Below are 71,863 nucleotides of genomic sequence, written 5' to 3'. Positions count from 1 at the left end.
CTTTATGATTTCTATCCTTCTACTAACTTTGGGTTTTGTTTGTTCTTCTTTCTCTAGTTCCTTTAGCCGTAAGGTTAGATTGATATTTGAGATTTTTCTTGTTTCTTGAGGTAGGCTTGTATTCCTATAAACTTCCCTCTTAGAACTGCTTTTGCTGAATCCCATAGGTTTTTGATCATCGTGTTTTCATTGTCATTTGTCTCTAAGTATTTTTTGATTTCCTCTTTCATTTCTTCAGTGATCTCTTTGCTATTTAGTAACATATTGTTTAGCCTCCATATGTTTGTGTTTTTTACGGCTTTTTTCCCCGTAATTGATTTTTAATCTCATAGCGTTGTGGTCAGAAAAGATGCTTGATATGATTTCAATTTTCTTAAATTTACTGAGGCTTGATTTGTGACCAAAAATGTGATCTATCCTGGAGAATTTTCCATGTGCACTTGAGAAGAAAGTGTAATCTGCTGTTTTTGGATGGAATGTCCTATGAATATCAATTAAATCTATCTGATCTATTGTGTCATTTAAAGCTTCTGTCTCCTTATTTATTTTCATTTTGGATGATCTGTCCATTGGTGTAAGTGAGGTGTTAAAGTTCCCCACTATTATTATGTTACTGTCGGTTTCCCCTTTTATAGCTGTTAGCAGTTGCCTTATGTACTGAGGTGCTCCTATGTTGGGTGCATATATATTTATAATTGTTTTAACTTCTTCCTGGGTTGATCCCTTGATCATTACATGGTGTCCTTCCTTTTGTCTTGTGTCATTTTTTATTTTAAACTCTATTTTATCTGATATGTGTATAGGTACTTCAGCTTTCTTTTGAGTTTCATTTGCGTGGAATATCTTTTTCTATCCCCTCATTTTCAGTCTATATGTGTCCGTAAGTCTGAAGTGGGTCTCTTGTAGACAGCATATATATAGGTCTTGTTTTTGTATCTATTCAGCGAGCCTGTGTCTTTTGGTTGGACATTTAATCTATTCATATTTATGGTAATTATCGATATGTATGTTCCTATGACCATTTTCTTAATTGTTTTGTGTTTGTTTTTGTAGGTCCTTTTCTTCTCTTGTGTTTCCCACTTAGAGAAGTTCCTTTAGCATTTGTTGTAGAGCTGGTTTGGTGGTGCTGACTTCTCTTAGCTTTTGCATGTCTGTAAAGCTTTTGATTTCTCTGTCGAATCTGAATGAGATCCTTGTTGGGTAGAGTAATCTTGGTTGTGGGTTCTTCAGTTTCATCACTTTAAGTATATCGTGCCATTCCCTTCTGGTTTGTAGAGTTTCTGCTGAGAAATCAGCTGTTAACCTTATGGGAGTTCCCTTGTATGTTATTTGTCGTTTTTCCCTTGCTGCTTTCATTAAGTTTTCTTTGTCTTTAATTTTTGTCAATTTGATTACTATGTGTCTAGGCGTGTTTCTCTTTTCGTTTATCCTGCCTGGGTGTCTCTGTGATTCCTGGTCTTGGGTGACTATTTCTTTTCCCATGTTAGGGACTTTTTCGACTATAATCTCTTCAAATATTTTCTCAGGTCATTTCTCTTTCTCTTCTCCTTCTGGGACCTCTATAATGGGAATGTTGTTGTGTTTAATGTTGTCCCAGAGTTCTCTTAGGCTGTCTTCATTTCTTTTCATTCTTTTTTCTTTATTCTTTTCCCCGGCAGTGTACTCCACCATTCTGTCTTCCAGGTCACTTATCCGTTCTTCTGTCTCAGTTATTCTGCTATTGATTCCTTCTAGTGTATTTTTTATTTCAGGTATTGTATTGTTCCTCTCTGTCTGTTTGTTATTTAATTCTTCTAGGACTTTTTTTTTGTGGTATGCAGGTCTCTCAGTATTGTGGCCTCTCCCGTCTGGGCGCGCAGGCTCAGCGGCCATGACTCATGGGCCTAGCCACTCTGCGGCATGTGGGATCTTCCTGGACTGGGGCATGAACCCGTGTCCCCTGCATCGGTAGGCGGACTCTCAACCACTGCCCCACCAGGGAGGCCCCTTCTAGGACTTTTTAAAGCACGTCTTGCATCTTCTCGATCTTTGCCTTCATTCTTTTTCTGAGGTCCTGATTCATCTTCACTATCATTATTCTGAATTCTTTTTCTGGAATGTTGGCCATCTCCGTTTCATTTAGTTGTTTTTCTGGGGTTTTATCTTGTTCCATCATCTGATATATAGCCCTCTGCCTTTTCATCTTGTTTATCTTTCTGTGAATGTGGTTTTTGTTTCACAGGCTGCAGAATTGTAGTTCTTCTTGCTTCTGCTGTCTGCCCCCTGGTGGATGAAGCTATGTAAGAGGCTTCTGGAAGTTTCCTGATGGGCGGGCCTGGTGGTGGTAGAGCTGGGTGTTGTTCTGGTGGGCAGAGCTCAGTAAAACTTTAATCCGCTTGTCTGCTGATGGGTGGAGCTGGGTTCCCTCCCTATTGGTTATTTGGCCTGAGGTGACCCAATACTGGTGCCTACTTGGCTCTTTGGTGGGGCTAATGGCAGACTCTGGGTGGGCTCATGCCAAGGAGTACTTCCCAGTACTTCTGCTGCCAGTGTCCTTGTCCCCGCGGTGAGCCATAGCCACCCCCCGCCTCTGTAGGAGACCCTCCAACACTAGCAGGTAGGCCTGGTTCAGTCTCCTACGGGGTCACTGCTTCTTCCCCCTGGGTTCTGATGTGCACTCTACTTTGTGTGTGCCCTCCAAGAGTGGAGTCTCTGTCTCGTCCAGTCCTGTCAAAGTCCTACAATCAAATCCCACTAACCTTCAAAGTCTGATTCTCTAGGAATTCCTCCCCCCGTTGCTGGACCCCTAGGTTGAAAAGCCTGATGTGAGGCTCAGAACATTCACTCCAGTGGGTGGACTTCTGTGGTACAAGTGTTCTGCAGTTTGTGAGTCACCCACCCAGCAGTTATGGGATTTGATTTTATTGTGATTGCACCCCTCCTACCAACTCATTGTGGTTTCTCCTTTGTCTTTAGGTCTGGGGTATCTGTTTTGGTGAGTTCCAGTGTCTTCCTGTCGATGATTGTCCAGCAGTTAGTTGTGATTCTGGTGTTCTTGCAAGAGGGAGTGAGCGCACGTTCTTCTACTCTGTCATCTTGAACCAATCTCTGTGTTTCCTTATTTATTTTCTGCCTGATCAACCTGTTGTTGTAAGTGAAGTGTTAACGTCTCTTACTATTATTTTATTGCTGTCAATTTCTCCCTTTAGGTCTGGTAATATTTGCTTTATGTTGGGTGCATGTATATTTATAAACGTTATATCTTCTTGCTGGATTGATTCTTTATCATTATGTGATGCCAATTTTGTATTTTATTACAGTCTTTGTTTTAAAGTCTATTTTGTCTGATATGAGTATAGCTACACCAGTTTTCCTTTCATTTCTGTTTGCATGTAATTTCTTTCTCCATACCTTCACTTATAGTCTGTGTGTGTCCTTACTTCTGAAGTTAGTCTCTTGTGGGAAACATATAATTGTGTCTTGTTTCTTAATCCACTCACCCATTCTATGTCTTTTGATTGAAGAGTTTAGTCCATTTACATTTGAAATAATTATTGATAGGTATGCACTTATTGCCATTTTGTTAATTGTTTTCTGTGTCTTTTTCATAGTTCCTCTCTGTTCCTTTCTTGTTCTTGTTCTCTTCCTTTGTGGTTTGATGACTTTCTTTAGTGTTAAGTTTGGATTCTTTTCTCTATTTCTTTTGTGTATTTACTATGAGTTTTCACTTTGTAGTTGTTGTGAGATTCATATATAAAACCCTATATGTATATAATAGTTTGTTTTAAGTTGATAGCAACTTCAATTTGAACACATTCCAAAACACATTTTTACTCCCTCTCCTATTTTTTGTATCTTTGATGTCTCATTTTACATCTTTTTGTTTTGTGCATCCCTGAACTAATTATTGTAATTTTAATTAATTTTTACTATTTTCATCTTTCAACCTTCACACTTGCTTTATAACTAATTGATTCACTACCTTTACTATATACTTACCTTTTCCAGTGAGATTTTTACTTTCATATGTTTTCTTGTTATTAATGAGTGCCATTGCCTTTAAGCTCAGAGAAGTCCTTTAACATTTCTTGTAAGGTTGATTTACTGGTGATGAACTTCAACTTTTCTTACCTGGAAAGCTCTTGATCTCTCCTTTAATTCTGAATGATAAACTTGTGGGTACAGAATTCTTGGTTGAAAGTTTTTTCTTTTCAGCACTTTGAATGTGTTTTGCCACCCTCTTCTGGCTTGCAAATTTTCTGTTGAAAAACCTGCTGCTAGCCTTATGGGGTTTCTCTTATATGTAAGAAGTTGTTTTTCTCTTGCTGCTTTTAAAATCCTCTCTTTAACTTTTACCACTTTACTATAACATGTATTGGTGTGGATCTCTTTGGGTTCATTTTATTTGGAACTCTCTTTCCTTCCCCAGATTAGGTAAGTTTTCAGCCATTATTTCTTCAAATACATTTTCTAGTCCCTTCTCTTTCTCTTCTTTTTCTGGGACCCTTTAATGTAAATGTTATTCTGCTTGGTGTTGTCCCAGAGGTCCCTTAAGAAGTCTTCATTTTTTTTAATTCTTTTTTTTTTTTTTTGCTGCTCTATCTGGGTGATTTCCATTGTTTTTCAGCTCACTGATTCATTCTTCTGCTTCATCTAGTCTGCTGTTGTATTTTTTAGTTCATTTATCTAGTGTATTTTTCAGTTTGGTTATTGAATTCTTCAGCTCTGTAGCTTGTTTGGAACTTTCTTATATTTTCTAACTCTTTGTTGAAGATCCCACTGTGTTCAGCTATTCTTCTCCTGAGTCTGGTGAGCATCTTTATTACCATTACTTTGAACTCTGTATCAGGTAGGTTGCTTATCTCTGTTTCATTACTGTCTTTTTTTCTGAGGTTTTGTCTTGCTCTTTTCTTTGGAATATATTCCTCTGTCTCCTCATTTTGCCTGACTCTTTGTGTTTATTTCTGTGTATTAGGCAAATCAGCTCTCTCTCCCGGTTCTTGAAGGAGTGGTCACTGGAAGACTGGGGATGTGCTTTGTTCTGTTGTCTGTGCAGTACTCTGGAGGTGCTAGCCTGCCAAGATCTGTCTCTCTGCTTGTTTCAGTCCCATGGGGCCCAGAAACACAAGCCCTCCTGGCCACCAGCACCAGGTGTTCAAGTGTCATCCCCTGTGTGGGGTGCATGCACCTTCTATATCTAGTGGGGTGGGACAGCTGTGGATGAGAGCTAGGATGGGGCAAGCCCATCTGCTGGATCTGGCAGTGCAGGGACTGTGCTGGATGAGTGCTGGACTGGGGTGAGGTCACACTCTGGGTCTGGTGAGGTGAGGGCTGTTGTGGGTGATCAGCAGGCTGTGTGAGCTGTGCTAGTGAGTGAGATTGAGAGTGCCAAAAATGATGCCTGCTAACTCCAGGCTAATGAGGCAGAAGGAGAGTAAGAAAAATGGCAGCTGCCAGCATCTCTGTCCCTGGAGAGGTCTCCAAAAGACCCTTACTCTCCGTATACATCCTAAGATTAGTCAGCAAATCTCCCTCCTCAAGTGCTTCTCAAGCTATGGCTTCTGCGTTGGAACTTGGAGCCAGTGTGTAGGCCCTGCAAGAGTGGAGTTTCTGTTTTATACAGCCCTTCGGCTCTCTCAGAATAAGCCCTGCTGGATTTCAAAGCCAGTCATTCCAGGAGTTCACCTTTCTGGTTCAGGTTTCACAGGCTGAAGTGTCAAATGTGGGGCTGAACCCCTTGCTCCTGAGGGAGGAGCTCCCTCCTGCTTGTTGGTCACCTCTCTTACCCATCTTGATGTGCCTTCCCCCCCTCTTTTGTCTTTTGTTGTGGAAGAGCTGTTCTGCCAGTCTTCTGGTCTTTTTTGAGAGAACTGTTCTATATGTAGTTGTAAATTTGGTGTGTCCATGGGAGGAGGTGACCACAGGATCTTCTTATGTCACCATCTTGAACCCTTTTCCTGTGGTTCAGTTTTGACTGTGATGCCAATTGTGTGGCCATCCTTTGCTCCTGCTCATTTTCTAAACCTGGTTCTCCATCTTCTCTCCTTAGAGTGACTACCTTGTGTCCTTTCAATATTTTCTCCTCTCCTTGATCCGGCCAGAGTCAGTTTCCTTTGCTTGCAGACAGGTCTATCATGCTTGGTTTTTTCAGGTCTCAGCCAAAACAACTCCTCAGAGGGACCTCCTCCAGCCACAGGGGAGGTAGCCTGTTATTCCCCAGGACAACACCTGTGTTTTTCCTTCATTACACTTATAACAAACTGTCAGTATTTTATTTGCTGGTTTACCTGCTTCTGTCTGATTCTCCATTAGGATGTAAACTTCATGAGTCGGGGCCTTCCCTGGTGGCACAGTGGTTAAGAATCCACCTGCCAATGCAGGGGACACGGGTTCGAGCCCTGGTCCAGGAGGATCCCACATGCCACGGAGCAACTAAACCCATGTGCCACAACTACTGAGCCTGCACTATAGAGCCTGTGAGCCACAACTATTGAGCCCGTGTGCCACAAGTACTGAAGCCCGTGCCTAGAGTCCATGCTCTGTAACAAGTGAAGCCACCACGATGAGAAGCCTGTACACCGTAATGAAGAGTAGCCCCCGTTCACCGCAACTAGAGAAAGCCCGTGCACAGCAACAAAGACCAACACAGCCTAAAATAAATAAATAATAAAATAAATTAAAAAAATAAACTTCATGAGTTCATGGACCACTGTATTCTCATGTGTGCAGTGCCTGACACAGAGTAAGTATTTAAGATGGTTGTGATTGAGTAGATGCATAGATGACTGATGGATGCACGGATGGTTAAAGAGGCTTGTTTTGGGACAGGGCTGACCTGGGAGGCATCAGATGAGCAGATAAGCCCTTTACCTTAGGTCACATTCCTTACTCCAGAGTCACTTTGAGTCTCCCGGTTCTCTTCATCCATGATGAGCAGGCACATCATTTTTACACGACAGCATCATGAAGAGAGAACCCTATTCTTAAACAGAACCACAAGGGTTGCTCCTGTCCTGGGTGGGGAGTGTTCCTGCCTCCTCAACAAACAGGCACCAGCCAAGCACAAAGGGGAACAATAATAAGATAATATTTAGATAAAATGCTTTAATGTCTGTGCATAATGCCTACTTAGACACTGATAACCCTGGAAATAATAGGGACACATTAATGACACTGGGAAATTATTCAAGAGGCTGACATGCACTGAAGCTTGTGTCAATTAACTGATGCGTAACAAACTACCCCCAAACTTCGTGGTGTAAAACATTTATTTATTGTTCTCATGAGTGAGGATTTCAGACATGGCATGGTGGGGATGGCTTGCCTGTGTTCCATGAAGTTCAGAGCCTTGGCTTGAAGACTTGAGGGCTGAGTGTAACTCAATGTCTGGGGCTGAAGCTACTGAAGTTTCGTTTACTCACACGGTTGGCAGTTGATTCTGGCTGGTGGTGGGAACCTTAGCTGGATTTTCAGCTGGCATACCTACATGAAGCCTCTCCATGTGCTGTGGGCTTCCTCACAACATAGAGGCTGGGTTCCAAATGTGAGTGCTGAGAGAGAGAGAGAGAGAGCAAGAACGAGAGTGAGCCAGGAAGAAGCCATGTTGTCTTTTATGATTTATCAGAAGTCCCATAGCATCACTTCGGCTGCATTGTTCATCAAGGCAGTTTCAAAGGACAACCTTTGAGAAGGGGGGAGATTAGACTTTACCTTTTGATTGAGTCTGGAAGAGCATATGGAACTAGGATTGTGGCCATGTTTGGAAAATATAATCTGCCGTACAGCCCCTCCCCCACTCTGCCCCACCAAATTGAAATGAACTCTGGCCAGTCAGGGTCAGGCTTTTCCCAGTCCTCAACCACTTGCCTCTCCAACCTCACATTCCTCATGTTTAGCAACAGATCTTCCCTTCTCATGCACACCCCCTCACCCGGATCCAATGTCCCCTGCCTGAATATGAGAATGTCTTAACATCTTTCAAGGTCAACTCATCTGAGACGTTCTCCTTGATTGCCCCAGCCTCCCAGCTGGACCTCAAGTCTTCTTTTCCCTCTGAAACCTGCTCCTTCCAAGACTGGTGTGGAGCTCTGAACACCTGGGACATTGACCAAAGAAGATGTTTCCTGGGCCTAGGCCAGGGTCCCAGCACAGGGGTTAGAGGGTTAGACACAGAGAGGTGGCCAATGGGGGGCCAGAGTGAGTCTGGAGGGAGAGGTAAAGAGCTTCCATTTTGCAGTCCCCCAGGGCTCACCTAGTGGAGGAAGAGCAAAAGAGCAGTGCTCCGTGAGCCCTGGAATCACTGTATTGCTCACGCTAGAAGATGTTGGTGTCAGTTATTAGCCTACTTTCTTCACATTCCACGTCTAATCCCTTGGGATGTCTAGTGGGTTCTGCCTTCTCCACTACTTCTTCGTCCAGCCTTTGCTACCCACGCTGGTCTGAGCTACCATCACCTCTTACCTGGATGGTTACAGTAGCCTCCTCACTGGACTCCCTGCATCGGCCAGAGGGCTTCTTTTAAAACACAAGTGAGATCCTGTCACTTCTCTGCTCAAAACCCTCCTGGACGCCCCATCTCATCCAGGATAGAAGCCAAAGTCCTTACAGTGGTCTTCAAGGCCCGATGGGATCTGTGCCCCCCACTCCACCACTCTGCTTTCATTCCGATTACTCTCACCCTCACTTCTCCTCTACAAGAGCATTGCTTCCTTATGTTCTGATTACACACCAGGGATACTCCCACCTCAGGGCTTTGCTCTGTTGTTCCTGGAACTCACTCCTTTAGATCTTCACATGGCTTTCCTTCATAGTTCATTTTCTGTTTCTAGTAAATATCACCTGTCAGAGGGCTGCCCTGCCCAGTCCCTCCTCAACACATATCCCCATCCTGACTTTTATTCATCAGTGTACAATAATTATTTGAAGATGTATTTTGTATTTATTTGATTACTCATTTTATTATCTATCTTCCCACATCCACTTCTATACCTCTGTTTCCCCATGCCAGAAAACTTCTAGAAAACAAAGATCATCTGTGCTGAATCCCTAGAACCTGGTCACAGTAGGGGTTCATGAATCATCTGTGATTCAAGAAATCTTGGAATTTAATGGCTTCGTGACCCTAGGAGGTCGCTCACATCAGGTGAGTTGGATTGTCAATGTCATATACAAAAACACCAAAATCTTCCTGTAGAGTTATGCCTCCAGTCTCCACAGGGATATCAAGTTTAAACAGAAGGCTGGACCTTCAGTCTGAAGCACTGACCATCAGATGATTTTACAAAAGCCTGTAATTCTCACCATGGAACAGTAGGAGACCCCCCTCTCTCCTCTCTCAAGGGCCCAGAAGTTGGAAAGGGCACACTCCAAATTGACAACTTGTGTGTTCTCTGGAAAAAAGAGTAGAAGAGGGGTGGGAAAGAGAACTGTCTGTTTTTCAGTCTCTATTTTGCTCATGTATTTAAGGGAATTTTATACTGTAACTATATTTGTATAAAATATTTTAATAAATGTATCTGTATATGTTAAACATATACAGAAAGCTAATTTACTATGGGTTGGCCATTAATAAGGTGATATCAATAACTCATTTTATGCACATTTGCCTATGTTTCTACCTTGTATATTGGCAACTATTGACAGATAAACAAATGATTGCAATAAAGATGATCATAAAGGTATGTGAAGGTTAGTATGAGAGCAAAGAATGGAGAGAACTTGCTCTAAACCTCTGCTTCCCCATTGGTACAAGGGAAGTAAATAATGTCTGCCTTTCAAGGTTGCAGGGAGGGGAAATGACACATGGCAGGAAGACCCCCTACTATGCGGCAGGCTCCAGGAGATGCTGGTTGAATTCAGGTGTTTGAGGCTGGCTTCTAAGGCAGGTGTGATCAAGGTTGGGAGGAGGAGTGGTCTAGAGCCAAAGGTAGGACGGGTAAGGAGGCTGTTTCTGGGAAGAGGGACTCATAGCTCCCCTATTGATGGCACTTAGTGTGGGAAGGAGAGAGCCAATAACCAAGTAGTTGCAGGAAAGTAGTCTGGGAGGAGGCATCCAAGAATGCCTCTCCAGGGCTGGGTGCCATGGCAGAGACACACTTCCTTGACTTTCTGCATCATTTACCCCCTTGTTTCTTTGCAAACCTGTGATGGCATTTATCACTGCATACCTTTTCAGAATTTGTGTAGGTAGTACAACATAACATAGAGGTTAGGCACTATAGCCAGTCTGCCCAGGTACCACCACTGCCACTTACTAACTCTCCTGTGACCCAATTAAGTCTTGAAGTCTCAGTTCCCTTATCTGTAAGGTGAAGATAATGTTAGTCCTTTCCTCAAAGGTTTGTTGGAAAGCTTAAATAAACAAGTACCTATAAAATGCTTAGAACAGACTTCTGGCTTCCCAGTCTGACATGTAAGAAGCTTGGAAGTCGCCACTCTGTACTAACAACAAGTAAAAATCTAAACAAACTGAAAAATCAACAACTCTTCTTAGATCCATAAGAGAAGTGAGGTCCCAAGGCAAACTGCTGTCCCCCAAACTGGAGAGATTTGTGAATACAGAGAAACACTTGAGCAGCAACCTCTGTGGGAACCAGTGTTGGGGTAGGAAAACCTGAACTGAAGTGACTTTTTTGTTCTGTTTTATACTTTATTAAGATTTTTAAAATAACTCATCTTAAACAAGGTCAGTTTTTACAGGATTACTCTAAAGAAAGTGGTGATTGATGGAGGCTCATTGTGGACAAGTCTGAGAGTTCAAAACTCCAGGGGGACCCAGTCATAGAGGGTCCCCAACATCTCTGTGGGTTTTCCCTCCAGAAACCTTACCAGGTTTTCTTGGTGAAGATCGGAGAAAATTCCCCTCATGTTTTCTTTGTTTTTCTTATTGTTAATTGATCTAAAAGATAATAGTTTGTTCAAAATAATAATTGATCTAAAAGATATTATTTTGTTCAAATAATAATAGTTTGTTCAAATAGTAATATATTTGATTGTGTATTTATATATTTCATATATATGGTGTATATATGTATGCTTACATAATAAGAAGTGAAATGAAGGAAAGCAGTGATATAAGGGACAGGAGAAAAGAATTTGGATTATTATTATAAGGTACTTGCACTAAAAAAAAGAACAAAAGATATGCTAAGCAAGGAGAAAAAATGGAATAATATAAAATGATCAATTAAAAGCACAAAGGCAGAAAAATAGTGAGAGACAAAACTAGAAACAAAGTAACAAATAGAAAACAGTAATAAATGTAGATATTAACCCAACTATATCCAGTTACTTTGAATGTCAATGATCTAAATACACCAATTAAAAGACAGAGATTGAAAGAGTGGATCAAAAAACAAGACCTAACTATATTTTGTCTAGAAGAAATCCACTTTAAATATAAAGACATATATAGATTAAAAGTAAATGAATGGAGAGAGTTGCACCATGTTAACACTAATCAAAAAAATGTGGGAGTAGCTATATTATTTTCTGACAACAGATTTCAGAACAAGGAAAGTTATTGGAGATAAGGAGGGTGTTACATAATGATAAAGGGGTCAGTTCTCCAAGGAAACATAACAATCCTTAACGTGTATGTGCCTGATAACAAAGCATCAAAATATGTAGGATAAAAATTGATAGAACTGTAAGGAGAAATAGATAAATCCACTATTACAGTTGGAGATTTCAACATATCATTATCACAAATGTGTAGATCCAGCAAGCAGAAAATCAGTAAGGACATAGTTGAATTCAACAATGCCATCAGTCAACTGGATATAATAGACATCTATAAACTAATACACCCCAAAACAGAATACACATTTTTCTCCAGCTCACATGGAATATTCACCAAGATTGACCACATTCTAGGCCACAAAACACACCCTAACAAATTAAAGGAATAGAAATTGTGCAATGTGTGCGCTTAGACCACACTAGAATTAAACTAGAAATTAACAGCAAAAGGATAGCTGGAAAATCCCAAGATAAATGGAGATTAAACAACACAATTCTAAATAACACAGGGGTCAAAGAAGAAATTTCAAGGGAAATTTTAAAATATTTTGAGCTAAATGAAAATATAACTTAAAATGTTTGGGATGCACCAAACCAGTGCTTAGGTGGAAGTTTATAGCACTGAATGCATATATTAGAAAAGAAGATCTAAAATCAATAATCAGTTTCCACTTTAGTAAACTAGCAAAAGAAAAGCAAATTAAATCCAAAGTAAGCAAAATAAGGAAAATAAAACTTAAAAATAAAGCAGAATCAATGAAAAACAAGAAATCAAAAGAGAAAATCAACAAAACCAAAAACTAATTCTTTGAAAAGATCAATAAAATCAATAAGCCTCTAGGCAAGCTAAATAAGAAAATATAGAGAAGACACAAATTATTAATATCAAAAATGAAAGAGGGGACATCACTGCAGATCCATGAGCATTAAAAGGATAATAGAGAAATGGTATGAATAATTCTATGCCCACAAATTTTGTAACCTAGATGAAATGGACAAATTCCTTGAAGACACAATCTGACAAAACTCACAGAAGAATCTGAAAAGGCCTATATGTATTTAATTTCTATCAAAGAAATTGAATCAGTACAAAACAAGAAGAACCAGCCCAGATGGGTTCAATGGTGAATTTTACCAAAAGTTTAAGGAAGAAATTACACCAATTCTCTACAATCTCTTTTGGAGAGTGGAAGCAGAGAGAATACTTCCTAACCCATTCAATAAGGCCAAATACCAAAACCAGACAAAGACATTATAGGAAAAGGATATGACAGACCACTATCTCTCATGAACATAGATGCAAAAATCCTCAACAAAATACTGTGTAAAACATTGTGTAAAAAGACTTATGTACCAGAATCAAGTGGGATTTATCCCAGATTTGCAAGGCTGGTTCTGCATTCAAAAATCAATTACTGGAGGAGACCATCAAGTCGGCTGAGGAGTAAGACATGGAGATCACCTTCCTCCCCACAAATACATCAGAAATAAATCTACATGTGGAACAACTCCTACAGAACACCAACTGAATGCTGGCAGAAGACCTCAGACTTCCCCAAAGGCAAGAAACTCCCCATGTACCTGGGTAGGGCAAAAGAAAACAGAATAAACACAGACGAATAGGGATGGGACGTGCACCAGTGGGAGGGAGCTGTGAAGGAGGAAAAGTTTCCACACACTAGGAAGCCCCTTTACTGGCGGAGATGGGGACTGGGTGGGAGGGAAGCTTCAGAGCCATGGAGAAGAGTGCAGCAAAAGGGGTGCAGAGGGCAAAGCAGAGAGATTCCCACACAGAGGATCGGTGTCAACCAGCACTCACCAGCCTGAGAGGCTTGTCTGCTCACCTGCCGGGGCGGGTGTGTGCTGGGAGCTGAGGCTCAGGCTTCAGAGGTCAGATCCCAGGAAGTGGACTGGGGTTGGCTGCGTGAACACAGACTGAAGGGGGCTAGTACGCCACAACTAGCCGGGAGGGAGTCTGGGAAAAAGTCTGGAACTGCCTAAGAGGCAAGAAACCATTGTTTTGGGGTGCACGAGGAGTGGGGATTCAGAGCACCGCCTAAACGAGCTCCAGAGACCCGTGCGAGCCACAGCTATCAGTGCAGACTCCAGAGACAGGCATGAAACACTAAGGCTGCTGCTGCAGCCACCAAGAAGCCTGTGTGCAAGCACAGGTCACTACCCACACCTCCCCTCCCGGGAGCCTGTGCAGCCCGCCACTGCCAGGGTCCCGTGATCCAGGGACAACTTCCCCGGGAGAACACACAGCGCACCTCAGGTTGTTGCAATGTCCCGTTGGCTTCTGCCACTGCAGGCTCGCCCTGCATACGTACCCCTCCCTCCCCCCGGCCTGAGTGAGCCAGAGCCCCCGAATCAGCTCCTTTAACCCCATCCTGTCTGAGTGAAGAACAGACGTCCTCAGGTGACCTACACGCAGAGGCGGGGCCAAATCCAAAGCTGAACCCCAGGAGCTGTGCGAGCAAAGAAGAGAAAGAGAAATTTCTCCCAGCAGCCTCAGGAGCAGTGGATTAAATCTCCACAATCAACTTGATGTACCCTGCATCTGTGGAATACCTGAATAGACAACGATCATCCTAAAATTCAGGTGGTGGACTTTGGGAGCAACTACAGACTTGGGGTTTGCTTTCTGCATCTAATTTGTTCCTGGCTTTATGTTTATCTTAGTTTAGTATTTAGTTTATTATCATTGGTAGATTTGTTTATTGATTTGGTTGCTCTCTTCCTTTTTTTAAAAAAAAAAATATTTTTTTCCTCTTTTGTGAGTGTGTACGTGTATGCTTCTTTGTGTGATTTTGTCTATATAGCTTTGCTTTTACCAGTTGTCCTAGGGTTTTGTCTGTCCATTTTTTGGGTATAGTTTTTAGCACTTGTTATCATTGGTGGATTTGTTTTTTGGTTTGGTTACTCTCTTCTTTTTGTTTTTTACTTTTTTAAAAATTACTTTTTAATGTTTTTTAATTTTAATAACTATTTTTCACTTTAATAACTTTCTCTCTCTTTTTTTTTTGCAGTATGCGGGCCTCTCACTGCTGTGGCCTCTCCCGCTGTGGAGCACAGGCTCCGGACGTGCAGGTTCAGCAGCTGTGGCTCGTGGGCCTAGCTGCTCCACGGCACGTGGGATCTTCCTGGACTGGGGCACGAACCTGTGTCCCCTGCATTGGCAGGCGGACTCTCAACAACTGCACCACCAGGGAAGCCCCCTCTCTTTCTTTCTTTCTTTCTTTCTTTTCTTTCTTTCTTTCTTTCTTTCTTCCTTCCTTCCATCCTTCCTTCCTTCCTTCCTTCCTTCCTTCCTTCCTTCCTTCCTTTCTTTCCTTCCTTCCTTCCTTCCTCCTTCTTTCCTTCCTTCCTCCCTCCCTTCCTTCCTTCCTTCCTTCCTTCCTCCTTCTTTCCTTCCTTCCTCCCTCCCTCCCTCCCTCCCTCCCTCCCTCCCTTCTTTCTTTCTTTCTTTCTTTCTTTCTTTCTTTCTTTCTTTCTTTCTTTCTTTCTTTCTTTCTTTCTTTCTTTCTTTCTTTCTTTCTTTCTTTTCTCCCTTTTCTTCTGAGCTGTGTGGCCTGACAGGGTCTTGGTGCTCCAGCCAGGTGCCAGGTCTGTGCCTCTGAAGTGGGAGAGCTGAGCTCAGGACACTGGTCCACCAGAGACCTCCCAGCTCCATGTAATATCAAACGGTGAAAGCTCTCCCAGATATCTCCATCTCAACGTTAAGACACAGCTCCACTCAATGACCAGCAAGCTACAGTGCTGTACTCCCTATGCCAAACAACAAGCAAGACAGGAACACAACCTCACCCATTAGCAGAGAGTCTGCCTAAAATCATAATAAGGTCACAAACACCCCAAAACACACCACTGGACACGGTCCTATCCCACCAAAAGGACAAGATCCAGCCTCATCCACCAGAACACAGGTACTAGTCCCCTCCACCAGGAAGCCTACATAAACACTGAACCAACTTTAGCCACTGGGGGCAGACACCAGAAACAACGGGAACTATGAACCTGCATCCTGTGAAAAGGAGACCCCAAACACAGTAAGTGAAGCAAAATGAGAAGACAGGGAAACACACAGCAGATGAATGAGCAAGGTAAAACCCCACCAGACCAAACAAATGAAGAGAAAATAGGCAGTCCACTGGAAAAATAATTCAGAATAATGATAGGAAAGATGATCCAGAATCTTGTAAACAGAATGGAGAAAATACAAGAAACGTTTAACAAGGACCTAGAAGAACTAAACAGCAAACAAACAATGATGAGCAACACAATAAATGAAATTAAAAATTCTCTAGAAGGAATCAATAGCAGAATAACTGAGGCAGAAGAATGGATAAGTGACCTGGAAGATGAAATAGTGGAAATAATTACCACAGAGAAGAATAAAGACAAAAGAATGAAAGAAGGGAAGAAGGTCTCAAAGACCTCTGGGACAACATAAAATGCACCAACATTCGAATTACAGGAGTCCTGGAAGAAGAAGACAAAAAGAAAGGGACTGAGAAAGTATTTGAAGAGATTATAGTTGAAAACTTCCCTAATATGGGAAAGGAAATAGTCAATCAAGTCCAGGAAATGCAGAGAGTCCCATACAGGATAAATCCAAGGAAAAGCATGCCAAGACACATATCAATTAAACTATCAAAAATTAAACACAAAGAAAAAATATTAAAAGCAGCAAGGGAAAAACAACAAATAACATACAAGGGAATCCCCATAAGGTTAACAGCTGATCTTTCAGCAGAAACTCTGCAAGCCAGAAGAGAGTGACAGGACATATTTAAAGTGATGAAAGGGAAAAACCTACAACCAAGATTACTCTACCCAGCAAGGATCTCATTCAGAGATCCTTGACGGAGAAATTAAAACCTTAACAGACAAGCAAAAGCTAAGAGAATTCAGCACCACCAAACCAGCTTTACAACAAATGTCAAAGGAACTTCTCTAGGCAGGAAACACAAGAGAAGGAAAAGACCTAAAATAACACCCAAAGCTATTAAGAAAACGGCAATAGGAACATACGTATTGATAATTACCTTAAATGTAACTAGATTAAATGCTCCAGCCAAAAGACATAGACTGGCTGAATGGATACAAAAACAAAACACGTATATATGCTGTCTACAAGTCACCCACTTCAGACCTAGGGACACATACAGACTGAAAGTAAGGGAATGGAAAAAGATATTCTATGCAAAGGGAAATCAAAAGAAAGCTGGAGTAGCAATTCTCATATCAGACAAAATAGACTTTAAAATAAAGACTATTACAAGAGACAAAGAAGGACACTACATAATGATCAAGCGATCGATCCAGAAGAAGATATAACAATTGTAAATATTTATGCACCCAAAATAGGAGCACCTCAATACATAAGGCAAATACTAACAGCCATAAAAGGGGAAATCGACAGTAACACATTCATAGTAGGGGACTTAAACACCCTACTTCCACCCATGGACAGATCATCCAAAATGAAAATAAATAAGGAAACACAAATAATAATGATAAATGATACGCTAAACAAGATGGACTTAATTGATATTGATAGGACATTCCATCCAAAAACAACAAAATACACTTTCTTCTCAAGTGCTCATGGAACATTCTCCAGGATAGATCATATCTTGGGTCACAAATCAAGTCTTGGTAAATTTAAGAAAATTGAAATTGTATCAAGTATCTTTTCTAACCGCAATGCTATGAGACTAGATATCAATTACAGGAAAACATCTGTAAAAACCACAAACACATGGAGGCTAAACAATACACTACTTAATAACCAAGAGATCACTAAAGAAATCAAAGAGGAAATAAAAAAATACCTAGAAACAAATGACAATGAAAACAAAACAACCAAAAACCTATGGGATGCAGCAAAAGCAGTTCTAAGGGGGAAGTTTATAGCAATACAATCCTACCTCAAAAAACAAGAAACATCTCAAGTAAACAACCTAAACTTACACCTAAAGCAATTACAGAAAGAAGAACAGACAAACAAAAAAAACCCAAAGTAAGCAGGAGGAAAGAAATCATAAAGATTAGATCAGAAATAAATGAAAAAGAAATAAGGAAACAATAGCAAAGATAAATAAAACTAAAAGCTGGTTCTTTGAGAAGATAAACAAAATTGATAAACCATTAGCCAGACTCATCAAGAAAAAAAGGGAGAAGACTCAAATCAATAGAACTAGAAATGAAAAAGGAGAAGTAACAACTGACACTGCAGAAATACAAAGGAACATGAGAGATTGCTACAAGCAACTGTATGCCAATAAAATGGGCAACCTGAAAGAAATGGACAAATTCTTAGAAAAGCACAACACTCCAAGATTGAACCAGGAAGAAATAGAAAATATAAACAGACCAATCAGAAGTAATGAAATTGAAACTGTGATTAAAAATCTTCCAACAAACAAAAGTCCAGGACCAGATGGCTTCACAGGTGAATTCTATCAAACATTTAGAGAAGAGCTAACACCTATCCTTCTCAAACTCTTCCAAAATATAGCAGAGGGAGGAACACTCCCAAACTCATTCTACGAGACCACCATCACCCTGATACCAAAACCAGACAAAGATGTCACAAAGAAAGAAAACTACAGGCCAATATCACTGATGAACATAGATGCAAAAATCCTCAACAAAATATTGCAAACGGAATCCAACAGTACACTGAAAGGATCATACACCATGATCAAGTGGGGTTTATCCCAAGAATGCAAGGATTCTTCAATATATGCAAATCAATCAATGTGATAAACCATATTAACAGATTGAAGAAGAAAAACCATATGATCTTCTCAATAGAGGCAGAAAAAGCTTTTGACAAAATTCAACACCCATTTATGATAAAAATCCTCCAGAAAGTAGGCATAGAGGGAACTTACCTCAACATGATAAAGGCCATATATGACAAACCTACAGCCAACATCGTTCTCAAAGGTGGAAAACTGAAACCTTTTCCACTAAGATCAGGAACAAGACAAGGTTGTCCACTCTCACGACTGTTATTCAACATTGTTTTGCAAGTTTTAGTCGCAGCAATCAGAGATGAAAAAGAAATAAAAGGAATGCAAATCGGAAAAGAAGTAAAACTGTCACTGTTTGCAGATGACATGACACTATACATAGAGAATCCTAAAGATGCCACCAGAAAGCTACTAGAGCTAATCAATGAATTTGGTAAAGTAGCAGGTTACAAAATTAATGCACAGAAATCTCTTGCATTCCTATACACTAATGATGAAAACTCTGAAAGAGAAATTAAGGAAACACTCCCATTTACCATTGCAACAAAAAGAATAAAATACCTAGGAATAAACCTACCGAGGGAGACAAAAGACCTATATGCAGAAAACTATAAGACACTGATGAAAGAAATTAAAGATGATACCAACAGATGGAGAGATATACAATGTTCTTGGATTGGAAGAATCAACATTGTGAAAATGACTCTGCTACCCAAAGCAATCTACAGATTCAATGCAATCCCTATCAAACTACCAATGGCATTTTTCACAAAATAGAACAAAAAATTTTACAATTTGTATGGAAACACAAAAGACCCCAAATAGCCAAAGCAATCTTGAGAAAGAAAAAAGGAGCTGGAGGAATCAGGCTCCCAGACCTCAGACTATACTACAAAGCTATAATAATCTAGACAGTATGGTACTGGCACAAAAACTGAATTATAGATCAACGGAACAGGATAGAATGGCCAGAGTTAAACCCATGCACATATGGTCACCTTATTTTTGATAAAGGAGGCAAGAATATACAATGGAGAAAAGACAGCCTCTTTAATAAGTGGTGCTGGGAAAACTGGACAGCTACATGTAAAAGAATGAAGTTAGAACACTCCCTAACACCATACACAGAAATAAACTCAAAATGGATTAAAAACCTAAAGGTAAGGCCAGACACTATAAAACTCTTAGAGGAAAACAGGCAGGACACTCTATGACATAAATCACAGCAAGATCCTTTTTGAACCACCTCCTAGAGAAAAGGAAATTAAAAAAATAGGCAAAAGGGACATAATGAAACTTAAAAGCTTTTGCACACCTAAGGAAACCATAAACAAGACAAAAGACAACCCTCACAGTGGGAGAAAATACTTGCAAATGAAGTAGCTGACAAAGGACTAACCTCCAAAATTTACAAGCAGTTCATGCAACTCCGTATCAAAAAAACAAATATTCCAATCCAGAAATGGGCAGAAGACCTAAATAGACATTTCTCCAAAGAAGATATACAGATTGCCAACAAACACATGAAAGAATGCTCAACATCACTAATCATTAGAGAAATGCAAATCAAAACTACAATGAGGTATCACCTCACATGAGTAAGAATGGCCATCATCAAAAAATCTACAAAACAATAAATGCTGGAGAGGGTGTGGAGAAAAGGGAAGCCTCTTGCACTGTTGGTGGAAATGTAAATTGACAGAGCCACTATGGAGAACAGTATGGAGGTTCCTTTAAAAACTAAAAATAGAACTACTATATGACCCAGCAATCCCACTACTGAGCATATACCCTGAGGAAACCATAATTCAAGAAGAGTCATGTACCAAAATGTTCATTGCAGCTCTATTTACAATAGCCAGGACATGGAAGCAACTTAAGTGTCCATTGACAGATGAGTGGATAAAGAAGATGTGGCACATATATACAATGGAATATTACTCAGCCATAAAAAGAAATGAAATTGAGTTATTTGTAGTGAGATGGATGCACCTAAAGTCTGTCATACAGAGTGAAGTAAGTCAGAAAGAGAAAAACAAATACTGTATGCTAACACATATATATGGAATCTGAAAACAACAACAACAAAATTTCTGAAGAACCTAGGGGCAGGACAGGAATAAAGACGCAGACGTAGAGAATGTCCTCAAGGACAAAGGGAAGGGTAAGGGTAAGCTGGGACGAAGTGAGAGAGTGGCATGGACTTATAAATACTACCAAATGTAAAATAGATAGCTAGTGGGAAGCAGCCGCATAGCACAGGGAGATTAGCTTGCTGCTTTGTGACCACCTAGAGGGATGGGATGCGGGGGGCGGGGTGGCGGGGAGAGATGCAGAGTGGGGAGATGTGGGTATTTATGTGTGTGTATGGTTGAATCACTTTGTTGTAGAGCAGAAACTGTCACACCATTATGGAGCAATTGTACTCTGAAAAAGATGTTAAAAAAAAAATCTGTGCAACTCAAAAACAAAAAAAAAAAGAAATCAATTACTGTAACCCATTACATCAATAGGCTAAAGAAGAAAATCACATGTCACATCAATAGATGCAGAAAAGACATTTGCCAAAATGCAACACTCATTTCAAACCTTCAGTAAACCAGGAATAGGGGGGATTTTTTCAATTTGATAAAGAACATCTACAAAATACCTAGCATCATACTAGAAGGTTTCTCACTAAGAGCAGGAACAAGGCAAGGATGTCTCCTCTCACCACTTTTTTGCAATATTGGATGTTCTAGCTAATACAATAAGAAAAGGAAATGAAAGGTGTACAGATTGTGAAGGAAGAAATAAAGCTATCTTTGTTCATAAATGACATTATTATTTTTGCAGAAAATCTGAAAGAATCAGCCACAACAGCAGCAAACTCCTGGGACTAAGAACCTATTATAGCAAGATTGCAGGATTTAAGGCTAATATAAAAAAAATCAATCATTTTCCTATATACCAACAATGAAAAGTGGAATTTGAAATTTAAAAAACCATAATATTATTTAATTTAACACCCTCCAAAATAAAACAGATAAAATGCTAAGAAAATACATACAAGATCTATACAAGGAAAACTACAAAACTCTAATGAAGAAATCAAAGTACTAAATATAGGACAGATATTCCATGTTTATGGATAAGAAGACTTAATATTGACAAGATGTCAGTTCTTCCTAACTTGATCTGTAGATTCAAAGCAATCCCAATTAAAATCTCATTGAGTCATTTTATGGATATCAACAAAATGATTCTAAAGTTTATATGGAGAGGCAAAAGACCCAGAATAGCCAGCACAGCATTGAAGGAGAAGAACAACATCAAAGGACTGACACTACTCAACTTCAAGATTTGCTATAAAGCTACAGTTATCAACACAATGCGGTATTGGTGAAAGAATAGACAAATAGATCAGTGGAATGGAATAGAGAGCCCAGAAATAGAGCCACATAAATATAGTCAACTGATCTTTGGTGAAGGAGCAAAGACAATACAATGGAGAAAAGATAATCTTTTCAACAAAGGATTCTGAAACAACTGGACATCTACATGCAAAAAAAATGAATCTAGACACAGACTTTATACCATTCACAAAAATTAACTCAAAATGAATCACAGACCTAAATGTAAGATGCAAAACTCTAAAACTCCTAGAAGATAACATAAGGGAAAATCTAGATGACCCTGGGTTTGGCAATGACTTTATTTATTTTTACTTAAAAAAAATTTTTTTTGACTGCACTGAGCAAGATGCAGGATCTTAGTTTCCCCACCAGGGATTGAACCCAGGCCCCCTGCAGTGCAGCAGTGGAAGCACGGAGTCCTAACCACTGGACCACCAGGGAAGTCCATGGCAATGACTTTTTAAATACAACACCAAAGGCATGATTCATGAAAGAATTAATAAGCTGGACTTCATCAAAATTAATAATTTCTCACCTACCAAAGACACTGTTAAGAGAATGAGAAGACAGCCACAGACTAGTAGAAAATATTTGCAAATGACATATCTAATAAAGGACTGTTATCCAAAATATACAAAGAACTCTTGAAGCTCAACAATAAGAAAACAAATAACCTGATTAAAATAAAGGCTAAATACATTTAGCAGACACCTCACTAGAGAAGATATATAGATGACAAATATGCATATGAAAAGATACTGGACTTCATATGTCATCAGGGAAATGCAAATTAAAACAATGAGATACCATTACATATCTATCAGAACGGCCAAAATCCAGAACACTACCAATACCAAATGCTGATGTGGGTGTGGAGCAATAGGAACTCTCGTTCATTGCTGGTGGAAATGCATAATGCTACTTTGGAAGAGAATTTGGCAGTCTCTTATAAAACTAAGTATACTGTTATTGCATGATCCAGCAATTGGGCTCCTTGATATTTGCTCAAAGGAGTTGAAAACTTATGTCCACACAAAACTCTGCCCATGGATGTTTATAGAAACTCTACTGATAATTGCCATAATTTGGAAGCATCCAAGGTGTCCTTCAGTGGATGAATGGATAAACAAACTGTGGCACATCTAGACAAAGGAACATTACTCAGAAATAAATTATCAAGTCATGAAAAGACTTAGAGGAAACTTAAATGCATATTACTAAGTGAAAGAAGTCTGGCTGACAAAACTACTTACTGTATGATTTCAACTATGTGGCATTCTGGAAGAGGCAAAACTATGGAGACAGGAAGAGGATCAGTGGTTGTCAGGTGTTAGAGGAGAAGGAGGGTACTATAATGGTGGATACATGTTATTATAAAGTTATCCAAACCCATAGAATGTACAACACCAAGAGTGAACCCTAATGTAAAACTATGAACTTTGGGTGATAATGATGTGTCAATATAGGCTCATCAATTGTAACAAATGTACTATAGGCTCATCAATTGTAACAAGTATACTATTCTAGTAGGGATATTGATAATGGGGGAGGCTATGCGTACGTGGGGGCAGGGGATATATGAGAAATATCTGTGCCTTCTGTTCAATTTTGCCGCGAATCTAAAACTACTCTAAAAAATAAAGTCCATTTATAAAGAAAGTTAAAAGGACAAAAATAAGAATAACAATGATTGCCACTCAAGAATGCTATATAGGATTCAGTAAGATAATGGACATGAAACATTGAGCACGATATCTGGCACATAGTAGGCACTCAATAAATTTTTAAAAATCCTTAGAACAGTGACTTACAGATTTTACACTCTCAACGAATGTTAGATATTATAATTTTTTAGTACTTCCAATTAGTCACTTCATTCATTCATTTGTTTGTTCAACTACAATCTCATTCACCTCTTTGGTCTTTAATGAATATCTATGGGTACTTAATCTACACCAGACACTGCTAAGTGTGGAGGGCTAAGGGAAACCTGGTTCTTGCCCATGACAAGTACATAGTCTAAGATGGGGAGAGGGATGTACAAAGGCCCAGATGACTTTAAGCCAAAGTGGTCTAAAAAGACATGTGCACAGTGAAGGGAATTTTAGATGAAGGAGGGGCCAACTGTGTATGGGTGCAGCAAGGGGAGGAGGGATACGGAGAAGGTTTCTCAGAAGAGGGGACATTTCACTGGAAAGGGCAAGGATGTATGCATGGACATGGAGAAAAATGGTTCCTTTGCTGTATAACAAACCACAGGAAAACATAGTGACAAAACAACCAGCCGCTCTGTGGCTTGTTTGGCTTCTGGACAGTTTCTGCTGGTTTTCACTCCAAACTCAATTTCTTTAACAGATATGGGGAATATCTACTTTTCTTGAATGAATTTTGATAGTCTGTGTCTTTCAAGGAATTCATTTTATCTAAGTTGTCTGATTTATTGGCATAACATTGTTCATAATATTCCTTTACTCCCTTTAAATAGCTGCAGGTGCATTCATTCCTGATATTTGTAATTTGTGTATTTTTTATTTTTTCCCAATCAGTTTGGCTAGAGATATATCAGTGTTATTCATTTCAAACAACCCACTTTTAGAGTCATTGGCCAATGGGATGTTTGCAGAAGTGAAATGCATAATTTCAACTTTTGACTTTCAGATTGGGAAGGAGGGTGCCCATCTATTCCCCTTTTCTTTCTTCCTACTGGATGGCCTGTGGGCTTTTGCCTTGAGCTGGAAGAACCACCTGGAATCGATAGGTGGAAGCTATGTGTGGAGGATGACAGCATTGTAAGACAAGGAAGCCTGTGTCCCTGAGATGCTTCCCTTGGCTCTTATATGAGAGAAATTAATGCCCATTCTGTTTAGGACCCTGGCAGTTTGGGTTTCCCTGCTATGGCTACTGAGCATATATCCTAACCAATAGAGTAAGGTCACCTAATTCTGGGGTTCAGCCAGCAGGCCGACTGCATCTCACACTTTGCTACAACCTCTAACTTCTCTTCTACCAGAAATAAATATGGCGCTGTGGCTTCTGCCTGCTATTTTTTTGTTTTATTGCTAAAATCCTTCAGAACCCAAGTGGGGGGGAGGGGTGTATAGACATAGCTCTAAGACACATGTACTTGGGGTTGGTTACAAACTCCCCATGGATTTTTAATGACACACCTTAGGAGACTCCCTTGAGGATGGAAACCCAAAGGCAGGGATCATGCTCTTGTTGGTTTTTAATCTCTCTGGACAGAGCCTGGCAGAAAGCAGGCACTCGGGAGACGCTTGCTGACAGGGCTGATGCTTGAGGGATTTAAAGTCTGGGGCAGGCCTCATGTGGATGGGAGGAAATGGAAACCTCTGGATTTCCTTTTTTCTAATAGAAACCAGGGCAGAAGTCTGACTATTTCACCCTGCCCCTGCTCACTGGGGACTGGTGTCTCTCTCCAGGCCAAATCAAGGGGCATTTGAGAGAGTGGCAAGGCTCCAAGAGGAGAGACGAGCTTCCCCCTCCGCAGCTGGGGGCCTGGTGTCCTGCAGAGACTGGGAGGCCCAGCTGCGTTCAGACACCAGAACTGGGCCCTGGTGAGAGCTCCTTGACACCAGGAGCAAGTATGGACACACGTTCTGGTGCTGACTGCCCACCTGGGGCACTTGGAGGTGGGAAGCTGACGCTGGACCAGCTTGAGATGCAGAAGTGGGAGAGGAGGTGGCTGTGGCAGGGCAGTGGAGCCCATGAAAGGGAACTGGGCTCAAACCATCACAATTGGACCACTACTTCCAGAGCAGTTAGCGGTAGGGGAGAACCTCCAGAGGCTGAGTCTGAGGGGCATGTTGGCCACACTGGAGACATGCAACGCAGAAAGCCTGCACTTACGTGCCAGCCACGCGGCGGGCTCCTGTGGCCAGGCTGCATCAACACCAGTGAAATAGAACTTTGTCATTTTTCTCCTAATTTCCTCTCTCCCTTCTCCAACTCTGATGGATCAGGCAACAAGAGGGGAAGGAGGAAGGAAGAGGGGGCATGCACAGTGCCTCCTTCTGCAAGCCCAGGTCAGGCCTGAGCTGAGCATAGGGCAGAAGCTTTGAACTGGTTGTGAGGCTGAAGCTTCTGTGTAGGTTGGACTGGTCCCTTATATCCAAACAGGGAGGCATGATTGCCAAAATGGGGTTAGTCAGCACCAGTGACGGAAAGCTCTGGGATCTGCTTCGGGTATTTCAAGGGGCAAAGACTGAGGAACCCTGAGAGCATGTGTGAAGGCAGAGAAGGTTCTGGTGGAGTTAGCAGGGCTCTGGCTGCAAGAGGAGGGGTGTGGCACAAGTTGGGGCGAGTGCAGTGTGAGCAGAGGTTGGGCCACCACCCACACCTGCTCTGTGAAAGGGTTCCAGTGAAGATTTTGAAGTCCCTTCTCACCCTGACGCCTGTAGAGACCCTGGAAGAGTTTGCCTGGCTCCACAGAGAGTGCCCGAAGCCTGCCTGGACAAGGCGCTCCCTCCAAGGCGCTCCCTGCCTGCTCCAAGGCAGCCAATCACTTTTTGGACATCATCTTAGAGAGGTTTCCTAAACTGATTTGAAACGTCTCCCTAGTTTTGCACTTGGAGCCATACAGAACAAGCCCACTCTTCTTGGACACTGGAACATAGAGAGCACGGCCTCCCCAAGGCCATCTGTTCTCCAGAAGGACATGGCCCCAGCCCCCCTCTCTCCTTTTCCACCACCTGAGTTGAAGCAGCAGTCCTGTAAAGTCAGTGCTGTGTGATCGCGCTCTTTCTAACATTTATTTTGAGGGTGCGGTTGTGAGTGTTACAACAGATGGCTAACCATCATCCCCCCACCTCCACAGTGGCCTAAGAGAGGAGCAGGAATGTGCCAACTGCAGGCTGGGGATCAGCAAACAGTCCAGACCATCTTCTCCCCCTGTATCCATTTGGAGAGCCGCTGGGTCAGGTGTCGCTCCATGCCCACAGCACTGAGGGTATAAGGGCTGAGCAGGGTCATGGAGCTCACAGAGTGGGCGGTGTTGAGGAGAAGCTTGGGGAACGTGCAAAAGTGATCAAGCTGCGGGCCAGGGTGAAACCAGCCCAGCCTGGGAGCAAGGGAGGGGTGTGTGCTGGAGCCTGGAGGTCCGAGTCCAGGCCACCTTGGGGGACGGAGTGAGTTTCCCAGGCTGGACAGTGTGTGTGGGCAGGGGGCTCACTCCACAGGTGAGCCCTGCCTGCTCCCTGTTCCCCAGTTTGTATGGGGCCACCTGGGCCTTCACTCGACCACTTTGATGGGCAGCATGCCCTTGATCGCGGAGAACTTGTTGCAGGAGAGGTTGACGAGGAGCTGCTTGCTGCCACTCCGGGTGGGCAGGATCTCAAAATCCACTTGGGACTGCTCCCTGGGGCGCAGGTTTGGCATGCTGATGGGGAAAGGCAGGAGTCAGCGTGAGGCCTCAAGTTCTGCTCTGGTCAAGGTCACTGCTCCTTCAGCTCCCTCTAGCTGCCACCCTGGGTCATCAAACCCCTTCAGCTCTGGGACCCCTCAGCAGGGGAAGGGGCAGTGGGTGGATCCCATGATCTCCCAAATATGAGGACCAGCTCCAAGCTCTGGTGACGTGGACTTCCCTTGAGTTCAAGTTTGGTGAACCCCCAAACCAAATGCAAACGTGTATCCCTATGTGCAGATTCCCAGGTTCAGAGGCTAGAGGAGTTCTGACTGCCCTGCCCCGGGCTCTGGGGAGGGCCCCTCTGCCCCCGCTCCCACCATCCCACACTGGACCCTCAGCCTGGGACTCACTCGATCTCGAGGGTGCCCTGCAGCAGGCCGCTCCCCTCCGCTATCAGCTTGCAGTCCTTCACCAGCTCATCCAGCGGGTTGGAGAAGAGAATCTGCACAGTCACAGGCTTTTGCACGCGGGCCTGGTCCAGCACCTGTGGGGAGAGGGGTTGACAGAGTCAGGGCTGGGCTGTTCATTTCATCTGCCCTTGATGAGAGCCGACGGGGCTGCGCCGGAGGCTTGGTGATGGGGAGGATGTTGCTGAGGACAAAGGTAGGGAGGATAACGATCCTTAGGAGGTTTATTCCTCCTAAGTTCCAGTGACATCCATGCAGGGGGTTCCTAGGAAATTGCTGTCATCCCCAGGATACAGACAGGACACCCAGGCGTGGAGGAGAAGCAGCACATCGCAGCAGCTGAGAGGGCTTGAATTCCCAGCCAGGTTCACGGGCCCTTTCTTAGTTCATCTCAGGAAGGGCAGCTGCCACTTCCGAGGACGTGCCACATGTGGTCTGCACAGGGTCCTTGATCAGGGGCTGGAGAAACCTAGGTTTCTGGTCAGAGGAGCACCCTGGACTATTTGCTCCCAAAGATGAAACCTTGTGCTCCTGCTGATAAGCCGCCGAGCCTGGGCAGATATGTCGTCTCCCTGGGCCTTGACTCTCACGCTGATAAAGAGGGCTGATCCCTCCCCTCCTCCCTCCCTGGGCTACAAGGGACCAAATGAGATCATGGATGCAGAAGAAGGCGTTTTGGAAACAGAAACCGAAACTGGGTGACTGGTGGATTTCTTTTCTCTGTTAGAGGCCGCTACTTTTTGTTCATTTGGTTTTTTTTTTTTTCTTGCCACCAATTCTCACTGCAATCATTTTACAGTAATAAATCTGCAGTTCAGGTTGATTCAATAACCGAGGCCTTTCTGGTTCCAGAGCCATTTGCTCTTCTTGCTAGACCCTGCAATGCCTGCTAATAATTTGTGCATAATTGAAACATTTTAGAGACCATGATCTATACCATAATTTCTCCCATGGAACTCATTTAAGTGTATGACACGATTTGAAGAGTGAAGCATAATTTTATGCCATTGGGACACGAGGGTACATAAACGATGCCATATCCTTCACGCTGATATTCAATTTGAGATTTTCGTGTATTTGTTTTCTTTTCTTTATTGCTGCTTACCACCCCGTCCTATTGACCTAAATCTGTGCATGCACCCAAAGAAGAGGATAAGAGCCACCAGAAGACTGTGTCTGATTGTCAGTAGGTCATGGGCCAACGTGAAGGACATCACCCTTTGGAACAAAGTTCAGATTGTATGGTCTGGTTCTAAAGTCTTCAATACCTACTCCCAATCAGCGTCAAGTAAGATAATAGGATTTTACCCAAATTATTCTCTTTTCATACAGATCACCCACGTGTCCTGCTCTGAGTGAGCTATGCATTGATTCATTCAATCAAGATGAGATTGTCTTGATTCTCTGAAGGCTGAAGTAAGGAGAGGTTGCAATAAGAGCAAATTCACACCAAGACGCCCCAAAGAAGAAAGAGCAGATGCCCTTTAAAAAGATTAAATAAGAAAGTTTTTGATGGAATATTTCCAGCCTGTGTGTATTCTGATTTCCTTTGAAAAGATGTTACACTCTCTTGAAAGACAAAGCTGATTTGATATGGAAGTCTAAAAGATGTAGAGTAAAAGTACTGCATACAAGAGAAAGCTATAAGCAGGTTTGAGGATATTGGATAAGGGAATATAATGGGGGAAAAACTAACTTCATTTAAACACTGATAATTTTTATGCAGAATGTTTCATTTCGCAGCCTGAGGAGTGGGAAACAACACTTGCTGCCTGTCATTCTACAGGGACGGGGTGCATTTCTTGGAAATGTCCTGGGAAGCAGGAGAAGCTTCTACACTCAGGGGACAATCATAGATTGAGGATGAAAACTCGGCGGGCAGGAAAGAAGGTGAGCCTGGAGCCCAGAAGCTCTGTTCTAGTCCTGCCCAATGTGGGGGGCTGTTTCTGTTTCACAACCAGTGTGATGGGCCCACAACAGGGGTGGCCCTCCCTCTCTGGCCCTGGAGGTGATGGACAACCCCCCTCCCCCCATTCTGAAGAACAGTCTAGACTAACCAGGACAATGAAAGAGCTCTATTGCAGGCTAGCTGCACGGAGCAGGTGCCCTGGGTCCCCCTGCCCTCTGTCTGACATTAGGAACCTCTGAAGCTGGGGTGTAGCTTAGGGAGGGTGGGGCTAGGGCAGCCACAAGTACTCTAGAAATCTGGGGCTAGGGAGGCTAGTGGCACTGCGATGGAAAATAAAAGGCAATCTCTGTCTAGACCGCTGGTGCAGATGGTACAGCAGACTCGGGAGGAGCCTCGGGAGGACCCATGAAGCTCTCTGTGGGATCCCACGGGAAGGCCCCATCTTCCTGACCCATTCGTCTGCCTGTCCTTCCCTGCCAGGCTCTCACCCCTCAGATTTGTGCTGTCTGGCTCTGGCAGCCTCCACACTGGGCTGGGGTTGGCGTGGTCAGGGACAGGCTTGGAGTCAGCCAAATACTTCCAGCCCCAGTGCTGAGGAAGGAACAGAATGGCCCCAAGTGCCTCAGGCCAACCTGCAAGCCCCCAGATGCCTGGGCTCCTGAGAGGGAGCCTGGGAGCAGAGCCTGCAGCCAAAAACTGAGGCATCCTCATTCTCAACCACTGGGAAGATGCTGTTGCTGGCTGTGGGTGTGCTGGGTGCCCTGGAAAGGGCCTGAGGTCTAGCCCTGGCTCTGGCAGTAATTGGAAATTCCCTTCTCCTCTCTGGGCCTCAGTTTACTGATATGTGAAATGGCAGGACATGGGAGCTTGAGACTAGTTCTCCAAGAGTCCACAATTCTGTACCTCTGGGGTCTAGAGTTGGGAGATGCACATGAGTTTTGACCATTGCGGATTTGCTCTACAAGTGTGTCCAGGGGCTGGGCTGTGGGCTTCTTGCAGTCAGGACCCACCCCTTGTGGCCCCCTGTGATTCCCAAGCCTGGCACAGCCCAGGACACAGCAGATGTCCAGAGCAAGTGAGCTGAAGAGCCCCTCTGGCCATCCTCAGCTGGCATCCCCAGCGGGTCTAGAGCTGCAACCAAAGAAGCCACAGGGCAACGTGCCTGTGGAGATTGTCAGACAGGGAGCAAGGAGGCTACTTTTTTTTTTGCCTCATCCCACAGCTTGCAGGATCTTAGTTCCCTGACCAGGGATTGAACCCGTGCCCCCTGCAGTAAAAGCTCTGAGTCCTAACCACTGGACCGCTAGGGAAGTCCCAAGGGCGCTACTCTGATTGGAACTCTTGACTGATCCATTTGGCAGAGGCTGGAGCTGAGCTGGGCCCGTCAGCAGGGGAGGGCCTTCTCTGTAGTCTGGGGGGCCTGGGCTGGCTGGAGAGGCACCCCTTCAGCACCCCTTTACCTCCAGGGTCAGGGTGGGGTTTTCCAGGATGATGTCCCTCTCCACCACCACCTCGGTCTCGTCGCTGATCTCGCACACGGCTGTGGCCCGGATCATGTTGTCTGCCTTCAGGTACTTCTCGTACAGTGCATATGCGATCTTTACAGGATGCTGTATTTCTGGAAGGAGAAGCCAGGGAGCAGAGTGAGAGGGAGTGGGGTCGAAACCTTAAAAGCTGATGCCAAGCCAAGTCGATGCGAGCTGGCTGGGATCATCTGCAGCCCAGGCTTGCCTGAGCCCTCCCTGCCAGGCCCTGTGGGAAACATCTGTCTGCTCCGTGCAGGCTGCAAGCAGGGGCCAGGGGTAGCCCAGGACTCTGGCTGGATGGGCTCATAGGGGCTGAAGCCTCCTCCCTGTCCTGGAAAATATCGGAGGGCAAGTTTCCTTCTAAGGGGCAGGGGAAGAATACGAGTACTAACTCATGGCCCAATGACGAAAACAGTAATGATGACAACACAGTAATAACTAGCAAGGGAAGCCAGGGCTAAATAAGCGCATGGGTCCTCCCCGGTCATCCAGTAGCCTGGGATTCTGTGGCAACAGCATCTGGACCACCTCCCCACTTCTGGTCTCCCCTGCTTCCAAGACACTCACACACACCGGAAGATAGGCTTTAGAAGCACTTCCACCCCCACCCCCAAATCATGTCACTCTTCTTCCACGTCACTTCAAAAATCTTCCACGGCCCCTCGCTGCCTCAGGAATAAAGTTCAGACCCCTCAGTACGGCCCTTCGTGACTCTCCCCCTCAAAAGAACATTCCCTCCCATGCTTCTCATTGTCCTTTTGACAAAATAGGTACCTTATCACCTCCAAGCTTTGACTCACAAGGTCCCCTCAGATGGAAAGGCCTTCCCCAGCTTTCCTCCCTTTATCTGGCTCCTCCCTAAGCTTCAAGGCCCCTCTCTGACTCACAGGGCAGGCAGCGAGGGTCCTCCCCTTCCAGCGGGTGCAGGGCACTCCCCCCTCCCTTATGCAGTCATGTTGGGTGGTCTGGGGGGGCCCCCGCATCCACAGGGTCATACACCCCTTGAGGAAAGTCTGTGAGGAAGGAGCTGTCTCTGCTTTTAGCACTGGAGGGACTTACCTAGCCTGCCCCAAATGTGGAGACGCAGGCCCTTGCATCAGCTGGTCCTGCCCTCTTGGACAGTGAACGCTGAGGCTCAGCAAAAGAGGGGGACTTAACAGTGTCGCCCAGAAAGTAGGTGATGATGTCAGGCCTCCAGAACCACTTCACTTGCCTCCTTCCTCTCCTTCCCATTTCACTCTGCTGCCTCTGGCAGAAGTATGGATTTTTAGAAAGCATTACCTCACGTAAATTATTTTTGCTCTACAGAAATAGCTCTTCCCTTGAGCTTTGAAGGTAAATAAGAGCCAGGCAGTTGCTCTTGGTATGGGGAAGATTTCTGCTACATTCTGCCAGAAGAGAGATCGCTGGGGATGCTGCCTTCTGACAGGTGTAATACAGAGGTATTGCAGTTTCTCTGCGGACAGAATTCCTTCAAGATGGGCTGTGTAATTAATCAGTTTTTATTAGTTCCTTATGTGAAGCAAATAGCCACCCCACCCTTGTCAATCTGCTTTGTATAAGTCCAGACTTTTCATAACAGCTTGAAGGATTTTGCCACTGTGGGCACACCTGCATTCTAATCCTTCCACAGCCCCAGACTCTCTCTCCTCTACTTTGGTCCCCTCCTGTCTATGCTACCCAGGAGTACAAAGTCATGGTTCCTCCCAGAGGCTCAGACCTCTGAGAAAACCTATCACTGTCGCTGGGAATCAAGAAATTCCACGCACCCATTGGCAACTGTGGGGGAACATTGGAGAGGGTTCAAGACCTTGTGGTATATTGCAACCCTTCTAGGGTCAAACTCAGAAAGTGATTCATTGCGTGGTGGGGAGGGGTGGGGTAGGGTGGCAGCTGGTATGGGAGAGGGGTGGCAGCAATAAAACCTAGGAAATGGGTGGTGGCACTGGATTTAGCATTAGGAAATCTAGGACCAAGACTTGGCATTGCCACCTGCTAGCTATGACACAATCTCTTAAGCGAGTCACAATCTCTCCAAGCCTCAGTTTCCACCTCTGTAAAAGGGAATACTGAAATCTGTCCTTTTAGAAGGTCAAATGTGATAGTACCTACGAATATATAAGGAAGTACTCTGCCCACTGGGCAATGTGGTATGTACCTGTAAGGGGTATTTGCAGTGTGTCTATTAACTGCCAAAGCCTCCCGCCTTCTTCCCCCAGGGCATAAAAGGATTCGGGTTAGCACCACACTGACTTGCACTATTCACCATAATAGCAGCCTCCAAAACTTCAAAACCCCAGGCTTGACCACAGAGGTCACGTGCTGTTCCTTCCTTAATCAATTGACTCGGTTCCAACAGGAACTCTCCAATCCCAAGAGAATACCAGCTACCTTGGGTGCATGGTACCCCAGCAACCTACAGGATGAGTTACCTTCATTGGGACCCAGAGACAGGGTGACGGACTCCTTCCACACCTTGTGTACAAGTGTGCCATTGTAGACGATGGTCCAGGCTGTCATGTTCACCGTCACTGTCTTCGAATCACCCGTTAGGTTTCTGAGCATCAGGGCCATGTTGACTTCTTTGCCCACTGTCAGTATGTCAGTGATCTTGAACTTCCCGGAGATGCTGGGCTCCCGTTCCTCTCTACTAAAGACTCTTGCAGATGTTGCGCGAAGTGACATGGAGGGTTGAAGTTTCCCCAAAGCCTTTTTAAACACTTGCCTTTCCTGGCTGGAACCTGTGTGGTGGGAAAAGAGAGAAGCACCTCAGGGATGCGGTGGCAACCTGGACAAAGGACAGCGTCCTGCTTGGAAGGGTGGCCTGGAACTAACACTGGTTCTGCTGCTTGCCCAACGATTCTGATTCAAGCAAGTGTCTGACCTCTGCAGGTCTCCATTTCATCCTCCTTAATACGAGGCTCACATCCCAGCTGTTCCAATCAGCTCTAAATTTCCATGGAGATGTAGGGAAAGGTGCATAAAATTACTCTATGGCTTGATATTTTGCTTAGGCTAATTAGGCTAGATCGCCCCCTTCCTTCCTTCCTCTCTTCCTCTCTTCCTTCCTTCTTTCTTTCTTTTGATAAATGGTCCTTTGTGAGACAAAGAAAAAACAGATAATTTAAAAATAACAAAAACTGAGCTAAAAAAGATTACAATAAGTTCATAAGTGAAAAAATGGTTATGATTTAGAGTTAACTTCATTGAAAAAAATGTCAAACCAGTTTACCATGTTATTCTGCTTTGTTTCTAAAGGTGCTTTGAGAATTGAAGAGTGGAACTTTTGTCCATGTCAGTTGACGAGAACTTCCCACAGTTGTTGTGGTTCCAGGTTATGACTAGTTTAAATTGTCGAGAGAGTTCAGGTTTCATAAACACAAAGGCTGAACCACAGGTTGGGTTTCTGGTTCTGACCTGGGTCATGGGTGTTGCTGAATGTGATGCTATAAACAGTCCCTGGAGAATGGCCAAGATCATGGCCTAAAAATCACGGCTCCTGGGATGCTAAGAGCCAACTCCAAGTCTCTGAGCCCGGGTAGACCACACAGTGCACATGAGGCTCCCTGCCTGACCTGAAGATAGACCCACTATCAAGGAGAAGGTATTGTCCTTCCAGGAACACAGACAAAGATACACAAAGAATGACCATACTTTTGCCCCCGCCCCCTAACTTCCCCAACCAACCTGTGAAATTTTAAGGCATCAGATGACTTATTAGAAGCACTTTACAACCAACCTGTGAAATTTTAAGGCGTCAGATGACTTATTAGAAGCACTTTACAATTTAGTGAGGTCTTTCCCATAAGTTACATGTAACAACTGGCAGAGACCCCAGAGGCCAACTGTTAGAGTTAAGGCCCTAAGAGGAGGAGCGACTGGTCCAAGGGACTGGTAATCTGGGAATTAGGGGCAGAAAGAAGGCCAGTCCCCAGAAATCGAGACCTGAGTCTAGTAGTTCCTCCTGCACAGCTTACTGAAAAGAAGACAGGCAGCCCAGTTACCCAGGCTGATGGCTCCTGGTGGGCTGGGTTCCTTTTGGTGCATTCCCATTCTCTAGCTGAGCTGTAAGTCCACACCCAGGTCTGATGGCTGTGCAGGGAGCTGAGCCTCTGTGCCCAGAACCTCGAATCAGGTGTGTTATGCACAATGAGGCTCAGAGCCTACATAGCTACATAGGTCACCTGCCAGGCTTACCCAAGACCAAGCTTCCTGCTACTGTTTTCTCCCTTGGTGTTGCTGTTGCGCCAATGCTTAGCAGCCCATTTTATGAGCTTTTCCTCCCTGGGGCCATCAGACACGAGCTGGAATCATTAGGTAAGGAGGACTGATCAACAGCAGGCGGTGTGATCAGCCCTGCTGTCACACAGGGGCTAGGTCATCACCAGGGCTCCTGCAGGGATCCCACAACCTGGCCGTGGCCCCTTCGCATTTCTCAGGAGGTTTGGCTGGGACAGCCGGAGCCCCCAAGAAGCAGAATCAAGGTGTGACAGTCAGGTAAGGAACCCCGCAGAATCACACAACCGTGTAAACAGTGCACTTCAGAAGTCCCTCTGGGAGGTCATTCCAATGAGGTTGCAGATGTTCAAGTTGACAAAAATCATCACTATTTATTAAGCCCTCACTATGTGCCGGGCACTGCCCTTGGCACTTTCTGTACACTAGCTCATTTAAATCCCACTGAAGATAGGCCTCGCTCTTCTCATTTTACAGGTGAGAAAACGAGCGATCAGAGAGGCTAAGCATCCTGCTTGAGGTTGCACGGTTATGAGGGGTAGGATGGAGTTCACCTCCTGCCCGGGGTTATCTTTTCCTTGGCCCCTACTCTTGTTTCTACATCATGACACTGTTGAGAATTCTTGTCACACACCGGCCTGTCCCCCTGGCCTGTGAGCTCTGCAGGGGCAGGGGCTCATCTGCGGGATGCTTCCTGGCCTCCCAGAGCCAAGCGTGGGTGGGCACTTGGGGAGGTCTCAGTACCTGTTTACTGACTGAGAGAAAGGCCATCTGACCCCAGCTGGGGGGAATGGCCTACATAGGTGGACTGGGGTCCAACTGAGGGCACCAATCTCATCACCCTAGAGTCGTGCCTCAAAATGGCCACAAATACCACACCCAGAGGTTCAGCCACCTGGACTTGGAGCCCACTCCCCTGCTCAGCTTTCCTCTTCTGTAAATGGCACCCAACAACAGCAGTCAGCAGGGTATGGAGCTGTGGGGTTCACGTTGGGGGCACGTGGGCACCTTCATGAGAGCACTTTTCTTGACACCTCAGAACCAACAGTGAGGATCAGCTGAAAGAACTATTTCCAAGTATTTTAGAAAGAGTGACATGTTGACCCCATTAAGGAGTGATTGGCCTGCTAGAGCAAGCATTAATTCACTTTTGCCTCTTTCTAAAAATGAACATCACCTTCAAATGTAGAACTTTGGTCACTATTGAGACTCCTCAAAGAGATAAGTCTCTGACTCTGAAAGCAACTTCCTAAATAGAGCAACAAATGTAATTTGTGTTAAAGGTGGCCTCGTAGCAACTAGGCTTCTAGGTGACTTTAGGGAGACCAGCACTCATGTGGATGCTGAAGATTTCAGGGACTCGGGCATTGTCCTCATGGTGTAAGCCCACCTCATCTGGCTTTTGGGGAGGCCTCTGAAGCAGACGAAGCAGTGCCCACACCTTGGGGGACTGTCCATTTCTTTTTTCAGAGAATGTTTCCTGCCTGTGTTTCTTAGAGGCTAGGGGAGTGGGCTGACTGAGAGGCCCTCGGGGGGTCTCTCGTGGGGGCCATGTTTCTCCCTGTGATGTTCAATCGTGGTGCTGTCATCCCAGTTGTGTAATTGGCAAAGGGACACAGCTGGAGATGAGCTGGACTGGCAGCTGCCTGAGTCCTATGGCCAATTCCCAGTGGTACAGTGTCTTTTCATGACGGTTCTGTTCCCACGGGAAGCAGTCTGGGGAGCTGGGCATTAGATGCCAGGGAGCAGTCCTACCATTCAGGCAGAATTGGCTGACAATGCGGAAGGAGTATGAGCAATTTTTCCTTCTCCACCTCAGAGCTGTCTTCCCACCGTTAAGCCCTGGGTGGCACAGCCCATCCACACCCCCTCCTACCTTCTGGGTACTTGTACTTTTCGGTGACATCCATGCGAGAGTTGCTGCCCACCGCCTTGGTACTGATATTTTTGCCGATGGTGCGAGTGTTTGAGAAATTCTTCTTCAGGGCGCCGGTCCAGGCATCGTAGATCCATGTGATGCGGTCGGCATTAACCTCAGCAAAGATGAAGGGCATGTCGTAGTCCAAGTCCACATTACCCTCTCGGAGAGCGACGACTGAAGCAGGGCCGCACTGGAACACCCCTGGGGGCCAGGGTGCAGAGGTTGGATACATGCCAAACCCAGGCCCATCTGCAACAGTACACCCCATGGCCTGCTCCTCTGGGGGCCACCCATGACCACCCAACTCCCCTGCCTCTACCCCGCCAAACTCCTTCAACCCCAACAGTCTGCCCCCTTCTTGGGGCACTCAGCAGGACACTCCGGGGCTATTGTTATCTTCTGCAATAGCGCTCTGGTGAGACTCCACCTCCACAGAAGACGGCCCAATCCTGTATTCTGTGGGTGCATAATTTGTGCTGACCCACTGCCCTCAGTCTGTTTACTAAAGGGGAAAGTCTTGCTGTCTTGTGCTCAGGGCTGCCTCTTTTCTACTCTGCAAATCATTCATCATGGCACATATATGACCCTGAAACAAAAATTCCACAGGACAGTTCTTAGTCTTAATGTCCAATGCACCCTGATATTTTCTTTTCCTTTCCTTTTCCCCACCCCTTTCCATGATATTCTATTTCATTTCTTAAAATGATGGTCACAACACATTAACTTGATTTTATAGCTGCTAATGGGTTGCAGTGAAAAGGTTGAATAGTGGCCTAGAAAATATCTGGAAGGTCACCCTCCTCACACCCAAGTTCCCCAAATCTAACGTTCTTTGCTTCTGGTAGAGACGCTGCAGTTGGGGAAGGGAGTAAGACTTCATTTTCATTATAAGTCCTTTTAGAATGATTTGAATTTTTTTTAAGCCATGTGCCTATATGACCTTTATGATTTTTTTTAAGTTTGAAAGAAACAACTGAAAATGAGGGTAACGGACAGGAATGCTCTGGAGGTCAGGGGAGGGAAGGGGAAAGGTTCCTGGAGAGCTTGAGACCCAAGCTCTGATGGGAGAGTGGCCAGAGGTGGGAGCACAGGGATGGGGCCGGGCCAGCCTGCGTGGAGAGCTCGGTCTGGCAGGGGACACGTGTGAAGGTGAGAGAGGTGATGGGGGCCGTGATCACGGAGGTCTGGAGCTGAGCCAGGGAATTTGGGTTAAGTACCAAGGCAATGGGGACCTGGAAGCTTTCTGTGCTGGGAGGGATGGGCTACCAGAGGTGGTGCAGGAGAATCATGGCTGGCAGGGGACGGCTCCTTTCCCTTGCTGCAGGGCATGTGCCAGGGCCTCTGCAGCAGCCATGTGAGTGCAGGTATGGCAGTCATTTCAATAGCAGCCTGAACCAAGAAAGTTAGGAGGGAAATCTACTTTCCAAATAGTTTTGTTTTAATCCCTCCTTTCCCTCTGGAGGTAGAGAGGATTTGGGTGACCTTGTTGTGCCGCTGTCCACCACTATAAAGAATCGAGAGGTCATGACTTAGAGCCAAACCCAGAGAAGGGGGCCGTCAGAGGGTTGGTTACCTTGGCTCCTTTCCTGGGGGGTGGCGTCCAGAACCTGCCATCCACTGTATGATGGGCTTAGGTCAGTCCGTGCAAACCAGCCTTCATTCCAGACGTGGAAATTCCTGCAGACAGAACCACAGACTACAGAGTTTGGCCAAGGCCACACAGCAGAGGAGTGGCAAAACACCACATCTCTGATCTGACAGTGCAGCACCCTGATACTCATCAAGCGAGTTTACTCTGTGCCAGATATTGTGCTAGACCTTGGCAAGCATTGTCGCACTTAAATTCTCACAGCACTGTTAAATGGGACTATTTTTATGCACATCTCTTAAAAGAGGAAACTGAGGCTCAGAGAAGTTAAGCAGCTAACAATGCCAGAGTCAAAGTTTGGACCCAGGTATGCCTAACTCCAAAACCTAGGTCCTTGACCACCATGTTCTACTGCCTTTCTGAGGAGCAGAACAGATCTAGGTTAGAGCCAGAATCCAGCAAGCAAACCCACACAGCTTTCTCCTATGCATCCTGTTGGGGGACACTACTGTATTTCGTGTGGGATGAAAATGAATGGGGCTGCAGCAAGAGTGCCAGGTCTGGCTAAGAGCCACAAAGCCCTTGGGCTGAGGTCCAGATTGAAGAATGACATATACCAGTCTTAAAATGTTCTTCATCCATGGCAGCCCCTTGTCTCCCAATCTATATGTCTCAGTCATTTGTCTTCTCCCTCAGCAGGTATAACCAGTTAACCAAAGCTTTATGCATTCTTGATTCTGCCCTCTACTCTCCCCTTCTCCAATCTCACAGCAACTACATAAACATTGGCTTGGCAGTTTTGAGTCCAACTTAGAAGAAAATGTAAGTAAGTCTGACAAATTCAAGTTCTATCCAACTTGAAAAAAAATTTTGTTATACTCATGAGTTGGAGAAGATAGTTTTAAGCAGAGAACCAACTTCTGAATGATAAATGTGACTAGGTAAAAATATTAAACTTGCATATACCAAAAAAACAAAGAAACAAACTATAGTTCTGTTTCCAGCATGGGAATAAGCTCATAATAGACAGTCCTTTCTGTAGAAAACAATAAACTGGGGAAAAAAATACAAAAGACAGCTGAGAGTAAACAAAGCAGGAGGATTTTGGGAGGGTGCCAAAACTTTTAGGAAGGGGCCAGCATGGGGCAAGTTGTACTCTGGTGCCCTTGCCCCTAAGGACAGGTTGCAGTTGAGGTAAAGTGCAGGGCAGTAAAAACTCCAACAGACAGCCTACATCTTTCTGACCTGGGGAGATAAGAAACTGAGCCTGGGTTAACCAGGGTTGCTAGAGAGTGAAGGGGAAGTCTTAGAAAGGAAAGAATCAGAAAGGGGGACCCAGATTTGTATATAAACTCTGCCTAAGCTTCTGGGTGACCTCTGAGCTAGGCGTATATGAGGCAAACTACAAGTAGTCCAGCTAAAAATTCAAAAAATGAACTGAAATTTGGGCTGCTGCCCACCATAGGTGAGATAGAATTTGCAGTTTGAGTCTACCTCAGGTAGACTGCTAAGACAAAATGTAGAATCAAGAAGCAGCCAATGTCCAGGAGACAATCCAAATTTACTCAACATACAAAGAACCAGAAAAATGTAGCTTGTCCTCAAGGTAAAAGACAATCAACAGGGACTAACCCTTAGATAATCCAGGTGTTGGCATTATTGGATAAAGACTTTAAAGCTGTTATGATAACTATTCTCAGTGTAATAAAGGAAAATATGATCATAACAAATGAAAAGAGGGGGCCTCTTAGCAGCAAAATAGAAAATATGAAAAAATGAACCGAATGGAAAATTTTAACTGGGAAAAAGACCAATATCTGGAATTAAATAATTCAATGGATGGCTTACTAGCAGAATAGAGAAAACAGAGGGAAGAGTCAGCAAACTTGAAGACAGATCAGTAGAAATTATCCAATTTGAAGAAGAGAGAAAAAAGCATTGAAAAAAATCCATTAAGCAGGGAAAATATATGCAACATGTATACTAGACAGAGATTTACTATAATGAATATTATAAAGTACTTACAAATCAATAAGACACAAAAGATCACCTAGAGGGGTGGGATAGGGAGGGTGGGAGGGAGACGCAAGAGGGAGGAGATATGGGGATATATGTCCATGTATAGTTGATTCACTTTGTTATAAAGCAGAAACTAAGACACCATTGTAAAGCAGTTATACTCCAATAAAGAGGTTAAAGAAAAAGACAAAAAAGAGGAAGTCAAACATGTCAATAATTGACAATGAGCAGGCAATTTTCATAAGCAACACAAATGATCACTGAACATATGGAAATAGTTTTAACTTCACCACCATTAAAAGAAAATTAAAACAACAAAGAAATACCATTACACTTATTAGACTGACAAAGATGAAAGCATAGGATGATACACATTGTTGTGTGATACTCATCATTGTGTGGGAAAACAAGCAGTGTTATACACTGCTGGTGGGAGTTTAAATTGGTATGACATTTGTCAAGGGCAATTTGGCAATGAGTTTGAAATACCCTTAAAAACCTATATACTCACTGAGCCAGTAGTTCCACTTCTAGGAATTTCTCCTATAAAAACCCTCGCATTAGTGCACATAGATGTACATGGAAAGATGTTCACTGAAGCATTGTTTGTAATAGCAAAAATAATGGAGGAAAAATTTATCAATAAGGAATTGGTCAGATAAATTGTGGCACAGCCATGCAGGAGAATATCGTGCAGTTGTCCAAAAGAATGAGGAAAATTAATCTAGCACTGACATGGAAGATGTCTAACTTATATGACCAAGTAAGAAAAAAAATTACAAAATAGTGTGTATATGTATAAGTTTATAAAAAACATATTAATAAGATGAAACTATTTCGATTTAGAAAATTATACATTAAAAAAAGCAGTGAAAGTTAGCCCCCCATAATTCTATTATCTTAGATAACCACAGTTTAAATAATGGTTTGGTGTATATATTGTGCACATGGACAGATTTTGGTGCATATGAACTAAGTTGCACATTATTTATTTCTGTAATGTTTTCATATTCTATAATGAAAATTACTTATTACTTCTGTAATTCTATATTTACAAAATAAATAGATATTTAAAAATATGTATATTATATAAACACTAATAGCTAATACAGTTGTGTCAACACAGCATATTATTAAGTTTTCTGTCTTATATAGTAGCTCATTTAATCTTCACAATGCTCATATAAGATAGGAATAATTATTATCTCCTTTTGACAGTTCTAGAAACTAGGGAACAGAGAAGAAGTTAAGTGACTTGTTCAAGGTCTCAAAGTGAGTAAATAGGCAGAGTGGGATTTTAACCCAGGCAGAGGGCTGCAGGGTCCATGCTTTTAACTACTAAACTATACTGTCCCTCTAAATTTTAATTTATTGACAAGAAAGATATTAAAAATTATGAAATAGACTATTTAACTTGGTCTCATTTGGGTAATTAACACTCAATGCACAAAAACAGAATGAAATGTCTGGAAGGATCTACCTCAAAATGTTGTTAGTGTTTTTCTTTGGGTAGCTATATTACTATTACTCTCACTAATTTATTTTTTTAGTGTTTTATAATCAGGAAAAGATTGTTTTTGTTTTGCATGCTGTAAAATGAAACCTGCAAGGCTTCCTACGGGGACCAGATTGGGAGTTCTACACTATACAGTTGTCAGGAGTTAGAAGTGCTCCCTAAGTACTGATCAGGTGCACTGTGACCCTGCTACATCCTTCAGAGAACAAGGGGAGAGTTACAAAGTCAGCTCCAAAACAAGAAAGAAGGAATAAGACCATAAGAGGTAAACAAACAGACAATGATAAATAATACCAACCAATGATATGAGTAGGAAGAGCACATACTGTCAGTACTGTAAAGAAACACAGGTCAAACTCCCTCTTGCCAGAACACCAGAATCACAACTAGCTGCTGGACAATCATTGACAGGAAGACACTGGAACTCACCAAAAAAGACACCCCACATCCAAAGACAAAGGAGAAGCCACAATGAAATGGTAGGAGGGCCACAATCAATCACAGTAAAATCAAATCCCATAACTGGTGGGTGGGTGACTCATAGACTGGTGAACACTTATAGCACAGAAGTCCACCCACTGAAGTGAAGGTTCTGAGCCCCACGTCAGGCTTCCCAACCTGGGGGTCCGGCAACGGGAGGAGGAATTCCTAGAGAATCAGACTTTGAAGCCGAGTGGGAATTGACTGCAGGACTTCAACAGGACTGGGGGAAACAGAGACTCCACTCTTGGAGGGCACACACAAAGTAGTGTGCATATCGGGACCCAGGGGAAGGAGCAGTGACCCCGGCGGAGACTGACCCAGACCTACCTGCTAGTGTTGGAGAGTCCCCTGCAGAGGCAGGGGGTGGCTCTGTTTCACCATGGGGACAAGGACACTGGCAGCAGAAATTCTGGGAAGTACTCCTCGGTGTGAGCCCTCTCAGAGTCTGTCATTAGCCCCATCAAAGAGCCCAGGTAGGCTCCAGTGTTGGGTGGCCTCAGGCCAAACAACCAACAGGGAGGGAACCCAGCCCCACCCATCAACAGTCAAGTGCATTAAAGTTTTACTGAGCTCTGCCCACCAGAGCAACAGTCAGCTCTACCCACCACCAGTCCCTCCCATCAAGCCTCTTGATAGCCTCATCCACCAGAGGGCAGACAGCAGAAGCAAGAAGAACCACAGTCCTGCAGCCTGTGGAACAAAAACCCCATTCACAGAGAGATAGACAAGATGAAAAAGCAGAGGGCTATATACCAGGTGAAGGAACAAGATAAAACCCCGGAAAAACAACTAAATGAAGTGGAGATAGGCAACCTTCAAGAAAAAGAATTCAGAATTATGATAGTGAAGATGATCCAGGACCTTGGTAAAAGAATGGAAGCAAAGATCGAGAAGATGCAAGAAACGCACAACAAAGATCTAGAAGAATTAAACAACAAACAAACAGAGAGGAACAATACAATAACTGAAATGAAAACTACACTAGAAGGAATCAATAGCAGAATAACTGAGGCAGAAGAACGGATAGGTGACCTGGAAGACAGAATGGTGGAATTCACTGCTGTGGAACAGACTAAAGAAAAAAGAATGAAAAGAAATGAAGGCAGCCTAAGAGACCTCTGGGACAATATTAAATGCAGCAACATTCGCATTATAGGGGTCCCAGAAGGAGAAGAGAGAGAGAAAGGACCAGAGAAAATATTTGAAGAGATTATAGTCGAAAACTTCCCTAACATGGGAAAGGAAATAGCCACCCAAATCAAGGAAGCTCAGCGAGTCCCATACAGGATAAACCCAAGGAGAAACACACTGAGACACATAGTAATCAAATTGGCAAAAATTAAAGACAAAGAAAAATTATTGAAAGCAACAAGGGAAAAATGACAAATAACATACAAGGGAACTCCCATAAGGTTAACAACTGATTTCTCAGCAGGAACTCTACAAGCCAGAAGGGAGTGGCATGATATACTTCAAGTGATGAAAGGGAAGAACCTACAACCAAGATTACTCCACTGGGCAAGGATCTCATTCAGATTCCATGGAGAAATCAACAGCTTTACAGACAAGCAAAAGCTAAGAGAATTCAGCACCACCAAACCAGCTCTACAACAAATGCTAAAGGAACTTCTCTAAGTGGGAAACACAAGAGAAGAAAAGGACCTACAAAAACAAACCCAAAACATTAAGAACATGGTCATAGGAACATACATATTGATAATTCCCTTAAATGTGAATGGATTAAATGCTCCAACCAAAAGACACAGGCTTGCTGAATGGATACAAAAACAAGAGATCAAGATAAAAAAAATGGATTACATGGGACTGAGTGAACTGATGAGGATGATTATAATTTTTGTGACTTTCTGTTTGAATAAAAAAAAAATCTCACAAGGACTCAGAGGCAAAAAATGTACAAATCAATTATCACTGCAAAGTAAAGGAGCTGTTACAGTGGAGGATTACTGGACTGAATGTCAATATTATGACATAGTATGAGTGTGTTTCATGTTTGGTAATTGCAATCATTATTGCTTTTGTTGTGGTCATCCATTTACAATGCTTGGTGTCAGTTTATTTATCTCTTATAAAAATAAAATACGGTGTGTGTGTGTGAAAAAAAAAGAATGTTTAGTGCGTCTTTAGCAGGGCGTGGGGTGGGGGGGATGAACTGGGAGATTGGGATTGACATATATACACTAACATGTATAAAATAGATAACTAGTAAGAACCTACTGTATAAAAAATTAAATAAAATAAAATTCAAAAAAAAAAAAAAAAGAAACATAGGTCATTACAAAATTTCTGGAAGGCTACAGCACTAGATGATTTTAAAATGTCCATTCCCTTTAACCCAGCATATACCATTACTAGGAATCTTTCTTATGGGACTAATCACAGACATGCTCAAGATTTACATATAACAATGCTCGTTACTGTGTTATTTACAGTAGGAAAAAATGGAGATAGGTAACATAGGGAATAGGAGATAGTTTATAGCAGGAAAAGAGATAATGGTTTAACCATTCAATGGAATATAATACTTTTAAAATCTTATTTTTTGAAGATTATTTAATGACATTGTGAAAATGTTCATAATACCATGTTTAGTCAAAAGCACACGATTTAAAACTATGAAGTGGTTGGTTTCCAGGTGTGGAGAAAAGTGGGATGTGTCTATCATATGCTCCGTCTTTTACCCATGCCTTTGTAAAATGTATGATCCCAATTCTATAAAAACAACAACTAATAAAGAAAAGATTGGATAGAAAACTACTTTACATACTTCTGAGATTTCCTATGACTGTGAAAAAAAAAGTCATCATAAAAATTATCTCCAGGCAGCCCCACAAAATGCCTTTTTGATTGGGTCCTTAAGATCAGTTAGAATTCACCCAGGAAAGTAGGAGGAGTGTGGGAAGATGACCCTAGAAGGGTGAAAGGAGAAAGAGAGGATGAGGAAACAGGGAGAACACCACGTTTCACATTCATCTCATTCCTGGCAGAGAGCCCCAGAGAAGGGCGGGTTGGTTAAGATAGATTGGTAAGTAGCTATGTTTGAATACTTATTTGCAAGGCAGGAATTTAAGACAAAGCAGATAAAAGTTCATCCTGGTCCCTCCATCATTTGAAAGCCAGCACTTTGCTCACAGCTACTTGGGATGTATGTGCCTTTCAAATGCACCATCGGGTTTGTTTCTGCTTGTGTGCCACATACTTTCCCACCTCCCAACCTTGGGCTCTGCTCCTGTCTTGAGTGTTTCAGGAGTAGGAGTTTAGGAAAAGGAGAGACTGAGGCATTTATTTAAAAAGATGCAGATTTCCTGCCCTCCCAGCTCCCTCCACTCAAATCAGTTCTAATGCGACCTTTGAAGTTTATAAACCACCGCCCCTAGAGACAGCAACTGAGTTATGCTAACCTTTGAATTCACGGGGTCAGGAGACCCTCTCTAGAAAGTGACCCAAATCCCTACCCATTCTGCCTATTTGTCCTTCCAAATGCAGTTCAGATACCACCTCCTTCAGAAAATCTTTTCCTAACATACTCAGAGGGTGCCAACCTTACCTCTGTGCTATCTCTGCATCTTGCATGATTCAGTTATTTGACTTCTGCTCAGTAATCACCCAGCTTCTCATGCAGCTAGGAACTCCTCTAGCGAGATTCCTGTATCTCACTCCTCTTGGTGCCCTGTGCCCAGTGCAGGGTCTGGCATGCAGTACTTACACCATGCTCACTGAATTGAATTGTTGTGGAACCTGGACACTCTTGCAGCCTTGGTTTCCTTGCTGTGGGTCTGAGCAAGCTACTCCAGGTACGTTGGGGACTAGCTAAGTATTAGTGGAGGCTGGTGGCCATGGAGAGACGCATTAGGAGCCAGGGCTCGAGTGGGGGGTATGGGTTCTGACAGCTCTTCTCCAGAACTGACCGACGCCACCTCCCTGACCACAGGGCCGGGAAATCTCCATCTGCCTTCCACCTCGGAGCTCTATAAAAGGCTACAAATAGAGTCAAGTCTGTGACTCGAGAAACTGGGGAATCAAGTTGAATGAAATAAGAAAATGAGCCAGAAATGCCAAGGTAAAGATAACCTTGGCCGAACTGTTCCAAATCATTTGGTTGCAGGTCTCAGAAACCTCCTTTATAGTGGTGTAGAAGGGAACCATATTAAAGAAGCTTCCCCCAGTGTCCTGACTCCGAAGAAGTGAAAACTCCAGAGCCTTGTGCCTTTTAAGCCCAACCACTGTCATGAGCAGAATGGCTTAGAAGAAAATGGACCCCACTGGATCCTGTAATGTGATTCAAAGAAGGATCTAGAAGAAATTTTTGAGGTCCCCGACCTAGCCCTTCATTTTACAGATGGGAAACAAAGGTACAGAAAAGTTAAGGAATTTATGTAAAGTTAGGCATTTACTTAGAGCGTCCGAATGTCTCCAGCTGTTTACCGGTGCTTCCCCCTGGGCCTCTGTTTTCTCCTTTATGAAATGAGTAGGTCTCTCTCTAAGATTCCTTCCAGCTCTAATGTTCTTTGACTGGGGAGAGTCATGTTGACAGACACCTAGGTCCACCTCCAACTTGGATGCTATTTCAGTTTGACTTTGGGCAAATTGTTTCTCCCCACCGAGCTGCTGAGACAGCATCTAGTATCATAGAAAAGTTGCCTTTGCTGCCTAAGTGTGAACCTAAGAACCCAGCTTTTCCACCTGGTTGGTGTCCAGCCACTCCTTTTCTGGAAAATCTCAAAGTAAGCGGTCTGAATTCTCAAACATCAGTCAGGAGTAGTGATAACATTCTTTGGCATCTCTCTGGTGCTTCATAGTTTACAAAGCCGCCTGGGTTCAAATCCCAGCTCCACCATTTTCTAGTTACCTGCCCTTGGGTGAATGACTCTGTGTCTCAGGTTCCTCAACTGTAAAATGGGGTGTTCATAATAGTGCCTACTTCATTGTTTCTGAAGAGTACATGCAAGCACTCAGAACATTACCTGGAACACAACAATCGCTCAGCAAATTATTAGTTGCTGCTGGTATTATTATTAAGCACTTTCAGATGCTTAACCTCACTTGATCCTTACATTCTATTACTTTAAGCAAATCTGGACAAGGTTCTAAAAATTTTTAACATTTACAACATACAAAGATTCAGTTGGAAGGATTTCTGTTCAAACCCAAACTGTCCTTTTAATAATAGGTTAGGAATCCCACTCTCTGCAGAAAATGACTCGTGGGATAGCTTCCCCACTACCCCCTGGTGGGAACCATGTTGAAGGGATGCAATAGCTCCCTTGGGAGGGGTAGCTCTTACATAAAAAGTGGGGCAAACTGAAGCTGCAGAGAATAAAATAATTAAAAAGACTTAAGTGAACATCTAGTTTCAGGCCAACCTTTATATTTCACTGCTGGGGAAACTGGGGACCAGAAACATGAAGTGGCTTTCACAAGTTCTAGAGCCAGATGGTAGTGGGGCTGGAACTAGGGCTCAGGATTCCCTGTCTGCACACCACCCAGTGCAGGTTCCCCACCCACAGCTGGTAGGGAGGAGGGTGGGGAGGGACTCACAGCTCTCACTGCTTTCTGAGGACGGTTCTGATGGGGGGGATGAGACTTCCAGGAAAAATCACAGCTTTAGGGCCCAATACCCTGCAATGAGGCCAAGAGAAATGACAGTGGAGACACCCTGGAATGTCTCCACAGGCCCAGACTTGCCCCAAGGTGATTATATTTGGAATGAATTATGAAGCTAATGTGGAGTGGTAGCATGAACCAGGAACCAAGAGATCTCAGGACTAATTACAAATTCAGCTTAAAGGCCCCACCTTCCTGTTCCCAGGAAGTCTTCCTTGATGGCTCCCTCCCTGAGTTCCCACAGTGCTTACTGTCTGAATCACGCACCTGGCATACCCCACACCATCCCACATTGCTAAATAGCTTCTACTAATGGCCTCCCCACTCCTTATCTCCTAGCAGCACCAGATATGCTCTCAGTGGAGGGACTGAGCCTTAAGCATTCTGGTCTCTCTGCAGTTGCTAGTGTGCAGGATGATCACAGAAGGGTTACACCAAAGGGGACCTCCCCTTCCCCAAATCAGTCACTTGTTGAACCAAGCATCTCCTTTTGTGAAGGAAGCCAAAGTCAGGACTGTCATTGCCCCAAGGATCAGAACAGGTTACAATGGGATTTTGGACACAGTAACAAAAGAAAAAAACAGGCAGAAGAAAAGACCTTCATTTATGAGAAGCTGGGAAAAAAACCTCTCTGTAAGTAGCTGTGCCACTAGAGAGAAACGTTGTGTACGGGCAGGTTAAGAAAGAACCTCTGAAATAAGCTTTCTCTGCCCCATTAAACCCTAGAATCCATGTGACCTTGAGTGAATTCATACTCCTCCCTCCCTTCAGAGGGGAGGGGCTGCTTACACTACCCAGTGCCATTATTGGTGTGGGGTGTTGTTTATTTGTTTTAAAAGCTTTTTCTGTTCATTTTACTATTGCTTTGACTTTATTAGTTACCCTGAGTACATTTCAGTAAAGTTGGATCTACTTATTCTGGGAATAATAAGTAATAAAGAATTTTTTTATAGACCATTTCAAAGTTGAACATCTGGAAATAAGATGGCATCTGTTATCAGGTTATCTAGACAAGTATATGCATGTGAGGGATTATGTGTGTGTATAGCCTTTGAAATGGATTCAAACAATGGATTATTGACATATGCATGTAGTACTTTATATACATAGACACCTAGATATCTATGTGTATATACAGATATAGACATAATTATTTTCAGTTGCCATCTGGTAATAACTTGGCATATGGTTTAATCTTAAATAGCTGTAACAATATCTATTTTATGTATATATGCAGCTATACAAAGTTATGAATATATGTCTATAAGTTTTAGATAACTTACTTCCAGTTGGCATTTATTATATATTACATACATATGTGTGTGGATAGATTCGTGTGCACATAGCATATTTATGGTTAGAAATACATATGCCCAGTTACATAGAAAGCTTGTTTTTGTTCAGTTGGAATCCAGAATAAGCTAACATGTTATTCTATCAACCATGATACACAGCAAGTATATATGCATAAGAGAAAATGTGTCGCTTTTCTCTAAGAAAACCCAGAAGTCATATGGGTTGCCTGAAGTGACATAAGTCTATATTTATTACTAGAAAATCAATAGTTTCAGTGTTTATCTTCTAAAGTAGCATAGGGTCTAGTGGGCGCTACAAATTCAGGGAAGAGCCCAGGAATCATATCTTGCACTGGTATAACAGCCTTCATCTGGCGGCGAGATAAAGTAGACCATCAGATTTTGCAGAACTCTGAGAAGAGCTGTTTCGGGTCTTGCTAGATTCTTGCTAGATTCAGCATTTTCATTTTACACTTGATCTTAGCCAAAAGGTCAAGAAGTGATAGCATTTCCACTCTAAACCATATGTTGACATGGTACTTGCCTCCTAACTCCTGTTTGGAGCTGGGTCTCAGGAGCTGGGGAGAGCTGGGGAGAAGCTGCTCAGATGTGGTGCTCAGAAAGGGTCAGACACTCACCATATGCTGTCACTGCCTTTGTCCATGGGCCATCCTCTGGGGTCATAGTACACATCCACGCTGAGGTTTTTGTCTGTGTCATGAGCTGAGTTGAAGTTGGTGATAACTCGGGAGGGAATCCCCAAACACCGCAGCGCTGCAAGTCAAGGGCAGTCTGAGGACTTGGGGTGCAGTGGAGATGGTATCTTGGGGTACCCCACTGCTGCCCACCCAGGAAAGGCACATCACACCCAGAGTACCTGTGTTGAGGGTCCCAGCGAAGACCCAGCACTGGCCGTATCGGACTGGCCTGAAGCCAGAACTTTGCCACTGCTTGAGGATCTCCACGCTGCCATTCCAGTTCCTCGGGTCCTGGCCACCTACGTAGTTACCACTCCAGTTCCCAGAAACCACACCATAGTCATCATTGGCATTGATCTGGGCAGGAAAAAAACCCCAAAGAAATCAGCACAGAGAGTGACATGCAGAGTTCAGGGGACAAGATAAGGAGACACGGAAGGAAGCCAGGGAGCCTCCTTCAAGAGGATTTTCTGTCTTTCTGGGTGATTTGGGTGATAATTGTGACAATGATCCCCCTAGGGGCATCAAGCGGTATATGAATTTAACAGTGCTTTCCTTAACAGGCCATGTTTGCCCCTAATTCACATATCATCCCCAGCTCACAGGGAAAACTGAGGCTCCGGGGCTTGTCAGTGGTGAGGGACGGGCAAAAAATCAGCCTGCAGGCAATTTCTGGCCAGAACTCATGGGCAGCTGCTGCTGCCTGACTCGAGAGTCCACGGTTTGAAGCTCTCTTTTGGTGTCCTGGTCTTCTAAACAGATCCCCTTAGAACTTCAGCAACTAACTTCTTCTTGGAAAGAATAAAGATGGACTGTTGCTTTTCATTCATTCATTCATTTATTCATTCCCTCAACTTAAGGCATGATTCTTGTATAAGTAACACAACCACGATGCAGTATGAAAAGAGCGCTGGACTAGCGATCAAAAGATCTGAGTTTCTTAGTCTTAGTCTTTTATAGACTCATATTGAAATATTTAGGGATGAAATGATATAATGTCTGCGATTTATCAAACAATCTGTGGAGGAAGGGACAGAGATGAAACAAGGACGGCCTTGAGTGGGTAATGGCTGAAGCCGGTGATGGGTACGTAAGAGTTCATTTTACTTTTTCCTCTACTTTAGTGAAAGTCTGAACTGTTCCATGACAAAAAGTTAAAAGAGAATGAAAAAAGGAGAAACCTGAGAGAAAAACAAATATCGTATATTATCGCTTATATGTGCAATCTAGAAAAATGGTACAGATGAACGTATTTGCAAAGCAGAACTAGACACACAGATGTACAGAACGAATATATGTTACCAAGGGGGGAAAGGGGGTGGTGGGATGAATTGGGAGATTGGGATTGACATACACACACTACTATGTATAAAACAGATAACTAATAAGAACCCGCTGTATTGCACAGGGAACTCCACTTTGCTGTACAGTAGAAACTAACACAACACTGTAAAACAACTATACCCCAATTTAAAAAATTTTTTTAAATAAAGTAAAATAATAGATAACTAATGAGAACCTACTGTATAGCACAGGGAGATCTACTCAATGCTCTGTGGTGACCTAAATGGGAAGGAAATCTAAAAAAGAGAGGATAGATGTATACGTCTAACTGATTCACTTTGCTTACAGCAGAAACTAACATAACATTGTAAAGCAACCCTACTCCAATAAAAAATAAAAAAAAAAGAAGAAGAAGAAACCCGAGTTGCAAGCCCAGCCTGGCTGCTTGTCAGCTGGGTGACTGCTTGTGCGGGAGTCGATTCCCCTCTCTGGGCCTTCATTCTTCACCTTCCAACACAGGGAACTTTAGAAACAAGTACTTCCTCAGCTGTCTTCCAGCAGCCACGTTTTCAGAGTTTATGAAACTTTGACTAGCATTTATCCCAACCTTACAGTGAGAACGGCTCCCTCTCTCAGTGGGGGCCACAAGGGCAAGGCCTATGAGGACGAACAGTCTGGAAATGGAAGGATCCTTGCCCAGGACAGGCTGACCCAGCCTTCCGCGGTCCCTCCGTGTGGTGGGTGAGCTCCACAGCCCCTCCAGGATGGTCTGGGCTGGAATAGCAGGATGGGGCCAGATGGGGCTCCTTCAAGATGGAAGATTGCACGGCCCATCCCCATCTCCTGAGTCACAGGTGCATCAGCCTCCAAAGTGGTAATCAGCAGGGTCATCTCTGACTGAAAGCCGAGGTTTCAAAGCCCCACACAGGCCATAATTCGCTCGTGGCCCAGCCCAACCAGGAGGGCTGGAGAGAGAGTGGGGAGGTTCCGCTGAGGCACCCAGCTCTGAGATCAAGTGTTTTGTCTGGAGGGCAGGGGTGAGTCAGCAGCTACTGGAGCCAGCTGCCTCCCCTCCCCTCTCCTGAGCTGAGGAGGCTCAACTTCCTAAAGTGCCTGAATCCAGCTTCCCTCGACCTTGGCGTTGGCTTTAATCCACCCCCTCCTGGGCCGCTTGGTTTTCCAGGTTGGGCCCAGGCCCCACTCCCTCTCTGCACTCTTCCCGGCTGCCTTGGTCCCCACCATTTCCTCAGCACCTCCACATTGCCTGGGCCTCCCCACAGCTGTCCTGTGAAGTTTGGGTTAAGAAGTGCTGTCTGATGACCCCCGATATCTATCATGCAGTCAGAAGGTCATTCAAATTTCTAACCATGTAACTAGCTTGTTAGCTTGGATATTCTCCCAACTCAAAAGGGACTTGAAATGCCTAGTCCATTAATCCAAAAAAAAAAAAAAAAAAAAAGATAAAGACACTCCTGAGTAATCATTTAGTTTCAGAGGGTTAAAGTTCAAGAACTCTCTGACTTTTAGCTTATTACTTTGTAACTTTTGAGCAGGCTATCCCTTGTTTGGATAATTTCTGATGGAGGTGCTCTCTGCACACTGACTACAGAGCAGTGCATTCCTCCAGGATCCAGCTTACGTGTGCCTCTGAGTGCACGTGCACATGTGTCTGGGGAAGTGGGGACAGGTTTCTCACGTGGAGGGACTGGACAAGTGAAGGAGGCCCTGGGCGGGCAGCTGGAGGCCTTGTTCTGGCCAGACTCACAGGCTGAGGCTGTGAGTGAGTCACTTCAGCCCCCTGGCGTCAGTTTCCGCATCTAGACAATGACTGTGTTGGCCTCTGCCCTCCCCACTGGCACTGGAGCCCTCTGTGCTGAGGATGGGATGAGTCAGAGCAAAGGAGGTTAACGCTTCAGGCTCACTCAGGAGCTTACCCCCTTTCCCAGGAGCCCCAGGGATGGAGCAAATTCTCAGCTTTGCCTCCTTCTGGTCCTGGCAGACACCCAAAGACCGAATCCTTCATCACTGGAGGAAGGCCTCGCAATACAGTGGAAAGGGCTTTGGAGCCAGGCAGCCTGGGTCCAGTTCTGCCTTTGCCACCCACTCGCTGTGTGTCTCAGGAATGTTCTTTAATGTAGAGGCTCCACGCGTGCGAAATGGGATGGTAACAGCCACAACTACATTTTGTGAGATGTCAACCAACGCTATAAGTGGTTGTGCCTAACCCATAGCTGGGTTTGATATACAGGAATAACTAGTTATTATGGTTTTCTCATCACTCACCATTGCACTCAGCACCCGGCCAATATACTGGGGATCGTCTCTGCGGGCCACATCAGTAGCAGGGTCACGGTGAAAATTCAGACTCTTATCCAGCAGAGAGAGGCAAATGTTCAGAATGCCTTCTTCAAACTGTTCAAAATGGGACCATATGTTACGATGAAAGAAATGACAAATAGTATCAGCTTATTGAAGGCACGGGGGCTACCCTTGTAAGAACCATGGGCTCTGCCCAGATCCTTCTACTCCACAGCCTCCAGAGCTGAGAGAATCTGAGGAACAACCACCCAACTTGGGCTTTAACCCTGCAAACTCATCCAGAACTCTTGCTATACACAAGGCCTTGAACTGAGGCCCCTAATGTTAATGGCACTCCCTCACTGTTATGAACTTGAGAGCAATCACTTGGCCTGTCTGGGCCTCAATTTGTCCATCTTTATAACAGGGGATCAGACTGAGCTCATCTCAAAGTTTCCATCTAGATCTGACATTGATCTTGAGCATATTACTCAGACTTTGGGGGAACTGATTAAAAAGATAAAATGTCTCATTAAATTGGAATTTGAAGCCATTTTCACAAAATAAGACTTATTTTTGTCATTGCTTCTCAAATGGAGAAGGCCAAGCTCTTTCTTGCCTTAGGGTCTTTGCATGTGCAGTTCCTTCGACCTCCAGTGCTCTTCCCCAAGAGATCTATCTGGCTCCTTTGCCTCCTTCAGGTTTCTGATCAAAAGTCCTTTTCTAAGAGAGGCTTACCCAGATCTCGCCCTTCAAAAATATCTTCCCTTCCATCCCCGGGTGCACCTTATGCCCTTACCCACCCCATCCCACTTTCTTTTTGAATGAAATTTAACACAGAACCCAACATATAAAACTCAACATATAAAATATACGGCAGATGTGCTCTGGTTGACTACAGAATGGGGTCTGGACATGGCAGAGAATGCACCTGTCCACCCCCTGCTGGACATGCAAGGTACCCCACCCAAGGCACTTCCTTGTAATGTCTTCATTTGTCTACTGGAGAAAAGAAAAGGTGGAGGGAATCCCTGGATGTTTTTCAGGCTGAGCAAACCTGGGAACTCTGTGGACTCAGATGTCATACTAATGAAGGACCTTTGAAAGGTCGAATGCACACGCCAAGGAAGCTTCCTCACATTCTTACCTAGAATGAATAACAGAAACTACATTATTGTCCCAAGTGTCTCTACTGGGCCTTATCCTCATTTGTGCATCATGGTACCAATAACACTTCATTGCATCAATTTAGTTATGTGTCTGTTTTGCCCACTAGATTGTGACCTCCTCAAAGACAGGAAATCTGTCTTATCCATCTCCTGTATCCATAGTGTGCAGCTTGGGGCCTGGCACATAGTAGGTCATCAGTAAATGCCTTCTGAATGGATGAATGAAGAGAAGGCAGGCGAATGGACAGATTTGGGAACTTCCACCTATCTGTGGGGCCAGCGGCTGAGCTTCTTGGGTATAATAGGGACATTACCACCAGGCTTTATGATCTTTTTACCTGTCCATAGTTCCAGCCAATCACGCTAATGTAACTTGTTCTTCCCACGAAGATGACGCCAGCATCTTCCTGAACATACTCCTCTCTCTCATCAGGGTTACTCATAAAGACACTATCGGCTGTTAGACACAAAAAGCAGATATTAGGGGTTATAGAGAGGACTATAGAGACCAGTCGTCCTCTCAGTCCTGAGTATCCTCCTGGGGGCTGGAGCAAGCCCCCCCTGCAACCCTTCACCCAACCTCCACTGAGGAGTGAAGCCTTGGGCTATAATGCTTCCACCTCATATTATGGGAACTATGAGCTTGAAAAAGAAGCTGGGATGACCTGAGAATCTGAAAATGAGACCCTTGGGAATGAAACACTTGCTTCTTCAGGCACAAGCTATCTCCACACTGCAGAATTGTGCTGTGGTCATTACACCGTACTATACAGTTTTCAAAAGCCCATGAGATCCCTGCAATAGCTCCAGAAATAGCAGGATGTCCATTTAATGGTGAGGAATTTGATGCTTGGAAGGGTAGAGTGACTGTCAGACACACAAAGCTGGTTAAGTGGCAGAGCTGGACTCAAACCCCTGGCTTCTGACTTCTAGCTTCTGTGCGGTTTCCATATTCCAGAAACTTTCCCTAATCAAACCTGAGTCCATGAAAATCATTCCCCCCATCTCCTTTCCATGGGCATCGCTTGGCTGTTGGCTGGGAGTGTGGGTGGCTAGGTGCCTACCTTGCAACCAGGGGTTAAAGAGCAGTATGAATGTTCCAACTTCCATAGTGGAGTCATTGCCCTCATAGGAGATCTCAATGCTCAGCGTGTATCTTCCTATGGGTGCATCGGCAGGACTGAGGATGGAGATGCTCAGAACATTGTTCTTGTTGTTCAGAAGTTGTGCACCCCAGCCAGTGCCACTTATCCTTTTGGAGAGTGGAAACACAGCCTTTGTCTTGTCCGACTCTGAGGGGTAAGGCCCTGTAAAAGAAGGCATAGGACAATGGAAACCAAGTAGTGTTGGCCAGACTGTGGGGAGAAACCAGATTCCAATATAACTGCCGGGGCCCTTTGGGAGACATCATACAATGAAGCATTGTGTTATGGCGCTGGAAGCAGCTGGAGAGACCACGTGGGCCAAATCCCTCTTGATGTGAAGACCGTGACCCTCAGACTCAGAGACAGGCCGAAACTTGCTCAAGGTCACACCAAGTCAATGGTAGAGCTGGGCTAAAGCCCGGGGCCACCACCACCACCATCCCTCGGATGCACAGCCCCAAGGTCTACTCAGATGTGTGTTGGCTGGGAGAGCAGGGAGCAGGTACCTGTGGAAGCTGTGAATGTCGCACTTCTGTTACAGCCGAGACATCGGTATACGGTCAATGACATGTAGAAGAGTTGGCCTCTCCGCACGACAAGCTCCTGGCTGGAGAACTTGTCTGTGTGATGTGCCTGCTCATTGAGGCTTATCTGCCAGTTGACACTCTGGAGTCCTAAAGCCGTGAGACAGAAAAGAAGACTTGAGATCCTCAGAGGCAAGGGGTGGTGGTGTGGGGGAAAAAGGGTAAGTTACCAAAGAGACTGCTTTTGGACAGGGCTCGCTGGGGAAGAATATTCTAGGAAGAATCACATGAAAATGCAAGCATAGCAAGCACTTTACAACCTATTCCCATCTGCCTTTTCAGGCTGCTGAAGCTCTGCACACACTAGTCCCACTTCCCCCTCCCCCTGGCCAACTGTCACTCAGCTCTCAAAGAAGTAGCTTCACCCAACTGGCCAGGAGAACTGAGTAACCAATTCTGTCCACTTTATCCTCCTTCCTTTGTGGATGGGGGCTCACGTAGAACTGGGAGGAGGCTACTTCTCTCGAATCCACCACCCTGGTTTGGCTTCCTTGCTTTTTCCTTTGTGTCCTCCCAGATACCAGGTGTCTTCTATCACTCCAACACCCAGCAAACATTTAGCTGTGTCATCTGTACTTTATATGTGCAACACCTCGGTGTTGGCCTGAGCATCCGATGCTGAGGAGGATTGTGTAACCCTGACAAGCATTTTGAGGTTGGACATTGGTCAATCACTGGCCTGGAAGGTCTTTCAAATGCTCACTGGCAAGAGTGGCCTAAGGCTGTGAGATCCCTGGATAAGACCCTGAGGACTAACACCTCAAAATCCACCCCCAAACTTCTCAGGTGATTGTGGAGGTGAGGGAGCTAAGCTGAGAAGGGTTTCAGAGAAGAAAGATTCCAGGAGATACGAGGAGTTTAGCCAATTTAAACCTTTTGAGATATTTAATTCCTTTGAGCTACATTTGAGATGTTCACCACCCATTCTTCTGCAAATGAAAGTGGTCTCTGTCTTTACGATGTGGCCATGGCTATGATGGGAGTGGAGTAGCCCATCCCAGCACCAGGCACAGCTCTTGTTTATACGTGTCTGTCTGTGTTCATCAGAATGTGCCTTCTTGAACTTTATCTTCTGATGCCTAGCACATTGCTCGACTGTATTAGGACAGTTAGACAAACAACCGAGGGAATAAATGAGCAAACAAACATAAAACTAATGTCATGCAATGACTATCATGACTAGAGCTCTAAATTTAGTCTATAAGGAAAGGTGTATATGGGGTATTTGTTCAATAAACATGTAGAGAATACGTATTATTTATAGAACACTACGTAAAGCACAATGTTGGGGGTGTGAAAATGTATGAAAAGTAGTTTGAATCCTCAAAGAGCTTCAGGAGTGCATAAGACGACATGTCAGAATGAATGGTGGAATGAGGTAAATCCAATCTCCCCCAGAAAAGGTGTCTAGGAGATGTAGGTAAGAATCACTTTCAGTTATAGGGATCAGAAAAAATTCATTGAAAATGCTGGGCCTTGAAGGAAGAGAGAATTTTGTCAGGTGCGTTCCAGGCAACAGGCAGAGAGGCCCAAGGCCCAGGAGAGCAGGTGTCTCATTCGGCTAGAGCAGAGGCTTTGCACAGAGGAGAAAGGGGAGGCAGGGAGGGCGTGGCTCCAGGGCGGGCCTGGGGCTGGGGGCTCCCATCCAAGCAACTCCAGAGATGGGCAGAGGCTCGTAAGAGACACTCTCTTGAGTGGGACGCAGACTCGGGTGATGAGCCAAAGGCTGCTGCTGAAGCAGGGCTCAGGAGGTGATCTCACCTCCACTTGGAGTACTAAAGATTCATTCATTCAAATGCCCACTTGTTCATTCATTCATTGAACAAATGGTTATTGAAAGAATAAATTAAGGTTTTTTTACTCAGGGAAACTAAAACATTCATGCAATCAAAAATATCTATTGAATGAAGGGCAAGGCAAACGGAGAGAAGGTGGGACAGAAGAGGATGAACGCTCCTGAATGCAGACATTGAATGGCGACAGCTCAGATCTCAGGCACCCTCTGGCAAACATCAAGCTCTACGTGACTTGCAGAGAGCTGGTTTGCTAAAAGCTAGGACTCTTTAGGGCAACGTCCCCACCTTTTAAACCCCTGCCTCTTACGAACTGTGCTCACTGCCTTCTGTGCATGGGATCCGGTAGAGCTTCACTCACTGTCTCGTTTTAGAAAAAAAGAAGAGCTCTTAGAAATGTGTGGTCTGAGGTCACACAAGCCCCCCTGGAGATTCTTCCCCGCTCCCAAACCCTAAAAGATATGCGCCTTCTCCCCAGGAGAAGCTTATTATTCTTGACCATGGACTCTTTGAGAGCAGCAATTATGTCCCCAGACAGCCCTCAGTCAAGCACAGGGGTGAGGAAAGAGGGGTGGCAGCGACTCCCATCTATAGCCAGCTTCTGCCTTCCCTCCAACAGGCCCACCTCCTTCTTTGCTGTGCCGAGGGTTATGCACTGTTTGCTATATGAAAAAAAGATGAATCAACATGCAAAAGTACACACAGCCAGTGTCCCTAGGTTTGCTTAAGTCCTGAAAAATAAAACAATTCTAACTATCAGAAAAATAGTAGCGATGTCTCCCTTTCACGCCAGAACGCAGTGGCTTGTCTGCAGGGAAAATGATGAAGAAGACTGAGCTCCAGGGTGCCTGGGCTGCAGAGACACCGAAAGGAGACGAAGGGCACTTTGCGTGGACTAGGTGAAGTCCTGGGGTGACTGAGATGGTCATCTCTGCCTCTCCCAGCATAAGCCCCGGCATGAAGGAGTCTTGCTCCTTCATGGGGTGCTCGTGGGACATGCAGAGCTTCTCTGAGCTGGAGGGTGAGGAAGAGCATGACACATTTGTCATCAGTCTCCTATGTGTCAACTGCTCTTAACAGTACGCAGAGCACCCCTTCGGGTGCGGGGAGGAGGGGCACCTGAGCCCTTACTGCCGGAAGGGCATCGTGTGTAACCTTTGTGGCAAACGAGGATACGCCTTTGCCCAGCGTCCCAAAGCGGTTCACAATTCCGTGGCAGCTCAGCTAACCGGCGTGGCCGGGCACTGAACACCCGCCTGCCTGCCAGGGTGAACACACAGCCAGCTTACCCCTCTTAAGTGCCAAACCTTTTTTTTTTTAACCATTTTTTATCGTTTTTGAAGATCAATGTTTGTTGAATTGAGAACATTGTTGACCCTGGCTTCTGTCAGGGTGTCTATCTTTTGAAGCTCATCCCATCCCCTTTTAATTTGCTGCTTCTAATCTCCGTGGTCTGAGAATTTGTGAAACCAGTGTTGTTAGAAGTGTATGTAACCTGAGTCAATAGGCTCTGAATGGTGGCCAAGGGCCTCTCTTATGGCATTAAAATGCATGGACTTTGTGACAGCGCTTTCAGTGGCTCAGAAGCCATTCTTCACAGAATCATGGAATCGAATCTGGAATTTTCCTTCTGGAAAGGACCTAAAAATTGGTCTAGACCAATCCACTGGTTTTCCAACAGATGAAACAGGACCAGAGAGGTTAAATGACTGTGTCAAAACTCACATAGCTGTCTGGTGCCAGAGCTAGCCTAGAGTAGAGTTCCCTGACCCCAAGCCTGGTGCTCATTCCACTACCTCTCACACCTCACAACATTTTCCTCAACACTTGAGGGCCCAGAAAGTCTGCTCTTTCCAGAATAATGAGCCCAGGGGAATGCTAAGAAATCATCTGGGGAAGGAAGCAGAAGATTTGGCAGGAGCTTCAGAATACTTGGGAGATACGGAAGGGACAAAGGACCATAATCCAGGGTGTACTCATTGCCCCCTTGGGTACCATATCTGGATTAAAGTGGCCCCACTTCTTTGTGGCCTTCCCCTTCCCCGTTCATTGCCATCAGTGAGAAATAGAGGTGCTCCTGAGTAAAGGTTTGCATTTGCATCTTAGCCTCAATAGCTAGTGTCCCCAGAGAAGCAGCCGACTGGAGCTCATCTGCAACCTCCAGACTCTCAGGAGAAAGACGGAATTCCAAGGGAGCTGTTAACTCTGAAATGTACTTGGGAAATAGGCCAAGCTAGAGGGCATTGGGTCTACTAAGTGTTATCAAGTTCAAGTAGAAAAGACAGTACACTGCTTTTCTTTTAGTTTTTGTCTTTCCTTTATGTTTTGCGATTTCCTCGTGGCTTAGAATGTAAAATCGATTGTTTAAAGTTTTGTTCTGAATAAATATTTACCTTTTGTATTGCTAAAAAAAAAACCCCAAAACAGTACACAGAGCACCTTACACCTGTCATCGATGAAATCTTACAGAAACTGCAAACTGAGGGGGGGATTAGCAGATACACACTACTATATATAAAATAGATAAACAACAAGGTCCTACTGTATAGCACAGGGAACTATATTCAATATCTTGTAATAATCCTATAATGGAAAAGAATATATATATATGTATAACTGAATCACTGTGCTGTATGCCTGAAACTAACAGAACATCGTAGATCAAGTATACTTCAACTAAAAAAAAAAGAAAGAAACTGATACCTTATTCGAGGTCATATACCTAATGATTGGCAGAGCCAGGATTCTGAACCCAGGTCTTACTGACCCTCCCTGTTGCCATGGTCCCCTGTTCTCCACCTGGGAGGGGGACCCAGGTGGTGAGAAGCCCTCACTGTGCATTGTCCTCCCTTCTGGCATTTGCATCCTGACACGGAGGAGAGAGTGAGCACCTGGAAGGGGAAATGTGTTCCAAAGGGCATTCTACTGGGAGGTGAGTAGAAGAGGAGCATCCCTGAATCCCGAGGGGGACGGCATGCTGAGTGCACGCTCCCAAAGTCCCCAGGTGGTTCCTGCCTCCCTCGGTCACCGCCCCACGTGTGAGCCCTAGGATCGTTTCTGCCAGCCCCAAATCAAGGATCTGATGATCCTGTCTGTGGATTATCCAGGGCCTTTGTTCTCCCACCCACCACCCCTTGGCATAGCACTAATCACAGCCAGAGTGTTCTAGAAAGGATAGAGCAGGGGGTAGGGGAGGTGCACAGCCATCCAAGTTTCTTCTTGAGTTTACAACTTCATGGATGTTTATGAGCCTCAGAGCTGTTTTTTACACCTGCCTGGATGAAGGGCAGGGATGAAAGGACAGTGGCTTCGCCCTTACAATTGACTCATCAACACAGACTCTGAAAAACATCAGAGGGAGAAGCCTTGGAGACCGAGCATCTCCCCACACCCTTAATTCTGGCTGTGAGGACGTGGAGGCCCAGGAGGTGGTTTGCCCACAGTGGGATGTTTCTGAACTCTCATCCAGGACCCGTCTCACAATCCCACACCGCCTCCTTGAGTCACTGCTTAACTCTACCATCAGGCCGGGGGCAATTTCCCCAATATTTTTTTCCTGAGAATATCAGTGTCACCAGCAACACTAATGTGGTAGCAACTGACAAATGTCTATCCCAGGGCTTCCCTGGTGGCGCAGTGGTTGAGAGTCGGCCTGCCGATGCAGGGGACACGGGTTCATGCCCCGGTCCAGGAAGATCCCACGTGCCGCGGAGCGGCTGGGCCCGTGAGCCATGGCCGCTGAGCCTGCGCGTCCGGAGCCTGTGCTCCGCAATGGGAGAGGCCACAACAGTGAGAGGCCCGCGTACTGCAAAAAAAAAAAGAGTCTATCCCAGTATTCACTTGCTCCTTCTTTCTTGGTAATAAAATCCCCCATGTTAATGGCCAGGCTTCCCTGCAGCTGGGGGTCATGTGAATGAGTTCTGGGCAATGACTTGTAGGTATAGTGATGTGTATTAACTTCTAGGAAACCTCTTTTTCTTAAATTGAGGTGAAATTCACTGTTTTAACCATTTAAAGCATACAATTCGGTGGCATTTAGTATATTCACAATGTTGTACAACCATCACCACTATCTACTTTCAGAACTTTTGCATCAACCCCAAATATATCCCCCACTCATCTGCAGTCACTCCCCATTCCCCGCTAACTGCAGCCCCTGGCAACCATTAATCTACTTTCTGTTCCCCTGGATTTGCCTATTTTGGTCATTTCATATCAATCAAGTCACACGTGTACGTAGTCTTTGAGTCTGGTTTTTCACTTAGCATAATGTTTTCAAGGTTCATCCATGTGGTAGCATTTATCAGTAGCTCCTTCCTTCTTTATGGCTGAATAATATTCCACTATGTTTATATACTGTATTTTGTTCATCCATTCATCAGTTGAGAGACATTTGGGTTGTTTCTACCTTTGGGCTCTTGTAAATAGTGCTGCTATGAACATTCATTTGCAAGTATTTGTTTGAATACCTGTTTTCAATCCTTCTGAGGAAACCTCTTTTTCAAAAGTTGGCAAATGCCCTTAGCCTGCTCACTTCCATCTTCTTCCACCTGCTGCCCGGGGTGTGGGTGTGATGTAGACTCAACTCTAGACCACGCATGCCCTCAGGACATCAGAGTGGAGAACTGCACAGAGCCCAGGCCCCTGGGGATTGTGCAGCTGTCCTCTCCACCAGAATGGCCTACATCCAGGCCTATTGTGTAGGGAAGAAGTAAACTTCTGTCTTGTTTATTTCTCTAAGCCATTGTTATTTGGGGTTCACTGTCATTCACAGCTAAACCTAATTACATATACCTGATAATGTAACCTCCCCTTCTTCTGTGGTCCACCTTTGGCAGGGGTAACATGAGAAGCACAGAACAGATTCCAGATTGTGAAAGCGGGCTCACTAGGCAACCGTCTCCATCCTTATCAGCTGGGCTCTGTAATCGAGTCACCTGCAGCAGGTGGGGAGGATGACTTGGTTGCAGGTGTGGGACTGGGGTTTTCACTTGCTGTTTCCGGGAGGACCACAGAGAGCTGCTGGCAGGTGCCCATCACATAATGATACTCTAGGGGCTGCGTCTTCCCCACCGGCCCAGACCCTATTCCCTAGGTCTCTTCTCTAGACTAAGATTTTTTTTAATCTTACAGATTTCTAGAGTTAATTAGGGCTGAGAGATATATTAAAAGTCATCTAGCCAAGTGTCTTCAAGCTTTTTGTTAGAGACTTCATTAATACAGAAATACATTTTGTACATTGCTTACACACATGGGTCTATGATTGACGTAAAGTTTCACAAAAAAATACTAACCCTTACTATGTACAATGCACTGATATTTTCTGGTTTTTTTTTTCTTTTTATTTGCTGATGACAATCCACTAAACTGATCTCACAACTTGCTAATGGGTGACAACTGGCAGCTTGAAAAACAGTGATGTGATCCAATATTCCCATATGACAGGTAAGAAAGCTGAGGCATTGGAAGGGGAAGCCATCTGCTGAGATCACAGGGTAGTTTAGAGGCAGAGCTTGGCTCAGAAACCAGGTCTTAGATCTTGGTCACTGGTGGGCTGTGAGTCATTCCCAATGCCCCCCTCAGCTCCAGGCACCGGAACGTTTCCAGCTCCTGGCAGGACCCCCACTCGCTCCAGCCCTTGCCACTCTCTTCTTTCTCTCTCTCTAGCCTGTGCTGCTTCCCTTCATCTTTCCCCCACATTCAGACATTTTCAATCCCTGTGCAGCATGGGTGGTACAATTTCTTGGCACCCAGGTCGTGGGGAAATGGGGGTTCCCTGGGTGGCTGAATGAGGGGCTGTTGAGGATCCCGGGATGAATGAGCCCTGAACGGATGGTCTGAGCAGCCTTGAGCAAGGTCTCAGCATCTCTGTAGAAGGGGACAGTGAAACCAAACATCCTCCCTTGTAGGGCTTTTGTTGGGATTCCACGTGTGCCCATCACTAGGGCCTGGCCCTCTGGCAGGGGGATACAAATGCCTTAGGATCCCACACATAATGGCACCAGCAACACAGGATAGAGGAGGGTTTGAGCTTTCTCATGGGCTGCCATTGAGGGCCTCAGATGTGCAGACACTGCTAAGCATGTGTGAGCATGTGTGAGCATGTGTTCTTTTATAGTTACAAACTCTTCTATGTTGTCATTCTCATTTCACAGATGAGTGATTTGAAAGTCCAGTCAGGTGATGTCACTTGCTAAATATCATTTGCTCAGGCAGAGCCTGGCCTGAGCCCAGACTGGGAGCTGGTGCAGCCTGACCGCACGCAATTTCCACGCTGCCACCCTGCAGCCAGCTGAGGTCATGGTGGTGGCATGACCTGGGCACAGTTCCAGGAAGCTGCCAGAGAGAAAGGGCCACCCACAGCTTCCTCCCCTACGCGACATTATATGGTCAGCATGAGAGGAGAGGAAGGAAGAAGGATTCTGGGCCCCCTTCACTTCTAGAGAGAGTTTAGGATCTCTTAGACCCTCACTGAGTCCAAGGATCATTTGGAGAATTCATATTAGCCTAAGCCCCACCACTGACCCACGAAATCAGGATCTCGATCTCTGCGTTAGGGACAGCGTTGATTTTTTTCCCTTAAACTCTCCTGGTGATTCTAATTCAGAGCCAGAGCCAGGACTGAGAATCACTGCCTTAGGCCTACATAGCGTTTACACTAATCAAAGCTCCTTTCAGCGAATTCTCTCCCCTGAGCCACACAGCTGCTCTGGGAGGGAGGCAGATGGGGCAGTCACCATCTCCTGTTTACAAAGGAGGAAAACAGACTGAGAGAGACGAGTGCAGACTCCTTCGGAATCCCCCTCAGCCCCTACCAGAGACCTGAGTCCCCGTTCCTTACTTCAGCGATCCAGAGACCTGAGTCCCCGTTCCTTACTTCCTCACTCCAGCTCACACCCCAGGCCAACACGTGGGCCCTGGGGAAGGAACCATTGCTCCAGCTGTGGAGCGCAGCCCAGCAGGGTGGAGGCTAAGCCGAGAAGTTATCTGAGGTGAACAGAGCAGCACGGACACAGCGCAGGGGCTTGGAAATGGGGAAAGAGCCGCTGGCATCCCAGCTCCCAGGAAAGGGCTTCTGTGCAGACCCACAGCCCAGAACGGCACGGGTCCTCTGCACACTGGGGCTTGAGGCCAGAGAGGGTAAGTCCTGAAGCCAGCGCTCTGCCCAGCAAAGCGGCTGGCGGGAAAGCGCACCATCCCAGCGGGACAGGGCGTCAGCCCTCAGCACAGAGGTTCTGGCCTCCTGCAGGCAGAGGTCTGCATCCAGGTTGGAACCTTGGGGATCCTGCCTCTGACCCAGGGCCTCCGAGTGGCTTCAAGGATGGGGAACAATGCTTCCCCTCCACACTGGGCCCAGCGTCTGTGTCCATAGCCTGCATTCCTGTCTGTCGTGGGGCTCTGGCCTCGGTGCCGGGCAGGCAGATGGTGCCCGACCACTCTGTGCAGAAGGCTGCCAGGCCTTCCTCCACCACATCATCCCCCACTCCGGGAGGCGGAGTAACCGCACACCCCGGATTCCAACACGAACCTTAACTTGGGAGCTAGACGCAGCCCTCTCAGACCAGCACGCTGTGACCCTGATAGTCCCCTGGGTCACACGTGCCCAACCACCCACGTTTCTTTTCCTGTTCCCTCCGCCCAGAACACTCCTCATTCCACAAAACTACTTTTTTAAAAAAAATTAATTAATTTGTTTTTTTGGCTGCATTGGGTCTTCATTGCTGCGTGCGGGCTTTCTCTCGTTGTGGCGAGCGCGAGCTACTCTTCTTTGCAGTGTGTGGGCTTCTCATTGAGGTGGCTTCTCTTGTTGCGGAGCACGGGCTCTAATACACGGGCTTCAGTAGTTGTGTCACGTGGGCCCAGTAGTTGTGGCTCATGGGCGCTACAGCACAGGCTCAGTAGTTGTGGCACATGGGCTTAGTTGCTCCGCGGCATGTGGGATCTTCCCAGACCAGGGCTTGAAGCCGTGTCCCCTGCATTGGCAGGCGGATTCTTAAGCACTGCACCACCAGGGAAGCCCCCACAAAACTACTTCTGACTGAGTCCAACTCATCGTCCGTACCAAGTGCCACCTGTGTCCCAGGGTCTTTCCTACCCCAAACCATGGCCAAGATTAATCCCCTCCTCCTCTTGGCCCCCTGGCTTTTGCTTGGATTTGTAACACAGCCTAATGACAATCCACTTCGAGCCCCACGAGGGCAGAGACCGCAGCTCAGGATCTCTGTGCTCCACCGCGCCTCGTGGCTCTTTCCCTGGGTGTCCAGTAAGTGAACCCGTTCATTCAGGAACCATTTTCTGAAACCTGCTTGGCTGACTGACCAGGACGGGCCAGGAACTCAGGTGTGAGAGCTTCAAAGGAGTGAAGGTGTTTCCCTGTCTCTCTTTTTAAAAATTTGATTTTCTCTGAACTGACCATCGTCCACATTTCACTGTGACCTTAGAACATCTGGTGGATCCAGAAGTTGAGCCTTAAGAGCTCAATTCCATGAGTCACAGGCACTGACACACTGGGCCCCTCAGGACGTCATGCAGGTCTCCCGGTGGGCAGGCTGTGGGTGCGCATGCCCCCAGAGGGTGAGCCTCTGCTGGGGCCCATTGCTCTCTGTCCCGGGTGCCCTTTCATGGTGAGAGAGCTGTCAGTACTGGCAGGAGCCTGGAAGTCTATCCATTTCAAGCCCTTTGTCTTGAATCGGGAGCCTGAGGCTCAGCGGCAGCAGAGGCTCAGGCTCAAATGAGGAACCAGGTTCAGTACTGCTTTCCTGTGTCGCAGACGTCACCCGCACTCATGGATAAGCTCGGCTCTGATAGTAGGACACAGTGGAAAGGGTGCTACTAGAACCGAGTCTGGGCCCTGCTATCAGCTTTCTGTGGGACCCCGGTAAGTGTCTGTACCTTCCTGGGCCACCATCTCCTCCAGAGGGAGGGAGATGGCCTGGCTGACAGCTGGCATCCCCTCTTGCTAAAGTCTACAGGATCCAAAGCTCCCCTTCTTAGCAACCCAGCACTGCTGCATGCTCACGGGAGGAAGCTGGGGATAAGGGAATGGTCCTTTTTGCTGCCACCCTGTCCTGGTCTTTGTGACTTCTGAAGTAACCAGCATTGCCCGTTTGCATCGTGCTCAGCGATTTCTTGGGCAAACCTTCCTGCAGACCTAACCACCATTCACAGTATTTTACCGGTTTGACTCTTGCCTTGTTTGGATTTGGTGTAGCTGCCAAACCACTGGGCAGAGCACCCATGACAGGCAATAATTAGCCTGCTGCTTAGCAGGGGCGCCGTCAAAGCCGAGCCCAGTCCTCAAAGTGACCGCAGAGCCAGAGAACCTGAGCTCCCCAGCAGTGATTTTTCACCCCCTTCCCAGGGGCCGCTGGTAGGAACTGTCCTCGGCACACCTGCTCCCTTCTGCTCCTGGCGGTTCCAGCTCACCAAGTCACTTTTTTTTTTTTTTTTTTTTTAACATCTTTATTGGAGTATAATTGCTTTACAATGGTATGTTAGTTTCAGCTTCACAACAAAATGAATCAGTTATATATATACATATGTTCCCATATCTCTTCCCGCTTGCGTCTCCCTCCCTCCCACCCTCCCTATCCCACCCCTCCAGGCGGTCACAAAGCACCGAGCTGATCTCCCTGTGCTATGCGGCTGCTTCCCACTAGCTATCTACCTTACGTTTGGTAGTGTATATATGTCCATGCCTCTTTATCGCTTTGTCACCGTTTACACTTCCCCCTCCACCAAGTCACTTTTAAAGAGCTTGCTGGTGCTTCTGGATGTGTAGTTTACTTAGGAGAATTCCGGCGCTGCCGATGGTTTCTTTTAAATCAACTCACATGCTGTCACTCCCTCCCTCCCTTGTAGCCCTGAGATGCACTTTTCTTTGCCAGAGTGACTGACAGCTGGTAAAACTGCACTGAGACAAACAGAAAGCAGGTACCAGCTGGCTTGAAAAGGCAAAGCTTGTCTGTCTGTCTAAGGGGACGTGACCTCCAGCTGCGTTGAAGACCCTGCCCATTATTCAGGACTCCATCCCAAACACGCTCTATCTCCGGGACCATGCTAGAGGGAATAGGCAGCCACTGAGAAAGAGAATCCTAAAATATCAAGGTCTAGCCTTCAGAGTTCCCAAGGCAGCTGTCCCGAGCTGGACACTCTTGCCTCTCAGTCGGCCCAGAAGCATGGGCATCCAGCGGGGGCTGGCAGAGAAGATTCCATGTACTCACCAGACATGTTTCACCTTCCTTTGCCTCCTCTCTGGGTTCGTCTGGGAATGGCACAGATGGTGTGGGGAGACTGGCCGCTGGGATCACCTTACCATTTATAGAAGCTTCTCCTACACACCCCAGTGAGAGTCCTAATGAGGTGGGTGAGGCACCCACCTCATTACAGGTCCTTCCTGTAGTACCTGTAAGCGTTTCACTAACCACATACTTGTCACCCAATGGAAGGTCATGCTGCTTGTGCAAGACCAGCTTGGGGAGAAGAGGGGAGGTAAGAAAAAACATGCAGAGTTTGAGTTTATGATTTTTTTTTCAAGATGAGCAACTTCCTGGATCGTAGGGTTTAGGAAATGATGTCATGTTTTTCTCTTGTTTTTTTACGGTACGCGGGCCTCTCACTGTTGTGGCCTCTCCCGTTGCGGAGCACAGGCTCCAGACGTGCAGGCTCAGTGGCCATGGCTCATGGACCCAGCCGCTCCGTGGCATATGGGATCCTCCCGGACCGGGGCACGAACCCGTGTCCTCTGCATCGGCAGGCGGGCTCTCAACCGCTGCGTCACCAGGGAAGCCCGATGTCATGCTTTTCTTGAAGTAGTTTGTCCAGAGCTGATGCTGAGAAGTCCCTTGGGGAGGTCAAAGAAATGTCTCCCCAGAATGCAAGCAGAAAATTGCCTAGTCCTTTCTCACCATCTGCACACGCTGATGGTCTCCACTTGCATGAGGGGCGTGAGATGCTCATCACGGTTCACTGTTCAGGTTGCAGTGTGCCAGAAAGTGCATTTGATTTGGGGTTAGAAGCACTCAGTTCCGATGCTGGCTGGGTCCTGGGCTATCACTAAACCTTGAAACCTTGGAAGCCTCCTCTGACTAGAGTGGAGGCATGCCCACCCTTCTCAACTCGATAAGTGGGGGAATAATCAAATAGGTGATGTGAGTGGGAAGTGCACGGATGTGCACCATAATGGATTAAATCCAGTTGTCACCTGGAATCAAATGTCGGTTTGATTCAGATGTGGGGAGGGGCGGGGGGGGGGGACTGTTCTTTTTAATGAGGCAGTGGGGACAGCCCCTGAACCTGTAGCTGTGGCATGCTTTCATTCTGGCTCTGCCATGTACTCTCCGTAACACTGGAGGGTAAGTCACGGACCATCTCTGAGCCTAGCTTCTATACTGGTTACATAAAGGAGAGGGAGACTCTCATTCTACGTATTTTATTTGCTTGTTTGTTGTTTTAAGGGGATATATTTTTCAAAAGATCCTATTGTGGCTGTTTACAAGTTCCAAGGTTTCCTGTGACAGACAAGGGACTGTTAAAACGTGATAGTGCTCCAAGGGTCCATGACAGAGTGGAGATTCCCAAGGCTTCCCCCAGGCTGGAGGGGGAGGGAAGCACCAGGACATGGTTAGGGCGTTAGGGAGAAGGTGGGAATGCTGGATCTTGAGAGAAGTGAGAGTGAATAGACAGGCGGACGGGGAAAGAGGCATCCGCATTGTGTCTCTGTGCTCTGGGCTCCCACAGCACTTGGTACATCTTAGGGCCTCTCTTACCAAATGCATCTCCCTGCACTGGGGCAATCTGGTTAGGTCTGTCCCCATCACTCACTCTCTGAAGGTCCAGGCTGTGTGTTATCCACATCTTCTCAGAACAGAGCATAGGCTTGTCACATGGCAGGAGCACACATATTTTTGAATGAGTGGATCAAACAATCAGTGTAAAGGTGGAAATAATTACCATCAATGTAGAGCCCACCCTGGGCAGGCACTGTCTAAACGCTTCACATGTATTACCTTTTCTTGTCTTCAGATCAGTCTTATGGCATGGGTACCATTACTTTTGCTATCTTACGGGAGGGAGAAATGGGTTAACACAAGTCTGTGTGACCAGGAGATTCACACCCATATGTGAGCGACTCCAGAGCCCATCTGCTTAACCTGGAGGTTGGCCGCCTAAGTGACGTGGGACCTCAGCCTTTCCCAGGCCTCTGGCGGCTCTGTACCCATGGCCCCGTGGACTGTGGCCACTGTTGGCTCTGGCAGATGACTCGGAAGAGAGCAGAGTGTAGAGAGGTAATGGCGGGGAGAGCTGGCCCCAGCAGCAGCTGGGTGTGTGGCACGCATCCTGGCCCCTGCCGTGGCGCTGGCTGGCACTCTGGGCAAGGCCCTCACTATGCTGAGTCAGTCCTGCCAGAAACCCCGAGAGCTGCGTGATTCCAAGGGGATGAGCGGATGTGAAGGGCTGCACAAGCCCTCAAGCGAGGGATAAAGAAATGGGGGGAGGGGCTGCTTATTACTACTGCTGCTGTTGTTGGCCTGGCAGTCAAGAATTGGACCCTGGGCATCCCTTTCAGTGACCTGGCAGGAAAAACTGACAAGGGAACAGGGAGGCAGTGCTGCCCTTGAAGAATCCTGAAGTCACGCAGACCGGGGTCCAAACTCGGCTGTGCCACCACCTCAACTCTTGGAGCCTCCGTTCCCTCATCAGTAAAGCTGAGATACAAGCCCCACGAGGATCGAAGGAGAGCATGAATACAAGTGCTCGGCATCACGTCTGGCACCACTCAGCATAACACGGTAACACTGATGCTATTGGTATGCTCATGGCCCGTACAGCACCCCGCAGTAACGAGTGTCATAGATTTCGCGATGGGACCCACAGTGTGGACAGTGGTGCCTGCCCACGGGCCCCTTGGTTTCCCCTTGGAAAGATCTGTAGCTGATCAGTCTTGACCCCAGGGTGGTGTGGTAGAAAGATGCCCAAGTTGGATTCAGAGGAGCCCAACTAAACACCAGGCTCTGGGGCTTGCCCATTGTGTGACTTTGGCAGAATCCTTTTCCTTCTCTGAGCCTCAGTTTCCTCATCAGCCTATGCACACACCTCCCAGTGCTGTTGTGAGGTTCAGAACTCTGAAATCGTAGATATGACACTCCCCTATAGAAGGGTGGTGCCGACGTCCCTCCGCCCTGCCTGCCGCTCTGGCCCGGCTCCCTGCAGCCTGCTAACTGCCCAGCAGTGGGGCCTTGCCTCCTTGCTCTGAGCTGACTTCACATTAGCTGCTGGAGGATTGTACCA

At 45.3% G+C, this 71,863-nt stretch overlaps 1 protein-coding gene and 1 long non-coding RNA gene across 2 annotated transcripts; both read right to left on the bottom strand.

Moving 5' to 3' along the window:
* Positions 1–26,396: 26,396 nt before the first annotated feature.
* TGM3 (transglutaminase 3) lies at positions 26,397–68,923 on the bottom strand. The gene is made up of 13 exons (XM_027078728.1): positions 68,797–68,923; positions 56,703–56,870; positions 56,116–56,358; positions 55,390–55,508; positions 53,868–53,996; positions 50,480–50,657; positions 50,241–50,376; positions 38,653–38,756; positions 37,035–37,280; positions 33,355–33,663; positions 30,857–31,014; positions 27,431–27,564; positions 26,397–27,053 (listed from the first exon to the last, which is right to left on the bottom strand). The coding sequence occupies exons 1-13, from the start codon at positions 68,801–68,803 to the stop codon at positions 26,906–26,908; spliced, it is 2,079 nt and encodes a 692-aa protein (XP_026934529.1). The 5' UTR covers positions 68,804–68,923; the 3' UTR covers positions 26,397–26,905.
* Positions 63,375–66,329, bottom strand: LOC113605401 (uncharacterized). The gene is made up of 2 exons (XR_003427201.1): positions 65,432–66,329; positions 63,375–65,395 (listed from the first exon to the last, which is right to left on the bottom strand). It is a non-coding gene; the product is annotated as an uncharacterized LOC113605401 (long non-coding RNA).
* Positions 68,924–71,863: the final 2,940 nt, after the last annotated feature.

This window comes from Aethalodelphis obliquidens, unplaced genomic scaffold (genome assembly GCF_003676395.1).
Source record: "Aethalodelphis obliquidens isolate GAN/ISIS:26980383/991018 unplaced genomic scaffold, ASM367639v1 scaffold42, whole genome shotgun sequence".
Lineage (NCBI taxonomy): Eukaryota > Metazoa > Chordata > Mammalia > Artiodactyla > Delphinidae > Aethalodelphis > Aethalodelphis obliquidens.
The sequence above is the reverse complement of the archived record's forward strand: the minus strand, read 5'-3'. Positions and strand labels throughout refer to the sequence as shown.

What these genes read in the sequence shown, in the direction of transcription:
- TGM3 (XM_027078728.1), bottom strand. An exon ending in CTTTAACCCCTGGTTGCAAG is followed by an intron (nt 55,509 to 56,115) that starts GTAGGCACCTAG and finishes TGTGTCTAACAG; the next exon opens with CCGATAGTGTCTTTATGAGT. An exon ending in CCCCCAGGAAAGGAGCCAAG is followed by an intron (nt 37,281 to 38,652) that starts GTAACCAACCCT and finishes CCTGGCCCCCAG; the next exon opens with GGGTGTTCCAGTGCGGCCCT.